This window comes from Urocitellus parryii, chromosome 14 (genome assembly GCF_045843805.1).
Source record: "Urocitellus parryii isolate mUroPar1 chromosome 14, mUroPar1.hap1, whole genome shotgun sequence".
NCBI classification, from domain to species: domain Eukaryota; kingdom Metazoa; phylum Chordata; class Mammalia; order Rodentia; family Sciuridae; genus Urocitellus; species Urocitellus parryii.
In genome coordinates, this window is record NC_135544.1 from 55,400,852 (window position 1) to 55,472,228 (window position 71,377).

The 71,377-nt window shown below is 43.9% G+C and overlaps 4 protein-coding genes and 1 pseudogene across 4 annotated transcripts; 4 read left to right on the top strand and 1 right to left on the bottom strand.

Annotated features, from left to right (window-relative positions):
• The first annotated feature begins 7,417 nt into the window (after positions 1-7,417).
• Positions 7,418-12,725, top strand: LOC113177216 (beta-defensin 43-like). Its single transcript, XM_026381763.2, has 2 exons — positions 7,418-7,475; positions 12,526-12,725. The coding sequence occupies exons 1-2, from the start codon at positions 7,418-7,420 to the stop codon at positions 12,723-12,725; spliced, it is 258 nt and encodes an 85-aa protein (XP_026237548.2).
• A 6,092-nt stretch (positions 12,726-18,817) lies between these two features.
• On the top strand, positions 18,818-19,333 carry Defb134 (defensin beta 134). Its single transcript, XM_077792474.1, has 2 exons — positions 18,818-18,848; positions 19,191-19,333. The coding sequence occupies exons 1-2, from the start codon at positions 18,818-18,820 to the stop codon at positions 19,331-19,333; spliced, it is 174 nt and encodes a 57-aa protein (XP_077648600.1).
• Positions 19,334-25,260: 5,927 nt separating this feature from the next.
• On the top strand, positions 25,261-25,713 carry LOC113177222 (RING finger protein 11 pseudogene; annotated as a pseudogene).
• Positions 25,714-27,198: 1,485 nt separating this feature from the next.
• Positions 27,199-29,048, bottom strand: Defb135 (defensin beta 135). The gene is made up of 2 exons (XM_077792475.1): positions 28,991-29,048; positions 27,199-27,368 (listed from the first exon to the last, which is right to left on the bottom strand). Exons 1-2 carry the CDS (start codon positions 29,046-29,048, stop codon positions 27,199-27,201), a joined length of 228 nt encoding a protein of 75 aa, XP_077648601.1.
• A 12,412-nt stretch (positions 29,049-41,460) lies between these two features.
• On the top strand, positions 41,461-41,917 carry Defb136 (defensin beta 136). The gene is made up of 2 exons (XM_026381767.2): positions 41,461-41,515; positions 41,730-41,917. The coding sequence occupies exons 1-2, from the start codon at positions 41,461-41,463 to the stop codon at positions 41,915-41,917; spliced, it is 243 nt and encodes an 80-aa protein (XP_026237552.1).
• The last annotated feature ends 29,460 nt before the right edge of the window (positions 41,918-71,377 follow it).

Below are 71,377 nucleotides of genomic sequence, written 5' to 3' on the forward strand. Positions count from 1 at the left end.
TAGTCTTTAAGTCAAAACTACAAAAAGAGACAAAGGACACCGTGTGAAGATCCAGTCAATAGAGGAAATAACAATGATAAACACACAGGCACTCCTGCCGAAGTACCACATCTATTTTGTATTACTATTTTGTATTATAGAGACCAAACACTATTAGATGAAAAGGAAGGGACTGACTCCAACAAAACAGTATCGAGGGACTGCAACATCCCACTCCATCAATGAACAGATCATTCAGACCAGAAACTCAGCAAAGAAACATTGAGAGTTAAACCATGCTATATGCCAAAAGTACCTAACAGCCTACAGAACATTTCACCCAACTGATGCAGAATTCATATTCTTTAAGATAAACCATAAAATAAAAATGAACCATAAAACAAATCCCAACAACAAATACAGAGGGAAATTAAATGTTTCTTGCTTTGTTTTGTGTTCTCTTTTATTTATGTATGATACTGTCTTTGTTTATTGTTTTCCTATTTTGTTTTGTTTACTGTTTTCTATTTTGTATCTTTTTATTTTCTGTTCTTTTGATTCTTTAGCTGAACACTATACTAATTTATTTTCATACTTTCATGACTTCTAGTAAATGCATTTAAAAACATAAATATCCCCTTGGTTCTATCCTTCAAGATTTGATTTATGTGGCTTATAATGTTTTCAGGTGTGAATAGTTCATTTTAACTTTCATGTTTCCTTATCCCAAGTGTTAGGTGGGGATGGGTTGTGTTTTAACTTCTGTATGTTTGTGTTGGGGGATACAGCTCATGGTATCATCTTGCCTCAGAAAGCTAGTCCCTGTGCTATCAATCTTATTTCAGAATCTATTCATGATCAGGTAAGGCTTCACCAAGATGGTGACGCAGACAGAGCGTGAATGAAACAGGGAGATGAGGTTCTGTGGAAACATCTTGGGGAAGAAGAGTTGGCAGAGGCCACAGCAGGAGCAAAGGCAAAGTAGGGGTAGAAATGACTTTGGTGTGCTTAAGGAAGAACAAGGAGACCAGAAGGAGTAGAACAGAATGAAAGAGAAGAAACAGCAGCAAAAGTTGCAGAAATACTCCTCAACCACATGAGGGAAGACATCACAGGGAGGCCATGTACAAAGACCGACTGTACCCTAGGCATGGTAAAACGAGCAAACCTTAGGTTTCCATGGGAAGTAGTGGGAATTAATTTACGTGTTTAAGACATTACTTGGGTGGCTGGGCATAGAATATGAAAACCCATAGTCAAAACAGAGACCAGCGGGGGGACTGTTTCCAGGAAGACAGGTGACTTGGAAAAGGTCGCAGTGTCAGAGGCCGTGAGGAAAGGTTTCCCAGTTATAGAGACCAAACACTGTTAGATGAAAAGGTTTGTCTCCAGATGCATTTTAAAGACAGAGTTAAACTGACCAAAGAATTATGAAATGAGAGGAAGATTCAAATATGTCACCTGAGTTTTTATTTTGTTTTGTCCCACCAAAGCTGGTAGTTGTATTCTTTACTGAGAGGGAGAGGAAAGGAGAGTGAGTTTTACTAGTGAAGGTGGTGGTAAACAAGTGTTCTATTTGAGTCGCTTAGTGCACACCCATGCATAAATGTCAGGTAAACAGTTGGGTTTTTTGTCCCCAGTCTCAGTAAAATGTCCAGGTTAGAGCTACTGGTTCAGTTGCACAGAGAGGAAGAGCTACCTTGTGCAGTATGTTTTCCGGAGGCTTGTAGAACATCATCCACTCTGATATAAAAAGCCTGAGAAAACTGCCTAACAACAAAACAACACCAAAAATATAAGAATTATTACATATATTATAGATATTCACAAAGTAGAATAGCATGTAGAAATTAAAATTACTGTTTTAGCATATTCTAAAAAGACATGGGAAAATATTCATAATAAACTAGTATTCGTAAAATTAAAGTTACAAGTGAATTATGAGAGAGAGAAATTTGATGGAAAATAAATAAACCAAAATACCAATAATCTTTTAAGTGGTAGAATGTTATGCTTTGGATATGAGGTTTTCCCCCTCAAAATCCTGTGTTAATGTAGAATGTTCAGAGTTGAAATTATTAGATTATAAAAGCTATAACCTAATCAGTCCATCCTACTTTGTATTTTTTTCTTTGTTTTTTCTCCTTTATTTTATTTTTTCCACATTTTATGGCATTATAGTTATATATAATGATGGGATTTGTGTACCTCTACAGGCACACAATGTAACAATATAATTTGGCCAATATCACTCCCCAAACCCCCACCCCCATACCTAACCTCACCCTTTAGTCCCTTTCCTCTACTGGTCTCCCTACGATTTCCATGAGATCTGTCCCCAACTTTATTTTCCTTTTTCTTCTCTAGCTTCCACATATGAGAAAAAAACTAAGTCCCTTGACCTTCTGAGTTTGATTTATTTCACTTAACATCATGGTATCTAGTTCCATCCATTTCCCTGCAAATGACATATTACATTCTTCTTTATGGCTGAAAAGACTCCACTTTCTTTATCCCATTCATCATTTGATGGACATCTACGCTGGCACCATGGCTTGATTACTATGACTTGTGCTGCTACAGACATGGGTATGCATGTATCAGTGTAGTAGGATGACTCTAATTTTTCAGGATAAATATGAGGAGTGGTAGAGCTGGATCATATGATGGTTCCACTATTACTATAGTGTTTTAATAAAACTCCATACTGACTTATATAGTGGTCGTACTAGTTTACGGTTCCGCCAACAATATAATAATGTTCCTTTTTCTCCACATTCTCTCCATCACTTATTGTTATTTATTTTCTTGAACACTGCTATTCTGACTGGAGTGAGGTAAAACTCAGTGTAGTGTTGATTGCATCTTCCTGATTGCTAATGATTTTGAACATTTTTTCATATATTTGTTGGCCTTTGCATTTCTTCTTTTGAGAAATGTCTGTTTAATTTATTTGCCCAATTATTAATAGGGGGATTGGTGTTAGGTTTTTCAGTTCTATATACATTCTAAATATTAATCCTCTGTCAGAAGATCAGCTAGCAAAGTTTTTCTCCCATTCTGTAGGTTCTCTCTTCATATTCCTAATTATTTTCTTTGCTGTGTAGAAGCTTCTTAATTTGATGCCATCCCATTTACTAAATCTTGGCATTATATCCTGAGCTTTAGGCGTTTAGTGAGAAAGTGGTTGCCTGTGCCTATATACTGGAGTATTGACCCTACATTTTCTTCTAGGAGTTGTATCGTTTCTGGTCCAATTCCAAAGTCTTTGGTCCCTTTTGAGTTCACTTTTGTGCAGGGTGAGAGATAAGGGTCTAGTTTCACTCTTCTACATATGGAGAATCAATTTTCCCAGCACCATTTGTTTAAAATGTTCCTTTTCTTCCATTATGTTTTTGGCACCATTGTCAAGTATCAGATGACTCTATCTGGGTGGGTTTGTCTCTGTGTCTTCTATTCTGTACCATTGTTCTATGTGTCTGTGGTCATGCCAACACGATGCAGTTTTTGTTTGTTTGATTGTTTTGTTTTGTTTGGCTTAGAATTGCTTTGTCTATTCTGGGTCTTTTATTCTTCCAAATTAATTTTAGGACCTTTTTCTAATTCTATGAAGATTGTCCTTGGTATTTTGATAGGACTGCTTTGAATGTCTATATTGCTTTGGTTAGTATGCCCATTTTAACAATATTAATTCTGCCTACCCATGAATTTGAGAGGTTTTTCCATCTTCTGAGGTCTTCAATTTCTTTCTTCAATTTTCTATAGTTCATAATATAAGTCTTTCACCTCCTTGGGTAGATTTATTCCTAAGTATTTTATTTTTCTGAAGCTATCGTGAATGGAATTTTTCCTGATTCCTTTCTCGGCAGATTGATTGTGGTATATTGGAAAGCTATTGATGTTTGTGTATGATTTTGTAACCTGCTACTTTGCCAAGTCTGTTTATTAGTTCTAGCAGTCTTTTGGTAGAGTTTTTGAACTTTCTAAGTAAAGGATTGTATCATATGCAAAAAGTAATAATTTGACTTCTTCCTTTCCCATTTTTTCCCTTTAATTTCCTTCTCTAATTGCTCTGGCTAGCACTATATTAAATAGGAATTGTGAGAGCAGACATCCTTGTCTTTTCCAAGATTTTAAAAGAAATTCTTTTAGTTTTTCCCCACTTACTATGAGGGTTGGCTTTGGATTTTTTTGTAAATAGCCTTTATGATGTTGGGATAGGTTCCTTCTATCTTAGTTTCTTCACTATTTTTATCATGAATAGGTGCTGAATTTTGTCAAGGGCTTTCTCTGAATCTATTGAGATAACTAAGTCATTTTTGTCCTTAATTTCATTTATGTGATGAAAGATATATATTGATTTGTGTAGATTAGGCCATCCTTGAATCTCTGGAATAGACATCCATCCTACTTGGAACGGACTGACTGGGTGGTAACTGTGGGCATGTGGGAGGTGGCTGAAGGAGGTCTGTCCCTGGGGACTGCCCTGGAAGGTCTCTCTTCCCCGTGGCTCCTTTCTCTGCTTCCTGGCAGCCATGAATGGAGCAGCACTCCTTCACCAAACCCTTCCACATGGTGCTCTGCTTCACGCTGGGCCCAGAGCAAGGGAATCCACCAACCATGGACTAGACCTCGGAAACCATGGCCCAAAATAAATTTGTCCTTCTCTAAATAGTGTTTGTCAGGTATTTGGGGCACAATGACAAAAAAAAAAAACTGACCAACAGAGTAATATGTTACACCCATTACTATATTGATAACCTTATTGGTTTTCTAAATTTTAAATAAAAATACACAAATAAGAACAATAATGAAAAACAAAATATGCACACAGTATATACGCATATATTTACATGTATGTATGAATTTATTTTATACAAGATAAGTTTATTAGTGATTTAGCAGAAGTTTTTTTCAATAGAAAAAAGGGGGAGAAAGAAAAGAAAAATGAGGGAAGATGTTAAAAACCTGTGGGGTGAAAAATGAATGAGAAGCTTACTGTCTCTGTCCTAGAGAAAGTCAGAATTTTACTTAAGTGGAAACTAAATGATGCTTAAACTATGGGGGGAAAAATTTAAGACAGAATAAGTACACTTTTCAAAAATCTACATATATGGAGAATATTTAGCTGCCTTCCTCTTTCTGAATAATATTCATAAAAATAATCTATCTATAACTTTCAAAAAAGCAGTGAATGAAGGATAAAGAGGTGGAAATAGAGCATCCAGAACTTTATTTTCCCAAGAAGAAACAGGAAAGCTGGGGTGTTGAGCAAAAAGCACACTTGACACAAGGAAGGAATTTCGTATTTGTTTTTAAAATATGAGGATGTATTCACAGACTGTAAAGAGGAAAATATGTTTTTAAATTGCAACAAGGAGGAAAAGATAATTAATTCAGCATAGCCTCCAAGATTCTGATACTGCAGAGCAGAGGGAAGAAAAGTAAACAAGGAGTACTTGATTGGCGTTATTTGTTGACTATCTAGGACCCTTCTAGAAAGCTATTCTCAGTAAAACCCAAGGATTCCTAGGCCCAACCGACTGTGTCAGGGCAAGTTCGCTTCTGTCTCCTTCTGTAATGACGTGTGCTTGATACCTTGATAACTACCTGATTGTCTACTCTGTGTTCTTTTGAGAAACCACGTTGGTCGAAGCACCGTGTCTCCTTCAGGCTGCTGCTCACTGTGCAGTACTTTTCCACACTTAACCGGGCGTCCACTGGCTCACCCCCGGAATGCAATCACCCTTCCTTTGATGTCCCCGATTGTCCGCCCAGGGATCACACAATGTTCATGGGCTTCCTGGGCAGCATTCCAGGCCTGCTGCCCAGCTCCAGATCTATCAAGCAGGGAAACAAATGTTTTTAGAAAATGTCAAAAAGTCACTGAACATTCTGCCCTTTGTGCTCCCTAAAGGACTTCAATTATTTGTCCTCATAAATTTTTATTGCTCTGGGCTGGGGATGTGGCTCAGTGACGGAGCGCTTGTCTCACATATGTGAGGCACTGGGTTCGATCCTCAGCACCTCATAAAAATAAATAAACAAAATAAAGATATTGTGCCCATGTATAACTTTAAAAGTACTTAAAGTTTAAAAAAAAAATTGTATTGCTCTGCCATGTAAACTATGCTTCCAAACTTTTCCTTGTCACCAAGAAACCAAGAACTCACAGATGCATGAGAAAAATCATGAAATTTAGGATTCATAATCAGGTATAATAACGATCCTAGACCAGTCTGATTTTGGTGAATAGAACCGTGTTCAATAACTAGCACACACCCTGGTGCAGTGCAGTGACCTCCGTGTCCACTCAGTTTCTAGGCAGCTGGGGGTGGCTCCAGCCTTTTGAGAAGAGGAAGAACGTGAACCCAGACTTGGAGAATCGTCCCCAGCACTTTTATTCCCTGACTCGGGCCCCTTCCAGGAGCTCCAGCAATGGCACCACGGTCCCCGCCATCCCTCAGCCCCCGCTCAGCTCACCAGGTCACTTTCAAAGTCTCAACAGCCCCAGAGGACTGCTTAGACAACACGACTTCATGTTCCATTCTCTGAAACCCGAAAGTCCAAGGAGCACCCTGGGAGGAGACCGCTGGCTTCCTTCTTGGTGCTGGAAAGTACAGACCCAGATGAGGCCAGGCAGAATGTCATGAGGGCCCTAGGAGACCAGGGATGCAGATGCGTCCACAGGCCCTCCTGAAGCCCTCCTGGCCGCCCACACTGCTCTCGGTTCCCTTATGTTCATTTCTGTGGACAAAGAAGTCGCGGGTGCCGTTGAGTCAGAGGTCCGCTCCTGTGGCAGCACCACTGGTTTTGCACATCGTTTGCCTTCCTAAGTGTGCTGCAGGTCCCCAAGGCTCTCTCTTCTTTCTTTGGCTTTCCGTGTCACATACAGCTGATGGGTGAAGACTCTGTGTTCACTAATACTTAAACACAAGTTGGTGGATCTCATTCAGCAGCTTGGACAGAAAGTCAAACAAACCAAAGCTCTTTATACCTCACCAGCCTGTGTGTACCTTCACGTCATTGCTCAAGTGGGCTAATGTTTACCCCCCAAAATATTAATAAGTTGGCATGCTGTTACATCTAGTTCTTCTCTATTTTAGAGCAATAAAGTGCATAATTTTACTCCATAAATGTGACTTTATCTTCTGTAGTTCCTCCAGAAACAGTAGATAATGTCAGTTGTTAACAGACTCTCTCTCCTGCTTCACCGAGCCCCTCGGGCTGCCCTCTGACCACCCTGGCCCACACCCTGTGGGCAGTCAGCCCGTGTTCTCTGAGTGACTGATAGCCGTGCCCTTTCCATGCTATCTCCAAGAGTCTCACTGGAACATAGCGATGTTCTTGTTCCTGAAGGTTCAATAATCAGACAGCAGCACACCTCTTGAGAACTTCTCTTCATCTCAGCCACTGGTTCTAGCTTACCTCTTGCTCCATGAGGGTCTTGCTTTCCGTCCTGGGAGTCCTCATCTTGTTGTCTGTCGTCCCCCCAGGTAAGACAGAAGGTTTTCATTCCTGTGACTGAAACAAGAGAAAGGGAATGGAAGGTGTTCCAAGAGTTTGAAAATAAACAAGGTCAGACATCACTACAGCATGAAGGTGTCAAGGTGTCAAGGTCAATATCGAAGGGGGGGCTTCTTTTTAGTAACTTAACCCACAAACTTTAACTTCAAGGCTCTGCTTGACCTGAAGATGGTAGGAGGCTGTGCACAGAACAAAGGAAATCTGGAGAACTGAGAAAATGAGAAAGGAGTGACTAGAAGGCAGCAGGTGGCGGGGTGAGGGGGTGTGTGCTCCATCTTAACGGCGGGTCCTCAGAACATTCCCGCCACTGGTCAGGACGAGGGCCGAGGCTTCAAGTCCGTTAAAATTTTCATGGTTTTATCTACCTTATGTGGAAATTACTTTATGTCTGGGGGAAGTTAAGAGTATACCTTAATTTGTAATGAAATAACTAATCAAATCTACAGGTATGTTTATTGAATAATCAATCTCCAATTAATTTTAAAATTCGCCAGTGTTATATAACAAATTCATACACCTGGATTTGTATTATCATCTATTTATTTATTTATTTGTTTGTTTTCTGATGCACAAATTCCCTTAGAGCAGTTTGATACCTCACAATTTAAGATTTTTCTCATTGTTATTGTTTTCTACGTTTTTTATTGAGACAAGATTCACTGTTATAAAGTGTACCATTCAGTGGCTTTCAGAGTGTTTGTAAAAGTCTGCAGCCACCACCTTTGTCTAATTCCAGGAAGTTTTCATAACCCCAAAGAAGCACCTCTATCCATTCTCCGTGTCTCTCAGGCCTTGGCAACCACTCACCTACTTTTTTTTTTTTTTTTGTATATGCCCATTCTGGACATCTAATACAAATAGGATCCTACAACCCACCACCCTTGCTGCCTCCTTTCACTTAGCATTTTTCAAGGATCATCCACGTATCAGTACTTCATTGCTTTCTACTGATGAAAAATATTTCACTATATGAATATACTGTATTTTGTTCATCCATTGATGGACACATGGATAGTCCCACTTTGGGGGTTTTTGTCAAAGACGTTACTCGGGTCATTTGTGCTCAAGTTTTTGTGTAAACATGAATCTAAGATTACAATTGCTGTGTTAGACAGTGATTCTATGTTCAGCTTTCTGGGGGATCGCTAAGATGCTTTCCACAGCTGGGTGCTTTATTTTGCATTCCCTTAGCAATGTAAAGTTTCAGTGTCTCCACAGCCTCACCAGCATTTGCTGTTCTCTGTCATTCTAGTTGGTCATGGCTGTCATTCTAGTTGGTGTGAGACAATATCCCATTGTAGTTTTAATTTGTGAAGAATGAGTATATTTTCATAAGTTGATTGTCCATTGGTACACCCTCTTCAGAGAAATGTCTATCGAAATCACTTGCCCATTTTTATTGGGTTGCCTTTTGTTACTGGATTATGAGTTCTTTGTGTATTTTGTATACTAAGTCCTTATCAGATACAAATTTCAAGTAGTTTTTCTTATCCTGAACATTGTTTTTAAAAAAATAATTTACTGGACATACTTACTGTGTCAAGTGAGTAAGTTTTTAGATTCAAGTCACAGACAACCCAGACTTGGAAGGCTTCAGTAAAATTTATGATTTCACATAACAAGGAATCCCACAATCAGACAGTTCTAAAACTCATTAGCTCAGCAGATTAGCAACACCAAGTGTTAGAAGGGTGTCCAATTTGTCTTTAGTCCTGCTCCTGGTCTAAAGATAGCTATTATTCTAGACATCACATCCAAACCTGCTGAATTACACAAGAACTAAAAGGTAGTACTTCTTTCAATGTCAGCCAGGAGTATGCTGCCAGAAGTTCTCCCCAAGAGTCCCATCCCCATCCCCACGCTAATCACAAAGAAGGGTAGACAAACAAATGAGGAGGCTGAGAACAAGGATGGCCGTGTGGTCACCTGGGCAGTCTACACACTACTGTGTGGTCTTGCCACTTGCTTTGAACTTTACATAAACAGAACATAGAATTCACCTTCTGCATCTGGTTTATTTTACTGCACATTACCTTTACAAAACTCACTGATGTAGCTGTGTACAACTATAATGCATTATTTTTAATACTACATAGTGTTTCATCAAAGCAATATGCCACAATTTATTTATGAATATTTCTGTTGAAGAAGACTTAGATTGTTTCCAGGTTTGGATGGTTATAAACACTATTACTACTATAAACATTTTTAAATTATTCTGATTGTACATATGCATACTTTTTTCTTTTTATATTTTGCAGGTTTTTAATTTATGTTTTTATGAGTACATGATAGTTTACATAATTTTGGGATTCATTGTAAAATATTCATAAATGCACATGACATAATTTCCTCTGTTTTGGTCCCCAGTACTGCCCCCTGTCCCTCCCCTCCTCCCTCTCCCTGATCTCCTTCCTCTACTCAGTCTCCATCTATTCATTTATTTTTTAATTGGGTGCACACATTTTTATTAGGTATATACTAAAGAATGAAAGTGTTTTTCTTAGGGGATGTGTATCTTCAGTTTGGGGAATAATGCCAAAGAATTTGCTGATTAGTTGAGCAAATTTATATTCCCTTTAACAGCATAGAAGAGCTCTTACTGGTTTATATCGCAATAGTAGTTTATATCATCAGGCTGCTATTTATTTATAACAGATGTACAGGAGTAACTCAGTGTACTTAAAATTTGAATTTGGTTACTGATAAAATTTAGGATATTTTCATTTGTTTAGTGGCAATTTTAACATTATCATTCTTGAAGTACTTGTTTAAATATTTTGCCCATTATCCACTGATTTATTTGTTATTTTCTCATATACTGTTTTTAATTATATATTCTGGATGCAAGTGATTTTATATACCTTGCAAATACCTTTTGTTCTATGACTTGTCTTTTCATTCCTTCTGTGAGGTCTCTTTATGAAATTAATGTTGATATCAATGTAAATTTATCAAAATTCACTTTAATTAATGCTTTTAATTTTGTTTCTCCTTAAGAAAAACTTTCTCTACATTAAGTTCATAAAGATATTATGTGATATGATCTTCTGAAAGCCTTACCAATTTACCTGTTATTTGGATTTCACATCTTCACACTATGTTGGTTTTTGCAAACAAGGGCTCATCATTTACTTAATTTTTAAATATTTTTTAGGCAGAGATGGACACAATACCTTTATTTTTATATATATTTTTAGTTGTAAATAAGCACAATACCTTTATTTTATTTGTTTATTTTTATGTGGTGCTGAGACTTGAACCCAGTGCCTCACACGTGCTAGGTAAGCACCCTGCCACTGAGCTACAGACAGCCCCAGCCCCTTATTTTTTGCTTTTACCACATGGGTAGCCAACTGGCCCAGCACCCTTTGTTTTAAAAACAGCATCTTTTTTCCAAGGATTTTCTATGCCATATTCGTCATAGATCTAGCATCTGTGTGTGAGTACAAGTTCCGCGATGTTTCATGGACCTATGTGTCTCTCCTTGCACAGTATTACACTATCATAATTATTGACAGTTCATAATGTCTTTATATCTAATAGAGCAGGATGTCTCCATTTTCCTTTTGTAAGAACATCTCAAATATTTATGTACATTTATATTCATTTTTATTTCACATAAATTTCAGGATCACCTGAACACACACACACACACACACACACACACACACACACAAAGAGAACTTTCATTGAGACTGCAGTGATAGATCACTTGACTATATAAAGCAAATGTTAATCAATAAGAGGAGAAAGCTAGGCCGCAACATGATTATGGTAGTGGATAGCAGTGGACAAATAGATCATCCAGACAGAAAAATCAACACCAAACATTGGACTTGTTCTACATTTTAGACCAAAGGGACCAAACATACAGAACATTCCTCCCAACAGCAGCAAATACACGTTCTCCTTAGGTGCACAAGGACATTGTCCAGAAGAGATCATAGTTTACTGCAAAATGAATCTTAACACATTTAAGAAGACTAAAATCATGTCATATAACTTCTCCAACTGCAGTGGTATGAAACTATACACTATTAATAGGAATAATCTCAGAAATTTTACAAGTGTGTGAAAATTAAATAGCAGGCTCCTAAACCACCAGCAGGACAAGAAAAAATTGAAAAGGAAATTTAAGAATATCTGGAGGCAAACAAAAACAGAATTTCAACATAGTGACTCTTAGGGGATGCTGCAAAGGTAGTTCCGGGGACACTGATCATAATAAACTCACATATAAAGTTCATAATAACAAACCTACATTGAAAGCAAAGAAAGGTCTCAGATAACTGAATGCACAGAAGAGTTGGAACCAAGACACCTTGTCACTCCCAGTTAATGACTTCTTTCACCCAGAAAATAGAAACACAGAGGAAACTTCTGTTTCTCCACCACCAGACCTCTTCCCCTAATTTTATCTTCAGCTATACTCTGCCTTCTCTTCATTCTCTAATTTAAGACTAACCCTCCTGTACACTGGATTCCATTCCCACTCTGCTTCTGGAATTCAACCACCTTTCTTGAGTCATGGATTTGCACCCTCCAGCTGGATCATTCATTCTTACAGAAACATGCAGTAACTGTCCTCACTAAAACTCCATCACACTGGGTGTGGTGGCACACACCTGTAATCCTAGCGTCCAGGAGATTGAGGCTAAAAGGAGGATCATGAGTTCAAAGCCAGCCTCAGCAATGGTGAGGCACTAAGCAACTTGGTGAGACCCTGTCTCTCAATAAAATACAAAATAGGGCTGGGGATGTGGCTCAGTGACCGAGTGACCCTGAGTTCAATCCCTGGTACACTCCTAGCTACTACCTCATTTATCTGCTCTCTTTAGAGAAGAAATTGTCAATTGTCTTTATGCAATATCTCCACTTTCTCTCTTGCATTATTTTTTATTGTTTAACCCTCTGGGAAAGTTTTTTATTGTTGCTGTTTCTAGCTCATAAAATATTTTGAATATTAAAAATAACAAGTAAGTAACACAATATATCATTTGTCTTCTCTTTTCAAAGCCAGAAACTTTTTTTCTAGGACTGGCTGTTCTACAGGATACTATAATTGCAGGATGGCTTGCAAAAAAAATGAATATGCAGTTCGATATTGTAAGAACTGGACAATCTGCTGCAAGATAAAGAAGTCTCAATTCCTTATGGAAAAAAAGGTGGTGACAAATCTCATGCTATCTTCTTCAGACCCCAAGAAAAGAAACTGAAAATCTTCAAAACCCACTATCTACATAAGAATATTAATATGGTAGATAAAAGGAAATTCATGATAATTACCTGTCAAGATGATCAGGTTAAAATAGACCAAGTTTTATAAACTCTTCTACTCTGTTTTCATGTGCATATTTACAAATATCCTCAATTTATGTCCTCAACCACGTTATTGTTTCACCTATAATACTATATCACAGCCCCACCTAGTAATAAATATTTTACCTTGAGTGAGTTATTTTTTTCTATTTTTGTTTCCTTTTCTATAAAATGAGATAACAATAGTACCCACATTGTGGTATGTGACGATTATAAGAGTTAGTATATGTGAAGTTTTTAAACAGCTCTTTATATTATATATATATATATATATATATATATATATATATATATATATACAGCTTAGCTATAATTTCATAGGACCAGAGAATTTGGTTCATCCTATCAATTTGGGGGGCTGTTGAATTTTTTTTTTGGTTTTTTGTTTTTTATTTAGGATACAGTTTATATGTATAAAAATTCCAAATTGTTTTGAAAAACAAAAGTTTTATTTCTTGTTTATGAAATACACAACTTTATATAAACACAATCTATTAAGACCAAGCAACATTACTCTATTTCAGTAACTAGACTGAGACATTTGAATTGAGAATTACAGAAAATGAAGAGATGCAAGATGAATTTCAGCATTAGGATTACAGGATTTATTCGATAGCATGAAAAAGCATGAAAGATGATGCTGAGATTTCAAAGCTGACCAAGAGATAGATGGCAATAAACCCAGAAAAGAAAGAAGGTTGGGAGTGGGGGAGGGTTGATAGAAATGTTTTGTCATGACAGAGTTTGAGTCATGTAAGGAAAATGAACATCAGTTCACCAGGTACATTTACAAAGTATAATTTCATTTTGTATAAATGAATTTCTACTTTGAGCCTCATTCCACCTGTTCACAGAAACTTAAGCTTGTTAGTTCAGAGTTATTCATCTTTTCTCCAGGTTACCTTTAAGTTCCAGGGAAGATGAGCAATGGCAACCTACCTGCGTGAGCACTGATGTGGCTAACTTTACAAAGCATCCTCATTTTACCTGGTTTCCAGTCATTGTTACTCCAGGTGTAACTGCTAAGCTTGGTTGCCTCTTATTTTCAACTTTAGTAAAATCCTTTAAGCTGGGTGAGTTTCATTCTTTGGTGTATTGGATAATTCTGCTACTTATGCATCTTTCTAGGTCACCCTGTGAGAAAACCCATGGTACTATATAGTTTGGAAGTGGTTTAATTGTTTTGTTTTTATCTCTCAGGGGTCCCTATCATAAATGCCTGGTCCCAAGGGTGATGACATGGGAAGTGCTGAAGTCCTTTAAGCAGTTGGAGGTACTTAGGTTACTGGGGTCTTGCCTTACAGAAAACTCTGTGTGTGTGTGTGTGTGTGTGTGTGTGAGAGTGTGTGTGTGTGTGTGTGTGTGTGTGTCCTCTCCTCAAATTTGAGATGTGACCATTTGCTCCTACACACACAGCCCCCATAATGAAGCTCAGGCAAGTGGATCACCTGAAACTTCAAAAGTAAATGAATTTTTCTCATATAAGCAACCCATATGTTTTATATCCATATATATATACACATATAAATATACCACAATTTCTTCATCCATTTATACATTGATGGACACTGTGGTGGTTCCCATAATTTAGATTTTCTGAATAATACTATAATGAACATGTGAGTGCAGATACCTCTTCAAGATCCTGACACATCTGGTGTCATACAATCAACTCACACAATTCAATATCGAAAAAAAAAACAATAACAATAATAAACTGATTAAAATTAGGCAAAGGACGTGAATAGACACTTCTCACACAATACAAACAAATGGCCAACACATATATGAAAAGATATTGAATAGCAGCAATCATCAGGGAAATTCAAATTAAAACTATGACAAGATACTACTTCACTCCTGTTAGGATGACTATTATTCCAAAAATCTAAAGATAACGAGTGTTGACAGAAAAAAGGAGAAATTGAAACCACTCTACACTGATATTGATATTACAAAATGATGTTAATGCTATGAAAACAGTATGGAGGGTCCTCAAAAAATTAAAAAGAGAACTACTGTATGATCCAGCAATCCCATATCTGGGTATATAATAGAAATATCTTTCTTTTTATTGATGTGATATGTAACACATATGGAAGTCAGACCCAGAAGACAGAGAGTACTAGATCCAAAACAATCTATAGATTCAATGTAATCCCCATCAAAATACCAATGACATTCTTCTCAGAACTAGGAAAATACAGTCCTAAATTCATTTGGAAGAATAAAAGACCCAAAAGAGCTTAAGCAATAAAAATCAATGCTGGAGGCATCACAAAACCTGACTTCAAATTATACTATAGAGCAATAGTACTGTGCACAGAGCAGGGTCCTGGCACAAAAACAGAAACAAAGGCCAGTGGAGCAGAATAGAAGACACAGAGACAAACCACACAATACAGTCATGTGATCCTTGACAAAAGCAGGCCAAAAGCAAATGTTGGAGAAAAGGTAGGTTTTCTATGGTGCTGAGAAAACTGGTTATCCAGTATGTAGAAGAATGAAGCTAGATCCCGAGATCTCACCCTGCACAAAAGTCAACTCAGTGTGGATCAAAGATCTGGAAATTAGACCAAAAACTATGCAACTCCTAGAAGCAAACGCAGGGTCAATGCTTTAACATATAGACATGGGCAAAAATTTCAATAGGACTACTAAAGCTCGGGAAATAATGCTAAGAGTTAATAAATGGGGTGGCATCAAATTTAAAGGCTTCTACACAAAGGAAACAATTAGCAACTGAAGAAAGGACCTACACAATGGGAGAAGATCTTTGCCAACTCCTCTTTTGACTCTGAAACAAGAAACACAAGTCCTGGGGACATACAATGGGAGCAGCGGTATACCTTAATTTAATTGTGACCATCGTTACACAATGCATACACAGATCAGATCACCATTATATTCCTTGGATGGACATAATCTTCATGTCAATTGAATAACTTTAAAAAAATAAAACAAATCCATGAAAATAAAAAATGAAACCATGAACCAGCCCTTATACTCCTGAATATTTCACCCAAGAGATATGAAATCATTTATCCTACCAAGACTTAGACGTGAATATCCTCAGCAGTTTTATTTTTAATAGCAAAACTAGAAACTATCAAATGTCTATCAATAGTTGAATAACAAATACACAGAAGTATATTCAAACCTTATCACTCAGCAATAAGAAAGAAATGAAAGACAGCTGAGAGATGTCATAGCGTGGATGAATCTCAAACAACTAGGCTGAGCGAAAGAAATTCAACAGAAAAAATACACTACATGAGTCCATTCACATAAAATTCCAAGAAAATGCAAACTAATCTATAGCAACAGCAGGACAGTGTTGACCTAGAGACTGGGAAGTGAAGGAGAAAATATTATAAAAGACATAAAGAATTCTTAGGTGGAATAAATATGTTCACTATCCTGTGATGATGGTTTCACAAAAGTATATGTGTATGTCAAGACTTACTAAGTTTTATGTTTTCAGTTTATTATATGCCATTTATAATTCAATAATGAGTTTTAAATAGTGGCAATTGCTAAAAATACCCTTGATGGATTATTGTTCAACATTTTTAGATATTACTTATGAAGAAATTATAATGATGTATATGAGTCAAGTTACAAAAAATAGGATCTCTAATAAGAATATTAACTTTATATGCTTAAACATACCCTGAATTGATCATTACACTGTACACACAGATAGAATTATCTCACTGTACCCCATAAATTTGTACCAAAAAAAACACTAATTAATGAAAGATAAGAAAAAGCTCCTACACAAGAAAAACTATTAAACAACAAACTAGGCAAAGACAAACCTTTTTTAAGAGACACACAGGTTACTAACAGTAGGGCTCGGGTATAAGTTTTCCTTTCTTGTCATTTTTTTATATTTTACAAATTTTTATACTTTGTGTTTTTATTTTTGCTATAAAATAAAAGCGGAACAAAAATCAATTTTGTTCCTGTGAAAATGAAAGGGTAAGTCGTTCTCCGTCCTCCATGAACACTTTTGTGGAACCTGGAAGTGGGAGCACAGTATCTTCAAGGAGGGGAAAAGCTGTCGAACAGGAAAGGGCTGTCAGTTTTGTCCCCAGAAGAGCAGTGCCAACACAGCCACCTGGGAGTGTCCACCACACCAGGTGCACCCGGAGCAGAGCACACCCCAGACCTGAAGATCTGCACAAGGGGGTGCACTCAACCTCCCCTCCTCTCTTTTCTCTGACAGTGCTGGGGGCTGCCACCATCCTCCACCGCAGAAGGCCCCTGCCATGAAGTCTCTCCTCCTTGTGTTTGCCTTTCTCTGCTCTTGGGATACAGCAAGCCCTGGCAAGTAAGATGGAATCTCCCTAGGGCTGGGGGTGGCTTCATCTAATTCCACTAAGCAACCTGATGAATGTCCTGGCACCAAGGATCCTTGAATTATCAGAGTAGGAAAAGCACCAGGCAGCTTTGATGTCAGCAAGCTGTGTGCTTGAATTTTAGCTCTCCAATGTGTTCGCTGGACAAAGGGACGCTTCTCTCCACCTGTCCCTTCACTTACAAAACGGAAATCATGGTACTAACTGTGGGGCCTTGCTAGGATTAAATAGGAGAATGTGCCTGTAAAGTACCTGACTCGTGAGAGCTCTCATTATATTTTCATGATTAATGCCGCATCCTGCTTTATTACCATCGTCCTGTCTCTAATTTAAGAACATATTTAAGTATGCCGCTCAAAACAAGCAAGTAGCAGTAAGATAATTTGTTAAGCTTTCTAAGGTACCTAAATTGCTTATCGTTAATTCACTATTTGTGAATCCCTTACGTACATGAGGGAGCAGATTTGAAACTGCTTATTTCAAAAGAATCACTTTGTTCTCTGTGGTGGTGGAAATGTCTGGTCAGATGAGGTGGTAGCTAAGGAGACGTGAGGGTCAGCATGGTCAGCCTTGTCCATATTCTTCCCTTCACTGGATGTTAATGAATCAGCCCAGATCCTTATACCCATCTAGTTTTCTAGCATCCTGAAGTATTCTGTCGGCAGATGAACCAGATTTTCAAATCAGGTGACTCAACAGGCTGAGTTTAAGCATCAGTGGGATCCAGGCTTCTGCTGCTGCTACTGGAAACTGTTCCACTTAGGTTTACGACAGTGTTTCACAGCCTCCGTGTCAGCAGCTCCGTGTGGTCTTCAAGGTTCCCTTGGGGGCCTTAAACATTCTCAATAGCTGGCCATCGCCATGGGAATTTCTTGCCCCACTATACACACCATTACTCCTTACCTTCCCAAAAGTGGTACAGATGATCCCCCTAGGGCTTCTAGCTTGCCAACTAGGTAACCCTGGTCCCTTCTTTTATCCTGTGGGACAATTATCCTCTAGGACATGATGACTTAGATATATGTTGGCTCAAAAGTTCTACAAATGGGCCAAGAATGACATCATTTTCTTCTTAGCTCCTTCTTTCATTTGAAAATATGAAATATTTGATCATTTTAAGGAGTAGCATATCTACAAAATTGTAAACCTAGCCCAAGTGCGCGGAGCTTCAATAAGACTTCCTAGATCTTCAGAATTGACTTTATCCCCTTTAGACTCACAAGATCATTCTGTGTTGCAAATACCTCAAGGTACTTCTCATGTTTTCTCCCCTCAGAGATATTTTGTGCTTCTTCTCCTTTTGTCCAGACTGAAAAATTCATTGAGATGAAGATCTATATCATACTCAAATCCGTACCTCAACAGCCCCTGATTCACAAGATTTATAAAATCTGGTTTGAGAAAGGATAAATAATAATGAGTGAATAATTAAATAAGTGATGAGTGGAGACTGGCGTGCGCTGCTAACTGGATGACTTGGATTACATCACCTCAATGACTCAGGCAAACTCCCAAGTTACGGTTTTCTTAAACCGCTTGGTCTGATAATAAAACACTGCAGACTCCATGGCTTAAACAAAATTGACCTTCTCACCGTTCTGAAAAGTGGGAAATCTGCAATCGAGATGCTAGCTGATTTAGTTTTGGAGAATGAGGGTGCCTTCCTGGTTGGAAACACCATCTTCTTGCTGTGTCCTCTACCAATAAGGTCTTTGGACAAGGCCACCAGTCCCACTGGAGTAGGTCTACCCTTCTGATCTCATTCAGATTAAACTACTTACAAAAAACACTATCTCCAAATCCACCTTGAGGGTTAAGATTTCAACATACAATAATTGAAGCAACCCAATTCAGTTCACAGCACTAGTTCATTTTTTTTTCAAATATGAAATCAATTATTATGACCAAGACCCCTTGGAATTCAGTTGGACAAAAATGAAAGGACTAGACCTTTAATAGTTCTTCACTGAATCATCTTTCCATTCATTCTCCTTCCAGGTTTCAATCCATTATCTTCAGAAGTACACAAGGAATGCTATAAAAATGGTACCTGCAGGTATGAGTGCTACGGAAGTGAGATGTTAGTTGCCTACTGTATGTACAAACTGGAGTGCTGTGTCACAGGAGACCCTGGGCCCTGACATGAAAACACCATGAGTGACAATTAACTTGAAGACCCTGATCCTCTCCTCTTTTACAAAGCCAGGAATTGAAGTTAAACTCTGACCCTGTGACATGCTCCTGGCTGTTAGTCTTGAATCTTTTTTCTAAGCCATCAGAATCTTAAGATCTTGGCCAGGCACCGTGGTGCACACCTGTAATCCCAGCGGCTTGGGAGGCTGAGGCAGGAGGATCGTGAGTTCAAAGCCAGCCTCAGCAACAGAGAGACTCTAAAGAACTCAGTGAGAGCCTGTCTCTAAATAAAACACAAAATAGGGCTGGGGATTTGGCTCAGTGGTTGAGTGCCCCTGAGTTCAATCCCCTGGAAAGGAAAGAAAGAAAGAATCTTAGGATCTTGGATTAAAGACATAAGCTGAAGGCTCCTTAGAAAGAGTTAAGTTTCTCATGAAAATAATTTGAATATATTTTCTCAGTTCTAATTGATATCCAGTATTCTCATAGTACTTATTTCTCTCTGCAATCATAGAGACAATGTCTCAATTCTTTCAAGAGGCTTCAACAGAAACACCTCTTTACACCTAGTTCCCACCCCACATCTTAGAGCAGTGGAACTTCCCTGGCCCTCTGACAACCTGTGCCGTCTCACTTAGACCACAGGCAAGGCTCAGCTGCAGGGTGCCCAGAGTCATGAATGCATCTGACCCTGAAGTTCTTCCTGAAACAGAGAGAGAGGACATCTTAGGGATAGGCTGTCCCGAGGTTCTTTCTCATCCATCTCCTAGTTTCAGTTAAGCATGGGACTTTCCACCTCAGCTCTTCAGCATTCAGCTATGAGCTGTAAGACGACTTGGCTATCGTTTAGGGTTGGTGCTTTGGCAGCTAAGTGACCCACTATCTCTTCTGCCCATCATCTGGCTCCCTGGCTGTGTTATTCTGTAGGAGCAAGAGCTGACACCATGCTGCTCTTGCTTTGCTATGTGTGTAACTAATAAATGTCTAAATCTATTTGGACTCACTGTTTTTAATTTCTTATGCAGGTTTTAAAACAAGAAAAACTAGCAACTTCTGCCATGGCCCTAGGGCTTGCTCAGGGCTACTGAATTCCTGCCTGACTATTCAATGCCATCAAGCCACAGACAGATGCACGGTGTGTTAGTTCTACAAGTGCTCATCAGGATGACAAGTGGGGTGGCAGAGGAGGGTAGAGTTCGGTTATGGAGCAATTTCTTTAGCCTCAGTGCTGGATGCAACTTGGGCTCTCTGGTGATACTGAGAAGATGGAGCTCCAGATGCAAACAGTCAATTGCAAATCTGGTGCAAGGCTGAGGTAACGATTGCTCAGTTGCCAGGCTGAAAACAACAGTGCCGCCTTCCAACCACTAGTGAGGGATTGCATCTGGGAAGAGCAAAAGGGAGAACAGTGGGTGAGAAAGAATAAGGAGCGCTGTCTTCCCCAGTGCCCAACCTTCTAGCAACTCTTTTGCCAGTGTCACTGGGGAGGAAGATACCAAAAGTCCAGTACAGTGTGTCCTCCCCTCAGAGGCCTCTCTACCCCGTGGAGTCTGTAGGAGATGGGTTAATTGAATGGGATCAGAGATCACCATAGTTACTGAGTAAGCAGACAAGACATCCACACAGGGCCCAGGAAAATGGTCATACTCTGAGGGTCATGCTTCTACAAGAAACAAAAATAAGACAGGCCGATCCTGCAATGCCTCTGTTCACGTTTTCACAAACCCGAACCTTTGCATTCATACATCTTGTTCGGAAGTGAATTCTGATATAACAGTAGTAGCCAAAAACTCCTTTTCTCTTTTGGAAGAAGGTTTGTATGTTACATACATGTCCCGTGGATCCACTAGACCTCTTTAAATATGGAACCCAAGTAGAAACTGGCTATCTGTCTTTGGTTGGTCTCGGCACACTGACACATTCGGAAGGAAATAAATCCCAAGATCCAAAGGCTTAAAAATAATGTAAGTATTTACCAAATTTCTCAGTCAGACAACAAAATGGAAGAGTTTTGTCACAATGTACAGCAAACTTTCTTCAAAATTCTTTCTGGGTATCAGTACCTGACATCTGACTCATCTAAGGACAAAGAAAAAGATACCCAGAATTTGTCTTAGATATCAAGATTCTGAAAAGCCTTAAACGCAGGAAAACGCTCTGTCTTTAGGGAAATTCACTTCGTAAAAACAAGAAAATTGGTAAACTACTGATTTTTTATGTCTATTTTTTCTAGTTTTATTAAGGTATAGTTGACAAATAAAATGCATATTCAAGGATACAAAATTATGACTCAGTACACATATACATGAGTTAATAATGACCACAAATAAATCCGTGAACCTCTCACTACTCATGATGATCATTGGAGAGGGGGTGGGGACACTTCAAATTGGTCCTTTTATCAAATTTTAAATAAACTATATGGTATAACTAACCACAGTCACCACGCTGTACGTTAGACCCCAGAACTCAGTCATCTTACAACTGGAAGTTCATACCCTTGATCAATATCTCCCCTTTAACCCAGCTCCCAACCCCTGGTGCCAACATTCTGCTTTTTGGCTCCTATGGATGGGTGTCCTCACAAAAGTAGGCCTCAGGGAGACACTTCACTCCCTCAGACATTCAACACAGCCAGGTGTCACTGTCTAGGAACCTGAAGGTGGGCCTTCACAGGACACCAGGTCTGCCGGGGCCTAGATCTGGGTGGGCTTCTCAGTCCCTAGAACTGTAAGAAGCAGATGGGAATACCCATCCAAGGTATATTTTTCTGGCCGCCCCACAGATAAAGACAGTAATGTCTTCTGTTTTCTGTATTCTGATGGCTTCACCTGACAGGCTTGTTGACCTGGAGAACCACGTCCCCAGGTGTAGCACTTCCTAGAGGCAGTCAGTAAGCAGAGAACTTGTGCTCCAGGGTGCTTTCCAATACAAACAACCAGTCCAGAGCATGTCCTCCTACGCCTCATCAGGCACCGCGCCCTGGGTCCCTATCACATTTCAGTCACCTCAGAACCAGGCAATGAGGGATCACCCCTGTGTCCAGGAACCCACTGGAATTATTCACACTCCAACCCAAACCTGCTTATCCTGCCCCGTGCTCCTTCCAGTGAGAAACCCAATAAAGAATCATACCCATGTTTTTCACTTTCTCCCTCTGCTTCCTGACGGACTCCATGTGACCCCCTAGTGTAGAATGTCGCCGTTTCTTGGAAACCATGAGTAATAAGCTCTTTTCAACAGTCATCACCTCCTGTGTTGACCTCACCATACCTCTAATTTCATTGCCACATTCTCAAACTCCAGTACCCCAGGACTGAATCCCGGAGGAATCACGAAGGGATCTGAAGGACACAACCAGCCTACCCACAGCCGCAGCCTCAGCCATTGAGCGATGCTCCTTCTCCAACAGGCTGGACGTTCATTATTCCCGGAGTCTCCTCCGTTCTTCAGCAAAGCTTCCTCCTGCCTTGTCCTTGGCATCATCCAGCTCTGCTGACCAAGCCACGAGTACCAAGAAGCACCAACGGGCGACTTTGGACACGTTACCAAATCAAAGGCTCTCACAACTTGCCCTGGAGCAACCAGCGCCTTTTAGCCTAACATGACCAAACGAGGTCACTCTGGCTAAATAGATACCAACAATGAGACACGGCATCACCAAACTGTCCAAAGTCAAGGTCATAGACCGTTCTGAAAGCAACCAGAGAAAAGCACATTCTTGTCTCTCTCCATAAGACTATCAGTGGGGTTTTCAGCAGAAGCCTTGCAGCAGAAAGAAGTGCATACAAAGTGTTGAAGAAAATAAAACCGCCAAGATTGCTTTACCCAGAAAGCCCATCCTTCAGACTGAGGCAGACACTGAGACTTTCTCAGACAAGCAAAAGCTAAGAATCGGTCACTACTAGCTCTGCCTTACAAGAAATGCTAAGTTGAAATGAAAGGACATTAGGTGGCAAAATAAGAGCATAATAGACAAAACCAGAAGATCATACTACCATGACAACGGTGGGTTAATTATCAACTCTACTACAAAAGCCAGAAAGACAAAGTACTAAAAATAACTCTGAGCTGGGCACAGTGGCGCACGCCTGTAATCCCAGCAGCTCAGGCGGCAACTTCAGCAATTTAGCAATTTAGTGAGGTTCTAAGCAACTCAGCAAGAACCTGTGTCTAAATAAAATATAAAAAACGGTTGGGGATATGACTCAGTGACTAAGCACCCCTGGGTTCAATCCCCAATACCAAAAAACTTAAAAATCAGAAAATTAAAAATAGATAAAAAGAACCGATTTTTTTTAAAAAGGCAAAGAAAGATAAATGGATAACAAAATGGCAATCTTAAATTCTCCTATTACTTTAAATGTAAATGTATTAAACCCCCCCAGTAAAAAGATACAGAGGCCAAAAATGGTGGTACATGCCTGTAATTCCAGCAACTCAGGAGGCCAAGGCAGGAGAATTGAAAACTTGAGGCCAGCCTCAGCAACTTAGCAAGAACCTCAGTAATTTAATGAAGCCCTTTCCTAAAAAATAAAAAGGACTGGGGATATAGCTCAGTGGTAAAGTACCTCTGGGTTCAAATCCCAGTAGGAAAAACAAAAGAGAGAGAGAGAGAGAGAGAGAGAGAGAGAGAGTAGTTGAATGGATAAAAAAAATAGTAATGATAACTAAATGCAACCTATGCTTCTATAAGAAACTCACTTTAGTTTCAAAGATACATGTTCGCTGAAAGTGAAGAAATGGAAAGGAGTAATAACTATGTTTACATCACAGAAAACACTCAAAAACTAGAGTGGGGGCTGGGGCTGGGGCTCAGTGGTATCTCACTTGCCTGGCCTGTGTGAGGCACTGGGTTCAATTCTCAGCACCGCATATAAATAAATAAAATAAAGGTCTATCAACAACTAAAAAAGATATATTAAAAACTGTGCTGGGGTTGTAGTTCAGTGGTAGAAAACTTGCCTAGAATGTGTGAGGTACTGGGTTCAATCCTCAACACCACATAAAAATAAATAAGTAAATAAAATGTGTTGTGTCCATCTACAAAAAAAAAATTTAAAAAGTCAAAAACTGTCTCTAGAAAAAAATAGTGATCGTTCAACAGGAAGATAAAACAATTGTAAATACGCTCCTAACCTTCAAGAACCCAAGTATATAAAGCAAATATCAACAGATCTGAAAGGAGAAATTGGTAGCAATACGATTCTTGTAAAAGACTTCAATGCCCCCTTTTTAATGATGGATATAACATGCAGACAGGAAATCAATACAGAATGTGAGCAACACAATAAGCCCAGTGGGCCTAACAGACATAAACAGAACATCTTGCCCAACAGCAGAAGATGTGTTCTGCCCCAGTGCACCAGTGACATTTCCCAGGACGCACCACCAATGAGGTCACAAGACAAGCCTTAAAAAAGCTAAGATCAAAATCACACCAAGAGTCTTTTCAGAGCACACAGAATAAAACTAAAAATAAATAATTGCAAGATAATTACAAAATTCACAAACGTGGAAACTACATGACACACTCTTGAATAACCACTGCCTCAAAAAGGAATTCAAAAGGGATTTTTAAAATGCCTACAGACAACAGAAACACAACTTATCAAAATTCATGGAATGTGGCAAAAACAATTTTAAAAGGGAAATTGATAACAGTGAGTGCTTACTTTAAAGCCAAAAAAAAGACCTCGAATAAACAATACTTTACACCTCAAGGAATTAGCAAAAAAATAAGCCTAAGGTTAGCATAAGGAAGAAAATAATAAATATCTGAGCAGAAATAAATCAAGTGGAGAATAGAAAAATAGAACTAAGGGTGGTTTTTGAAAAATTACCAGGAAGCAGCTGTAAACTCTTTTCAAAAGGGACCCCATGGGTAATAAGACTGTCAGAACAGTACAAAGATAACACGCTCCAGCCCCAGAAGATGGGGAACTGCCTAAAATCCGCCCCCCTTAGATGATATTTCCCTGCTTCAGGAGCCTCAACCCGACACAGCTAGCTTTGGCGAGGGGACTGAGCCAGATCAGGAGTTACCACATCAGGAACAAGTTCCAGTTGCAGTTTATTATCCAACACCCAGCCAGACTAGCAACTCGATTGACTGAAGATGAATGAATTAGGATAGTTCAAAGAATAGGCCTTAGACAGCATCTGCCTAAAGGAGGCCATGACCCTCAAAAGATGGAGCAGCAAAAAAGATCCAGGAGTGTGTGATCTATGTGATGGACTTTGTTCATGGGGACCCAATTCGATTTCTACCGTGTGCGCACAGCTATCACCTGGACTGCACAGGTGACTGGCTGATGAGGCCTTCCACATGACCCTCCTGCCTGAGCCAGTCGATGCAACACTGCTTTCATCCTCTGAGACTAATTGAGCAATAAATTGAGTCTTCCCTCTGACTTTAAGTGAACCATCATTTTTGGTCATTTTGATAGTTCATCTCTAAGTCCAAAGATCCATAGATTAGGAATTAAGATCATGCACACAATTTTCCTAAAAATTCCTGGATGGCTGTAGATGTTGAGAAAAGTATGTCATATTTTAGAAACTTAGGGGAGGAAGTAGGATGATATTTTTATGGAAAGCCTTGACCCAGTGTTTAAAAATATGATTGTATTTGATGTTGCTACTGCTCCAGGACACAGGAATTCTGTAAAGTGTTAAAGCAGCTCTCTATGTTGACATTGGGTATGTTGAAGATTAGGAAAAAGATAGTGATTATTTTTCCTAAATGAAATAACTTTCTTCTCTCCACCAAATTCTTTTCTGAAATTACTGGCATTTGGGTCAAGGTTATATTAAAAACTACATTTTATAACACTGGCACAAAAAAAAAGCCATTTTAAGCTTGTTTGCACAGTTCTTTTTTTCCACTGGAAATGGAATTCAGTGCCTTAGTTCTTTTTAAATATTGAACCTGCTGGGTTCCTTACTCACCAAAGCCTGGCTCCACAGCCCAACATCAGGGTACATACAGGCTTGAGGCTGCCCACCACCATGAAACTGGGATATCACTGCTTCTATCAAGGGACAACAATAAGGACCCGGTAAGACGTCACCAAGGTCCCTGTGGGCCTGGCTGCCCCAGAGGTGTCTCTACTAGGGGTGCTAACAGTTACCTGTTGCTGAGGTGACAGGGAGTTTTGCATGGGGTGGCCTCTCTCTTGTTTCTCCTACGAACAGCCAGCGTCTTATGATCACCCTCTCACTAGTCATATAATCCCACACCTCCATATTCTCACATCCTACCTCATAAACATCTCAGCCAAGCCCCCAGGTCCCCCTTCCCCATCAGAAACTCTAGACCATTATGCAGACCTATCGACTATATGGTGGAAGATGACCGAACTCATCACTTCTGATGATAGTGACAAAACTGTAGACGTAGAATACAGGCGTGTGCCACCGTGCCTGGTTCTCCCAGATTTTATTGTTAGGAGGAATTATATGTATCTCCCTGGGTTCCTCCCATCAACATTACCTTGGGCCTACATTTCTCCACAGATAACAGGTAGTTGAGGAACGTGACATATTCTGTCCACATAGGCCAAGCAGAGCTGAAGATAAATGGCTTCTTGGAAGAGAAAGCATGCAGGGCCACCACCGTGGGCTCATTTTATAGAATCCTTCTCTTGACATTGTGTTCCCGTCATCCTCATCTATCTGCTATTTCTGATACATAACAAATTGATAAAAAGAAAAATACTGACGACAAGGAATTCAATTAGGAAACTATTTCCATAGAAAAGACACAAAGGGAAACGGCAGATAGGCTGAAACCATCATTTTAATGGGCTGAGGCCCCTGGGAGAATCAAAGTTCCCAGGGAAACTCAGAAGGAACCTTTGAAAACTCACAGCTACCCCGGACCCATCATAGGTAAATGAGCGCTTGAGACACAGCATAAAGACATATTGTCACACAGAATATGAAACACTTCGTCTTTTGAACATTTTTTCTTGCAATTTCCTTTTAGTCGCCAGCATGTAGAAAACATTTGTCGTATGAAAGCATTTGGCCCACTTCTAACTGGAAACAAAAACAAGTGTTAATGCACAGTTAGTGTCCTATAATGTCACATTGCCAAGGACAAGACTTGGGGATATATACTTCCTAAATCTTTCTGATAAATCTGGTCTAATCAAAGATATCCAAGACATCTTGTGGCTTAATACCTCCTTTCTAGTTGCCTAGACCTTATTTTCCAGGAATCCCTACTCTGAGCCATGGTCCATAATTACTAAAATCACTAGCCACTTAGATGCGGGTAACAGAGTCCAGCGGATTCAGCTTGGGACCATTTGCTATGGAAAGATCATTCGGAGGCCGGGGAAGTCGCATGCAGAAGTCCCACCTGGGGAGGCAGGCCGGGTCTGGATGGGCTACTCAAAACAATTTACAATTATCAGAGTGTTATTGTGAAGAAGAAAGGTCACTGATCAAATACTTCAGAAGCTTGTGGCTCCAGCCCTGTGTTCCCCTGTAGGGCATTCTGCCAAGGGCCCCGCTAGCTACCTGCTCTGACTTAAACACAGAGTACTTAAGAGTGTCCTGCAGGGTAACGAGTGTGAAATGGTTCAAAATATCTGAAACATACAAATTCTACATTCTTGCCCCCAATCTTCCTAGATGTTAAGACCTAGCTGCCTCTGGAAGTCAAGAGGTAAAGTAGGGGCAGCTGGAAGGCAGTTTATGGCAATGAGGGTGGCTCTGAGTGGCCCCATTCATATGCTAAGCCTTATCACTTTATCACCAGTTGCCCCCATGGGACCATGGATTGAGACTTCATTTTATATATATATAAACAATGTATGAAAATCATCAATGTGGTGTGATCAAAGGCCACTGACAAACTTGCTTGCTGTGTGCTCACTAGCCCTGGAGCACTTCTTGGGGACAAAGGAGAACAGTGGAGATACAATGCAAAGTATCCAGAGGGCCTCCCATAGTGAACAGCAGCAGGTCAAACATGATCCTCATCTGTTTGTCTTTCAAATACCTCATTCTTGGCCCTCAGAGTGGTATCTTTTGAATGTGAAAGTTTGAGGAATTTTCTCCAAATCTGAGAAAACCACAAGCAAAACAATTTTGAGAGCTTCCACCATTGGTGCCTTAAGTGGACTCCTCCCGATATCGTCAAGTTAGTTGCTTCTGTCCAGAACAAGAAAATGCTAACTCCTCAAAATAATGCTTCACAGGATCCTATTGTGCTATAAGCTCGTTTAACATGTTGTAACCATCAGCTCTGTTTGCAGGTTCTGCTCAGCATCATATTTGGCTTGTAAATGAGTGAAAAGCTGCCCTGATAGCTGACTTGGGAGGGCTAGTTCTACGAATCCTCAAGAAACAGCCTCCCTCCCACTTCTAGGTGCTACCAGTCCTCCCGAGGTCTCCTGGTTTGGCTCTGCCCTGTTTCCTCCCCACAAGCTTTACAGATGCCCCAGACCAAGCTTCAGAACCAGCTTCTTCTCTGGAGAGAACCAGGGCCTGTTATCTTCCTCTACTCCCTGGAATAACCCAGAACTACCATCTCTGCTCCTGTCCCTCCTGGTCTCCGCCTCCTTCGTCCTGCTTGGGCCTCGCTCTTCTAGAACCTCACACCCCCTTTACCTTCACTGTTCCTAATTCCAGAGGAAGGGAATCCATGTTACCTGGTGGAACATAGGAGAGCAAGACTAGGACCACAAGGACCAAAAGTAGGTTCCTCATGGCCAAACAGAGAGGCAGCTGAGGCAAGGGGGGAGTCGCCCTTTAAGTAGCTTTGAGAGATGCGGAGCTGCATGACTAGCAGACCCTTCAGGACAAGAACACCTGCTTGCTCCACTGAGCCATACAAGGAGTGAAAGTCCTGAGATTGCGAAGATGTCCCATCACTGTGTGCCCCTTGTGTGCTAGCAACTGAATTCACACTGTGATCAGCCGGCAGCAGGCCCTGCTGAGGTGCCGTAGAGAGCAGTCACAAAAAACTCAGGCAGATGTCATTGCCCCATTTTAAAAACAAGGACCTTAAGTTTCAGGTGGACTAAATGACTTTCCCAAGTTCACACAAATTAGAGATGGCAGCAACACAACTCACAGGTTTTCCTGATTACTACGTACCTAAGAATTCAAGTACTGCCTGGCTCAATTCTGGTGTGGCTGCAATCTCTTGGAAAATAAAACCTCCCCAAAGAGCATGAACAAATCCCCATAATGCCACCAACATGAGTCTGGAAAGCGTAGCATGCTCACTACCCAGTCCTGGGCACGCCCATGTGGCGAACACACACACTGAGTGACGTGGAGTTATGCACAGAGTATGTGATAAAATCCTTAACCATGTCAACAGTTTCCCAAGGGCTTTAAGTTTTATAACAACTCTTTCCATATACTGTATAAAGAATCCAGAATGTGAGACTCCTGCTCTGGACTGGGCATCAACGGGCTTAGGAAGCTGTGACTAGGGCACTCACGTCCCCTGCAGAACACCAGCATTCTCACCAGTTAAGCAGGGTACACCTTCAGTCCTACATGTCACAGAGGTTGGTCATGAGGTCGAGTGAAGTGGTTCTTGTGAAAAGCCCTCATGAATTGTACATTTAAGGGATTCTTAGGCCTATACATGAGATGCTATTTCAAACTAGACATGGTGGGGCCCCTCCAGCTAGTCTTCTGAATGAAGCCCTTCCATGACTTCCTCTAGGGGTGCAGTAGAAACTGCTCAGCCTGACTCTGTGCCTGACGCCTGATCTCTTCTCCCATCCCGAAGCCCCTCATTCTTCCCCCTCTCTGTCTCTGTCCCTCGCCCTCGCCCTCACCCTCGCCCTCTTCCCCTCATTGCATTGCCAACGACTGGCTTTGACTGTTCTCAAATAGGTACCCCCCCAAAGCATTTGGGCATGGCACTCACATGGTCTGGACTCCTGTATCGTGCCCCTGCATCTTCACCCTAAGATTTATTTATTTGAAGCAATGACCTCAGCCTCTTCTAAACCTTCCCACTAAAATTAGGTTCCTTTTTTGTAAATTTTTCTCTTAGGATCCCTTTCCATCATTAGTATATTAGCATATAAAATATTAAAATTCTACATTCATGCATTTGTGTTTCCCCTTAATATGTGCTTTCGTCACTTGATTAAAAGCTCAATGAAATAAGGTATATCATACCTGAATGACCTCACATCAACAAAATCCAAGTGTTTTCCTAGAACGCTGTATTCATTTTCTAGGGTTACCATAAGTGAAGTACCACAAACTGGGTGAATTAAACAATAAAAACGTATTGCCTCACCGTTTTTGAGGCTAGAATTTCTAAATCAAGTTGCCAAAGGGGTTGGTTCCTTCTGAGAGCCATCCGAGAAGGATCTGTTCCCGGCCTCTCTCCCAGCCTCTGGTAGCCTCGGGCATTCCCTGGCTTGTAGATGGTGTTGTCCCTGTGTCTTCACACTGTCTTTCCTCTGTACATGTCTGTGTTCATGTCTAGTTTTGCCTTCTTATAAGGACATAGTCAAACTGGATTAGGGCACACTCTAGTGATCTCACTTTCACTTGATCATCTATAAATACCCTATTAAAACAAACATTAACCTTCAGTCTTCCTGGGTAATATCTATGACCCCAAATGATATCATATGGATGAATTATTTTTCTAGAACATTTGTTATTATCTTTTCTTCCATCATATCTGCCAAGAAGAAAAGCCATCTGTGGAATTGCTTCTACTCTTGGGCTTTTGAAAAACCTGGAAAACTCTGCACAACTCTGCAGGGAGAGTGAGTTTAGAAAAGAAGATCATTCCTCTTATACATTCCAGTCACCTTAGATGCCATTTACCCTCATCTCCCACTAAGACCCATCCTACTCACCCAAAAAAGCAATTATGTACCTACAAATGCATATGCACCTTTCGTTTTTATTCTTACTTCTTCAGAAAAATAAATATCAATTCTCATCTTCAAATCTTATTCCTACATCACTACTCAAAACACATTCCCACCCATCTCTTCAGTTCCATTGCTTAATCAATAATCCCTTCTTTGAAAAAAGGGAATTTTATTGTAAGATATAAGACATTTATGCAAAAAAAATACACAAAAAACAAATGTAGAGCTTCCCAAATTATTATAATGTTACCCCATTGCAATTACCACCCAGGTCAGAAAATACAACTTGGCAGTTTTCCGGGAAGCCCTTCCACATCCTCCATCCCAACATAACCTCTTTCTCCCCACCGCTTACCAATACCTGACCTTTACTGTAAATGCATCCTTGACTTTCTTTTTTGCTTATCACTTAAACGTGCATCACCCACGTTGCTATTACCCTGATTTTCACTATCATCATGTTCTTGAATTTCTTTAGAGTTTTATCACTCACTTGGACATACCTACAAATGAGATTTTCAATCTGCTCATTTGTTCCTTTTTGAGATGTCTTCTAAGCCTCTTTTTACCTTTATGAATCCCCCTCCTCACTCTGACAATTTATCTATTAAAGAACCTAGAATATTTGACCTGCACAGTTTTTCACAAACTGGATTTTACTGACTATATGTTTGCTCATCATGCAGTTGACTTGTACTTCCACCCTCATATTTCCTGAGAACTGGTCCGATGCAGGTTCAACCCTGCAGAAGGATTGTAGTTTTTCTTGTGTCTTTTCATCAAGAGGCTCATAATGGAATGAAATTTGAAGTTTATAGACTTATGGAAAGTCTACAAACACATAGTGATTGAAAAGAACACATTTGAATAATGAATGTATCATAAAAGAAATGGGGGGATAAACTTAAAAATTTGACAATAGAGATATAGCATACCAAAACCTCTGGGACACTATGACATTATAATAATTTGGGAAGCTCTACATTTGTTTTGTGGATTTTTTTGCATAAATGTCTCATATCTTACAGTAAAATTCTTTTTTATCAAAGACAGGATTATTGATAAATACTCAAGCTTCTAGCTATGAGTATCTACATTAAAAAAAAATAAGGAACCAAATAAACAGTCTATTACTATATCTCAATGCCCTAGAGAAACAAGAATAAACTAATTTTAAAACCAGAAGAAGGAAGTAAATAATCAAGATCAGATACAAAATTAACAAAATAGAGAATTTTTAAAATACAAAGGATCAGTTTAACAAAGAGTTGGTTCTTTGAAAAGATAAACAAGACTAATAAGACTTTAGACAAACTAGCCAAAAAAAAATAGAGAAGACATAAATTAATGAGATTAAAGATGAAAAAGGAGACATCTCCACAGACATCACCAAAACCCAGAGGGTCGTTTGAGATTATTTGAAATATTATCTGAAATATAATTATCAATTTTGTATTCAAAAACACAGTAAAAAGATTATACACATCATGATCAAATTAGTTTCACTCCAGGAATGCAAGGATGATTCAACATATGCAAATCAATAAATGTGATTCATCACATAAATAAAATTAAGGACAAAAATCACACAATCATCTCAACAAATGTCTTTGATGAAATTCAGTTCTCATTCATGTTAAAAAAACCTGAAGAAACCGGGGATAGAAGGAACTTATAAGGGGCTGCATACAACAAACCTAAAGCCAACATCATACTAAATGGGGAAAACTGAGAACATTTCCTCTACAATTAGGAACAAGACAAAAAAGTCCACTCTCAACACTCCTATTCAATGCAGTACTTGAAACTATAATCAGAGAAATGATGCAAGAGAAGGAAACAAGATGAGTATAAACAGGAAAGGAAGAAGTCAAATCATCACTGATTGCAGATGATATAATTCTATGCTTAGAAGACCCACAGAAACTGCACCAGAAGACTTCGAGAGGTGATAAACAAGTTCATAAAAGTAGAAGAATACTAAATCAACATGCAAAAATTAATAGCTTTTCCATACACCTATAAGGATTCTGCTGAGAAAGAAATCATAAAAACAATTCCATTCACGATAGCAAAAAAAAAATAAAATAAAATACTTAGGAGATGCATCAAGTTAAAAAGCTTCTGCACAGCAAAGGAAACAAGAGTGTGAGGAGGGAGACTACAGAATGAGAGAAAACCTTGGCTAGCTGCTCTTCTGATAGAGGATTAATATTCAGAATAAAGGACCCAAAAAAAAACTTAGCCACAAAAAAATCCAACAATCAATAAATGGGAAGATGAACTAAAGAAATGTGTCTCAAAAAAGAAATACAAATGGCCAACATATATGTGAAAAAAAAAAATGTTCAACATCCTCAGTAATCAGGGAAATGCAAATCAAACGTCACTGGGACTTCACCTCACACCAGGTGGAATGGCAACCATTAAGAGTGCAGATAATAAATGCTGGCAAGGATGCAAAGAGAAAGGAAAACTTATACCCTGTTGGTGGGATTGTAAATTAGTCCAACCACTATAGAAATCAGCATGGTGCTTCCTCAAAAGCCTAGGCATGGAACCACCACATGACCCAGCAATACACTCCTCGGTATTTATTCGAATGAATTTAAGTCAGCACACTACAGTGATACATACCTATGTGAACAGCAATGCAATTAGCTAGAACCAAGTCATGGGACCATCCTAGGTGTCCACTAACAGATGGATGGAAATGTGATGTATCTATTCACAATGGAGTTTTACTCAGTCGTAAGGAGGAATTAAATCATGACATAGGCGGGAAAATGGATAGAACCAGAAAACATCATGCTCAGTGAAATGACCCAGACTCAAAATGTTAAGGAGCATGTTTTCTCTCCTACGTGCAAGCCATAGAGACAAAAGGAATAAAAAAAGGGATCTCACAAAAATAGAAGGGAGACCAACGGAGTAAAGAAATGGGACTAGGGAGAAGGAGCGGGGGAGGAAAAGGGAGGTGTTGGGAATGAAATCAACCAGATGATGTGATGTGCATGTACAAGTATATGACAATGACTCCCACTATTCTGTGTAACTCAACTATATCATCAAAATTGATTTAAGTAATCCTAGCTTATTTTAAAAGAGAAAGACTATTTCTGGCAATCTTAACAGAAATTTATTTGCATTTACTTAAATAATAAACAAAAGGTCATGTTTTAGGGGTGTAACTTGATCAAAGGATTTTTGTGACCTGAATTCTGCTGTGGCTTTAGATTATCTGTGTATCACACTAAGCTATCATCACGAGTTGTTCTTTTAAAAGAAAAAAATAACTTGAAATCCCAGAATCAACCCCACTTGATCACAGCATCCTGGTTGTTTTGCACATTTCTGAATGATGGCCTCACAGCTGGTTGATGGTTTTGCTTTTCTCCCTTCTTGCACTGTCATTTCAGGTTCAAATCCAGATGACTCTAGTCTTTAAATATTATTCAGGAAATGTTACCTCTTATATTTTTTGGACTAGCTGCTGCGATATTGGAGGATTACTGCAAATTTTACTTGGCATGAAGCTATATCTTCTTGTTTCAATTTTGCTCATTTGGTACTGGGGTTGTGGCTCAGTGGTAGAGCGCTCACCTAGCATGAGTGAGGCACTGGGTTTGATCCTTAGCACCATATAAAGATAAATAAATAAAGGTACTGTGTCCATCTACAACTAAAACATATTTTTAAAAATGTTTGCTCATTTATGTCTTTTGAAGAATTTCTCTAAATTGCTAAAGTTATGGGCATAACACTTCCTATTATTCTTTTGATTTCTGTAGGTTCTCTACTAATGTCTCTTTTACATTGCTAATATTGGTATTTTGTGTTTTCTTCCTTTTCTTACTGAACAATCTTACTTGGGTTTTATTGACTTTACTAAACTTCTCAAAAAATTAACTTCTAACTTGATTGATTTTTCTCTGTTGTTTCTCTTTCATTGACTTCTTACATTCGTAATTTCCTTCTTTCGCAATTTGCTATTCTTTTTTCAGTTTCCTAAGGTATATGCTTAAGTCATTAATTGTATACCTTTTCTCTGAGCAACTAAAATTACAAATTTCCTACTAAGCTTTAACTGCCTCCAAGAAATTTCAATATAGTGTGTTATATGATTTCGTTTGAGATATTTTGTTTCTCTAATATTCCTTTTTCTGGCCTACGTATATTTCTTAATTTCCAAATATTTCCAGAATTTTAATATATCTTCCATTACTGATTTTTAACTTAATGTTATTGCAGTCGGTGAACATACTCCATGTTATTTAATATATGGATTGTATTTAAGTCTACCATTTTGCTATTTGTTTTCTAATTTACTGTTCCTAAGTTTTTTTTTTCCTCCTCTTCTGTTCTTTTTTATTAATCAAATATTTTTATTATTTGATGTTATCTTCTCTATTGCCTTTTAGATTTACCTCTTTCTAGGGTTTAACTTTGTTTTATTTTGTATTTTGGCCTTGGTGATTTGGGTTCTGAGTGTGTGTGGGTGTGTGGGTGTGTGTGTATACAAGTGTGTGTGTGATTACTTTATAATATATGCCATTACACTATCAGTCCTTCTTGGATTAATGCCATACCATTCCATGTAAAGTATAAAAACTTTAAAAAAGCACCCCATATGTCTGCCTTCATTGTTTGTGGTATGGTGGTCCCATCTTTTATTTCTACATGTTATAAACACCAATCTATTGCTATTTTTGCTTTATATAACTTACCTTAATAAAATTAAGAAAAAATGCTTTCAATTTATCTATATTCTTATCATTTCCAGAGTTCCATGTTCTGTCTTAGGAGTCAGGTTTTCATTTGGTCTCTTTACTTTTAGGTGAGAAAACTTCCTTTAAGTTTACTTGTACAGATTCTCTGTGATTTTATTTATCTTAAAATGTCTTTATTTTGCCTGCTTCTTTGAAGCATAGTGTTCTTGCATATAGAATCTTACACTGACAGAGGGGTTTCTTCCTTTAACACTGTAAAGATGTTTTTGAATATCTCTTATCATTTTTCTTGTAATAAAATTGTTTTAATTTTTATTTTTGTTCCTCTATCTGTAATGTATCTATTCACCTAATGATTTTTAGATTTTCTTTTTGTATTTGGTTTTCAACAACTTATCTGATATGCCTGAGACTATTCCTGCAATAAGTTTGAGCAGTTTAAGTTCTTGGATAGATCTATTGGCTGATTTTTTCAAATCAAATTTGAAAAAGTCTTGGCCATTATTTGTTTATTCCAGTATTCTCTTTTCTCTCTTCCTGCAACTCCAGTTGCAATTGTCTAGATTACTCGATATTATTTCATAAGTCATTGTTAATGTTTATTTTTTAACATTTTTTTTCTGTGCACTTCATTTTGGATCATTTACATTCACCTGTATTCAAGTTCACTGCTCTGTTCTCCATTACCCAATCTGTGGTTATACATCAACAATAAACTTTAGGTTTTAGATACAGAGTTTTTCAAGACTAGAATTTCTTTTTTTGTATAATTTTCTTCTGAAACACTCCATCATATGAAGCCAGAATTAGACAGGCAGTCAGAATAGACAGGTAAATCAGTCAGGTCAGATCAAGGAGGCCAATTTTGAGTGAGTCCCACAAATTGGAGACTCCTGAGGGATTGAAATGTTGATTCCTCAGAGCCTTCCTCCATCCTTATCAAGAACCTGCCCTGCTCCTACCTGTTGCTAAGGTCACCTGTCCCAGGAGTTGCCCCTCCCTACAGGGAACTATAAGTTTGTTAACTAATGTGTCCTGGGTTACTCTGCCCTTCTCCCTTCAGCCCACTGTTTCCCACTTTTGGCCCTCCCACTGAGCATCCCTGGGCCTAGTCAGGTAGCAGGATTCCTGGACAGAGATAAGGGGGAGAGGGCAGGAGAACAAAGGAAGCCTAGGACTTATAAAAGGGGCAGAACACCTCGCTTCTTGGGATCAGGATACCAGCTCTGGCCCCTTCTCCCTCCCAGGAGAAGTCTGTTACCCCTTTTTGAATAAATCCTGCTTCCTATGCCTGCCTCGGCGTGCTTCTCCAATGTTATACTTCAACCTGTGGGAGAGCAGGACTCGTCATTGATAACTGGTGGTATCAGTATCACCCATGATGGCCATTTCTGATTTGTTCTTCAAAATACTTAAAAAGGTATTTAAAAGCCATCTGTAAACTCGACCCAACTCCACTTTCTCTGTTTCCACATTTTGAAATTCAGGCTGGGAGAATGCTTGCTACCCTTTTGTGGTGGTGGTGGTGGTGGTTTGGTTTGGTTTGGTTTGGGCTTCAATTCCAGCAGTAACTTAAGATTCGCTGCCCTTGAGGGAAGTGGAATAATAAGTGTTTCCTCTATTTACTAGTCCTCTTCTGTGGGCACTTTCCCAACAAAACTTAGGAACTGGGAGTCTTGGGAGAAGACTGGAGGACTGAGTGACTGGTGCTTTCATCCACCCTCCTGCCATCCCACATGGATGTCTAGGCTCTGTCTGATTTCCCCTTTAATGTAGAGTTTTTTCTCTCTGGAATTCAATTCACCAACTTCTCTTGGATCCCCTGCTCTTTTCTAGCCCATTTAAAATCTTTATTTTGTTTAGGATTTTCTTGTTTCTAAAATGAGAGAAAGATCTTTTCCTGTTTTTCACATCCTAACCCACAAGACTTGCAGGTGTTGCCATAGTTTTCTTCCCTACTCTAGATGACCCCTGACTTACGATGCCTCAACTTAAAATTTTTTGACTTCACGATGGTGTGAAAGCCATGTGCATTCAGTAGAAATCCTACTTCGATTTCTGGATTACCTTTCACAGGGCCAGCCATATATGATACAAGATTCTCTCGAGATCCTGACCAACACAGCAAGCTGCACTTCCCAGTGAGCCATGCAATCACAATGCTAAAGGACCAACATGCCAATTATGTTCTGTTGCTAATCTGTGCTATTTAAAAGATTAGACATGTTAAACGCATTTTCAACTCGTATTTTCAACTTATGATGATGTCATCAGTATGTCACTTTATCATAAATCCAGGGTCATCTGTAGATTAGAGCCACTTAAGAGTAGTAACATTCAACTTCATCTTTTCCACACAGCAAATTCTCGAGAAATGTTGGCTAGCTGAATGGTCAGTTGAATAGAAAGAAGCAGAAAGCTAGAATCATGAGCTTCAGATTCAGACAACTGTGTTCAAACTCCAGGTCTGTCACTCGACTGAAAAGTTATTTAGCTTTCCTGAGCCTAGGGGTCACATGATCTGGGCTTTTCCAGTGGGTGGGTAGCTGGGGTGTAGAGAGCAGTTTAGTAGGCAGTGACTGGATGTTGGTAGCAGAAAGTTAGTCACCAGAATATTTAGCCTAACTAGCAGTCAAACTAGCTCTCCTTCAGTGTGTGTGAGCACCTGGAAGCAACTCATGTTGATCAGCACAACGATCCCTTGCCTGATGTGATCCACGTGAAGAACTTCTGCCCACATAAGGCCTTGAGACACAAAGAGACAGTCTCCGGAACAGCCCCTGCCTTGATAGGACTGTGTCACATGGAGTTAGAGGGGAGCTCTGTTGAAATAAACAGGACCATGGAGGAATACCAGAGAGCTGTGCACACTGCCATGCTCTTCATCAGTTTCACGGTCCTTATTCTGATCTAAGATGGGAAATGTGTATGGCCCCATCCTGTGCATCTGAAGAGTGATCTGCAATCCTAGTGACTCAGGAGGCTGAGACAGGAGGATCACAAGTTCAAGGCCAACATAGAGACTCTGTCTCAGAATTGAAGGGGAAAACAAAAAGCCTTAGAATATAGTTCTGTAGTAGAATGCACCTGGATTCATTCAGAAAACAAAAGAAAAGAAAGTAAGTCTCATCCAGGGTTTCTCTGCCAAACGGACCAGGAAGCGAAGGAGTGGAAGAAATAAAGACTCGGCATTCATGGAACTGAACCTTACCTTATTCACTTGTTCACTTGTAGGAAACTGTCGTATTCACTGAAAACCCACTATGTCAACAATACCAATGCTAGTGTGTGATGAGTGTTAGTAAAAACAAGAGCAGGAGTGAGGTTGGTGACATGTGGTTGTGACGAGTACTAATGAGATAATGCAGGTGAACATGGGAGGCTTATCAGGCCACCCAGGATACAAAAAATGAGGGAAATGTTCCTATTATTCACTGATGACTGTCCATAGGCAACTTTCAGGTTACTTAGAGACAGAATAGTAGCCACTAGCAGATGATGGGGTCAAGGAAGTGAGAAAGCACCTCGATATAACCTATCTTTGAGAACTATCTCTACCTTCATAAGGAAGTCTCCACCTTTATTCTCCTGCTCTGAGGGGCTCAGCACAAACGAGGAGGGCCCATGAGCTTCCTCCACTTGGTCCACTCACATACCCACAACACGCACCTTTCCACCAACAGTGTCGACCAAGCCACAGATTAGAAAGTGCAAGTAATCCTGAGGGAAACTTGAGAGTAAGTATTTTTGAGTCAGATTTAAAATAAAAGGAAGGTCCTAGATTATGTGCTTGTCGGGGTGGAATGAAAGGTCTGATGGAGAAGGAAAGGTCTACCATCGATATACAAACACAAGACATACAAAGACATCAATATGCACATGTATACATAAATACACACGTGCACAGACTATACACTTACTCTCTTAGAGCTAAGAATTGCCTAAGAGAACACAATAAAACCAACATCATCATTTTGCAGATTAAGATTCTGAGGCCAAGAGAAACTGTAAAACCAGCCTAGATGTCCATCAATGGATGACTGGATAAAGAAAATATGGTTGGGGCTGGGGTTGTGGCTCGGTGGTAGAGCACTTGCCTAGCATGTGTGAGGCACTGGGTTCAATCCTCAGTACCACATATAAATAAATACAATAAAGGTCTATCAACAAATAATGAAAATATTTTTTAAAAAGATAATATGGTATGTATACACAATGGAGTTTTATTCAGCCATAAACAAAAATGAAAATCATGTCATTTGCAGGAAAATGGATGGAACTAAAGACCATCATATTAAGTGAAATAAGTCAAACTCAGAAGGTTTTCTCTCTTGCGTGGAAAGTAGAGAGAAAAAAGGGAAAAGATCTGGGGGCAGATCTCATGGAAATCAAAAGGAGATCAGAAAGGAACCAAGCGGGAGGGAGAAGTACAGGGACAGACTTTAATAACCAGGACCAAAGGAATGCCTACAAAGTATACTGTGAGTTCTACCTCATTTCATGCTAAAAAAAAAAAAAAAAAAAAATCCTTCTAAGAACAGTGCACTCTATGAGAAAAGGAATCTGAGATAAATAGTGAACAATGACCCAGAGGACAGACGCCTGCTATGTTGAATAAAACCAAGCTGTACTGCCACACTGCAGATTCAGAGTCCTATTGTGAGGGCTGGGGAGGTACAAGGCTGCCTCAAGGGGAAGAATAAAGTCAAATCTAGCTTCTTCTCCAATATCAGTCACCCACCCATGCCCCTAGGGGGTAGAGCCTAATGATCCTTTCCCAGAACTGTGTCTCTAGCTCCAGGGAAACATTGTCAAGCTCTAGGGCAGCCATCCTTGTGCTCAGCAGGTCACTGGCTCTCCTGGCAAGAGACCAGTTCATCCTCTCCAAAGTGGGAACTTCTCCCAGACCCCTCACAGTCCCCACGTCCTAGCCAACATTTCGTACGGCTATTTGGAAAATGAAGCCCATCAAGGTCGTCTGCTGGGGAATTTCCTACAGTATCTGCCCTTGAGCCAGGTGGATCAATAGGCCACCAGAAGAGGAAGAAGCCTCCCTTGTGCACTTTCTGATCACCTGGGTCAGGCACAGTAGACACCTTGAGATGCTTTGCCTCTGTGAGCCCCTGCATGGAGTTCTTGCCTACACCCTTCCCCATCTTGAGTTAAGCCTGTGTTTTATGACAAGCACTTCCCTGATTTCTCAGAGGGACGAAGGAGGGAAGGAAGACCAGTGTAGACCCTAACCCTACATTTTTAAGGTGTGAGAGGAATTGTATTGGGGCCAGGCATGAAGAGCCTGGTTTCCAGTCCAGCTTTGCTCAGGGGAAACATTTTTGCTCCCAGCTGAGTTTGTAGAAAAGGAGGCAGTGCTGAATGACAAAGGGCTGTTCTTCCTCCAACCCTGCAGAAGCTGTATGCTCCAGGGAAGAAGAAGGCCACTGTCCAGCCCCACCCATCTCAGCCAGGCTCTATAAAGCCACCTCCCCACCAGCCAGCCAGGGGAGGAGCAGCTCTGTGCCCTGGGCAGCCATGAACCTGTATCTTCCGACTGTCTTCTTCTTCCTGGTGATCCCGTTTCCTTCAGGTGAGATGGTGGGAGGGCAGTCTCCCTCCCCCGGGAGTTCCCAATCAGCACCATAGTGTCAACCCAGCAGGGGCTTCTTCAATTTGCAATGGTCAGCAGCAGGTTGGGGATGGGATGGGGGTGGGAGGTCTTCGGCTCCTGCCCTGCTCATGCAGGCTCAAGTTCCCAGCCTGATTTGTTTCCATGTTTTATTTTGTTTGTTTGTTTCCTTCAGGGGACTGTGCGTTTGGGAACTCTGGTGTGGAATTTCGTTCTTGTCTTGCACTTGAAGGCAAATGTTTCTTTGGCTGTAAAATAGGGTGGACATGGGTTGCATTCTGTCACAATATCTTGTCTTGTTGTGTAAAAGCAAAAAATTTTTTGCCTCCTCAATCCATAGACTTAAACAAAGAGGAAGAGTAAAAGGCTATATGTAAAGTAACTCATTCGACATCATGTACAACCAGAAGAGGGAGAAATTAGACTCCACTATACACGATGTATCAGAGTGCATTCTACTGTCTATTACTGATTAAAACAAATTAAAAAAAATTAAAAGGATATATGTAAATGACTAAAAGGACTAAACTCCCATCTGTGGGTAAGGATCCAAGGGTTCACTAATGAGCTGTGGCAGCTGATGGAGGCCAGTCTCTGCTGATGGGTAAAACTCCAGAAGTCGTATTACGGAGGCATGATACTGAAATACACTTTCTTTTTTTTTTTTTTTCTCTGTCTTCTCATCTTCAATCACTAAGTCCTGTTTCAAATTCATATTCAACTGATTAATACAAGTCAACAGGCCCAAGGGTATGACATATTCTGAGCATAAAAGCAAGAGTTTGCTGTGTGCCAGCCACCTTTTGAAGTGGTTGACATGGATCAAATCACTTCATCCTCATAACCTAATCTATGATCTCTGACTTTCCCAAGTGAAGAGCCTTCTCCAAGGTCACACATTAGTGAGAGTCAGCTAGTGCTGGGCTGGAACCTGGCCAGCCTTGACCCAGAGTCCTTGCTCTTGGACTGCAGCCCCTCTCTGAAAGCAGAGGAACCTAGATGGGTTGTGGGTTCAGTGAGGAACACAGAATGCAGCCGGATCCTGGAGCAGCAGCCCCTGTGGGTTCAAGCTCCAAGGCTCTGGTGGCCAAGCTGCTTTGGGGGCTCTTGGCTCAGGGACTCTGATGACTTGGGACCAGTGTCACCCTAAGATCCCACACACCCAACACTGCTGCTCCCACAGATGCAGAAACCATGACCCATGCCCACCACACCCAACAGCCAGCTGTCCACGGGGCAGCACGGGGCCAGCAGCACCTTGTCACTGTCACAGAGCCACAGACCTTCATCAAGACCCTGTCATTCTTCCAGAAGAAAAGAGAAGAGCAGGGAGGCCCAGTACCTGTGTGTCACATCACAACTTCCCTCCGCCCGTCTCTGTCAGCCCTCTTTAGAATACACCCTGGCTGGCATGCAGGCCTCGCCTACTGGTTACCTACACTCCCTAACAAGGCCACACTCCTGGGCTCCTGGTGGGTGTGGATATTGGAGCACACTACTCACCAACGCAGTTCTGAATAGGAGAGGATCTTTTTCCTTGGGGAGGTAGGGGATCTTGTCTACCTACATCCTCTTAAAAACAGGAAAGCCAGCCCAGGAAAGGATTTACAATAAGTCGAGCTTTGCTAGGAAAAGCAAGGTTTCCAGCCACTGGACACTCCCTGCATGGCCCCCAGAGGGTATGCAAAGAAGGAGAAAGTGGTTGTTCCCTCCAGTTCAGAGAGGGAGATTCACCCATGATCACACACGATCAGATGGAACGCGAGGTCCTCTGCAGACTTCCTTGGAACACGGGAAGCTTGGGCCAGGGCAGAGGTGAGCAGTGGAACACAATGCTCGGTGTGGAACCTGAGAGAGAGAGAGAGAGAGAGAGAGAGAGAGAGAGAGAGGATGTTCCTGGGGAGACAGTGAGCCAGGATGGGAGGAAAGCAGAAAGCTCCCCTCTCCCCAGTCCTCTGCTCACTTTACCCAGGGTCTGCACAAGGCAATCAGCTGCCAGTGAACCATTTAGCAACTCCAGTCCTGTACCTCTCAAGCTGCCTTAAAAGGTCAGGGTGGGCGGCCCCAGAAACCCTTCTCAAAGCCATTTCTCCACCTTTCAAAGTCTTCAGAGGCTGGAGCGGCTCAACCTTCACGCAACAAACTGCAGGCTCCTCTTTCCATCAGTAAGGCTCTCTAGAAGAACTGAATCGATGGGGATGTGCATGTGTGTTTGTGTGTTTGCACAAGATGGGCTTAAGGATCAGAAGCTGGGTCGTCCCACCGTGGCTGTCTCCAGGCTGGAGGGCTGCAGGAATCAGTAGTGCTCAGTCTCAGAGGCTGAAGGCTCAGAGCCAAAGGGACCAAGGATGCAGCCCCAGTCAGAGACTGGAGGCCTGGGGCGATTCCATGTTGGAAGAGCGAAGAACCTGGAGTCCAGTGTCCTCCTCAGGTGGGCAGCAGCAGTTCAGGCAGCAGCTCCAGAAGAAAGGAGCTGGTGTCTGCACAGCGTCCTCCTTCCTGCCTCTGTCCCACCAGCCCTGCCTGCTGCACAGAGCTGCCACACTTATGGCGCGTCTCCCCTCAGTTCCTGTTCCACATGACAATCATCTCCGGAAACATCCTCACAGGCACACGGGGATCCTCTCGGTCCTGGGCATCTCTCTTGGGCATCAGGTTGACTATCCAGATGAACCATTACACTGTAGTCAATCTTTTCTGACACACAGTAATTGAGGCACAATGTGATGATTCAATACCTGTATACAATGTGCAATCAAATCAGGGTACTTCATATTTCCATCTTCTTAAAGATTCAGCATTTGTATTGGGGTGTAATTAATCTTTATCTTCCCAAAACGGACACTGATATCATGGATTTTGTTTTTCCAACCTTAGGGCGCAACCTTGCTCTTCCTCTGTGACTTCATTTTGTCATATTTGGTCTGAGGCCAACCTGTTGAAATCATCCCTGATCCAGACTTACCTTCCTGTCTGTTTTAGCCAGCTTTTTCACTGCTGTAACTAAAAGACCTGTCCAGAACAATTTTAGAGGAGGAAAAGTTTATTTGGAGGCTCACGGTTTCAGAGGTCTCAGCTCATGGACAGCAGGCTCCATTACTCAGGGCTCATGGACAGCAGGCTCCATTACTCAGGGCTCATGGACAGCAGGCTCCATTACTCAGGGCTCATGGACAGCAGGCTCCATTACTCAGGGCTCAAGTTGAGGCTGAACATCATGATGGAGTGTGTGGAAGAGGGAAGCAGCTCACATGGTAATCAGAAAGCTGAGAGAGAGAGAGAGAGAGAGAGAGAGAGAGAGAGAGAGAGAGAAGGGAGGGAGGGAGAGGGAGAGGGAGAGAGAGAGGGAGAGAGAGAGAGAATGAAAGAGAGAGAGAGAGAGAGAGAGAGAGAGAGAGACTGACTCCAGATGCCAGATACAAACATATACCCCATAGCCACACTCCCCGTAAACCACTTCCTCCAGCCACACCCCACCTGCCTCCAGTCACCACTCCATTAACCCCATCAGGGATTAATTAACGTTAATTCACTAGTTGGGTTAAGGGTATAGCTCGATCATTTCTCCTCCAAACCTTCTCGCATAACCTTTGGGGGGACGCTACACGTTTTAAACATTGCGATAAACACTGCTGGTGTCCATCCCAGGCAATTCTGAGCATGCTATTACATCTAGAGCAAGCGACTCAAAATGCCCAAATTCATCCATTTCCTTCCTTATTCGTAGATTCACTTATTTGCCTAAAACATGATTCCATGCTCACTACATGAATAAGCAACACCCCCCAGATGATCTCTGTCCTCTGAGCCTACAGCATAGTAGAAGTGATAAACCAAAATAAGTAAATGAATAAAAATAAACAAATCTGTCATTGTTTTGAAGGAAAGGTGCAGGGGAACACTAACAGAGAGTCACAGACCATACCACATGTGACATTCCCTTCAACATGGGCCACATCGGCCACAGGGGTCCCATTGGGTTGTGATGGAGCTGGAAAATTCCTGGCACCTAATTTTTGCTGTGATTTTTCTGTATTTAGAAATGTTTTGAAGCACGCGTGCTCACCCTTGGGTACTATTGCTCACAACATCAGCACGTAAACTGCTGCACAGGTCTGCAGCCCAGGTGTGACAGGCCACACCAGAGGGACTACACCAATGTGGTGGTGATGCGTGATCCTGTCTGCCTGCCTTCTTCACGGTCCACCACCTTCTTCACGGCTAGGCCACCAGGCCGCGACTAGGTTCTTGGTGAGGCCCATGAGAACTAGGGCCTCCTGCCCTCCCACTCGGTCTTGTCTACTCCCCCACGTGTGCTGGTGTCTGCACATGCACAGCCGAGAGAAGATGAGAGCGGAGTTGGGGACATCTTAGTGCCACAAAATGCTTTTAAACCGACCTTCTTTTCTTGCAAAGCAGCAGACAGCTGAGTTGCTGCCACGAGCCCATTTTTCTTGATTAGCAAGTAGATACGTGAATACGTGGCTTGTCAGGAAGACCCCGTCTAAATAGATCGCCAGGCCGCTGGGAACCATCCCACAGCCAGGCACACAACTTCCATCTGCCCGTCCCGACAGGCCTTCCCTGTCCCCGCGCCTGGGAGCCTGGGTGCTGCGGTTATGTCTCATTGCCACCACCAGGTGGCAGACATTGCCCGTTTTGCTCCCTTAGCACAACGTTTAGAGACTACCAGGGACAGGAACGGTGAAACCGCGTCTTTCTGGAGTCTTGCTTGACCACTGGTCACTTCCTTTGAGAGATTCTGTTTTGTAAGGTAAGGTTCTAGAGATCGTTTTACAATAAAGCAATGTGCTAACACTGCAGTGATGTACACTTGCGTTTTGCACCACAATTAAAAGGAAAAAAAAGTGTCCAGTCTTGCTTCACCTCCGGGGTAATGCCACTATGCCCATATGCCTCCTCTAAAATGATTTATGAAAATAGTAATAATACAAAGTCAAAAGGAAAAGTGAATTAATAATAGCCATGTTGCTCTGAGCCACAATTTTCCCAAAAGACTGTCCACTCCCACTCGGCAGAAAGCTGTGTAACCTGTGTTTAAAGAACAGGACAGCTAAACAGGCACAGTGGCACACGGCTGTAATTCCAGTGATTCAAGAGGCTGAGGCAGGAGGATTGCAAGTTCAAAGCCAGTTCTAGCAACTTAGCAAGACCCTTTCTTAAAATTAAAAACAAAGAGCTGATGGTGTGGCTCAGTGTTCAAGCACCCCTGGGTTCAATCCCCTGTCTTAGAAAAAAATAAAAAGAGCCTGATGGTTTACAGAAATAAAGGCACAGAAAGATTAAAGCTGTGGTCTGAGTCACACAGCAAGTAGGAATCCAGGACGAGATAGAAATGCAAACCAAGGGTCACCACCATTGATCTCCTAATCATGAGGTGAGCAGGCAGACAAGCACTGAGCAGGCTGTACCACAGGGACACCCCTGCCACAGCTGGGTCTGACCCAGGAAAGCAGCCCCAAGTATGCAGATGCAGGAAAGACCTGCTGCCCAAAGTAGCTCCCCACCTGGAGCCACACAGCGGCCTGGATGTGGACGCGGGAAGGCCCCTGAACTCACCTCTGCAGGTGAGAAAGCCCACATCCCAGAGGAAGATCCAGGTCTTCCGAAAGGCATCCGGGGGCTCTGAGCTCCGTGCTCCACACCAGTGTATTTAGGAAGGAAATCGGCAAAAAGGAGGGGCCACAATTAAAAGTTCTTGGACCTTTTCCAACCTTTCCTACTGGGGAAAATGAGCACATGCCAGATAGTGTAAGACTAGAACAGATCAACATCAAGTTCACTCCGATGGTGGCGCCAAAAGGAATCAAGCCTCTAGGAGCCTTGAAGCGCTGAGCTGTGTTCTTGCCCACTTGGCCGCGGTTTCAGGTTTCACCAACGTCAAAGGACCCAAGGTCTGCAGGTGAGGACCCAGGGCTGCAAGGCCGAAGCCCGGGTTCCGACTCCCACCACCAGGGGGCGGAGCCGGCTTGTTTTCCAGGCTGGACGGGCAGCAAAACCGACCCTCATCCCAGGAGCCTCTCTGCTTCTAGGAGACAACTTTTAACAAAGTTTGCAACAGTGAGACAGCTGGGAAAGTGGGAAGCTGGATATAAACCTCACTTCAGGCAGAAGGAGATGGCGCTTCACGTCGTGGGTGGGGACCTGGGGGGAGAGGGGGAAGGTGCATATTAATGCCATTTTAGTAAAGGAAAATGATTTTTATTTTGAATAATGGAAAAGAAATCCTTACTGTTAGGGTTTAGATATGAAGGGTTCCCCAAAAATTCATGTGTGGCCACATCCAGACCCTGGTGAGAGATGCAACTTCTTCCTAGGACTCTCCTTCACCGCCATCAGCTCCACCCCAGGAGAAGCCTGCTTCAGTCCCTGAGCTGATCGCTGCGGTCTGAGTGAGTGTGCATCTGCTGGACTTAGAGCCTAAGACTTGAGACTTTCCATCTGACACTTGAACTTAGCTCGAAGAGGGAATGTCTGTCACGAGCCTGTCATGATTAAGTGTTTGCCGGGCTTAGAATTAATCTAGAATTGTTTGCTATGAACTGATTATGTCTATTGCAGTGCCCTGCATTAAGGATTGTCATTTTCTTGATTGAGAACCTATAGAGTGAAATTGTATTGAGTGATTTGAGTGAATAAAGCATTGACAAAGGCAGAAGTGTGTGGACATTCTTTATTTCTCCCCCTGGACTGCATAAGTCGTACCTTTTGCCATCAAGTCACTGTCCCCACATCCTCTCCCCTTCCTTTCCATCACTTCCTTCTACCTAATCTAAGGTAATGCTATTCTTCTCTTGTGCCCCCCCCCCCCCGCCCCGCCTTATTGTGAATTAGCATCTGCATGTTAGAGGAGACATTCGGCCTTTGGTTTTGTGGGATGGGCTTATTTCGCTTAGCATGATATTCTCCAACTCCAACCATTTTTTTTAATTGCACATAAACATGGGCTTCGACACCCTCTACCTGGGTTCAACCCTGATGTGTCACTCATGCTGAGTGGCATTAAGAAAGCTACTTTGCTGATCAGTGAGTGGGGAAAGGGGCTTGATGAGGAGGGAGGAGGAGGAACAGGATAAGGAAGGACAGCAGGGTGAAACTGACCTCAGTTTGCTACATCCATCTGTGACTACACCACAGTGAGCCTCACCAGTGTACCTCCACGAGACACTGACCATAACAAAAAGAGAGAGAGATCAGTAGAGGAGAGGAAATGGAACAGGGGAGGGAGTCGAGGGAAAGGGGAAATACTGGGGCTGAATCAGCAAATTACATTCCATACTTTTATGATTGTACAAAAATTAATCCTAATTATGGTATATAACTAACAAGAATCAATTTAAATTTTTTATTCTTTTAAAAAGAAAGGTACTTTTCAAACATAAGGTATTCATCTGTATTTGGAAAAATAGTAACCACGTGATAGACCACAAGTAAGTGGTGGTTGGCATGATGCCCAGTACATCATACAAATTCAATACGTGTTGAATGCACCGTAACTTATCCATTGATAAATGAGAACTGATGAACATTTCAGACCTATTCCCAGATTCTATTAAACAAGAGATCAGAAGAAATGTGTTCCAGGACACAAGATAAGCGTTTTCTTATAAAATGTTTCTAATCTTCAAGACAATCTAGCTAGATCAATGCTTGTCCTTTGCCTACAGTTGGTCAATACAAACAATAAACAGTAGAAGACTTAATGAAAGGAAAGGCCTGTTTACAGGGGGAAAAACAGACTACATAGAAGAAGAAGAAAGCATTAAGTCAATGCCCATATTTAAAAAGAGATGCTGAGCTATGTACAGTGGCATGTACCTGTGATCCCAGCTACTTGGGAGGCTAGGGCAGGAAGATGGCAAGTTTGAAGCCAACCAGAGCAACTTTGGAAGACACAGTCTCAAAATAAAACTTAAAAAAGGTTGAGTGCAGTTCAATGATAAAGTATTATCCCAGCATGTTCCAGGCCCTGAGTTCAATATCCAGTACTGAAAAAAAAAAAAGTTAACATTGGGAAGTGAGAAGGTCAACTGGCCAACAAACACACAGAAAGATGGTCAACTTAATTAATTATCAGGGAAACATAAATTAAAGCCACGGTGAGCTACCGATACAAACCCACCATAATGGCTAAATTTTAAAGACTGATGATACCTAGCACTGGCACAAAGGCAAAGCAATTGGAATTCTCAGATGTTGTAGAGGAAATGCAAATTGGTAAAACATGTGCATTTTTGAAAATCGGCAGGATCTAAAGGTACATGGTGACCCTCGGACTCATGCTCGTAGGCCTGAATCCAAGAGATATCAGCGTGAGCGTCCCTCAGCACACACAGGAGTGGACAGGAATGGGGTAGGGCATTATCTTAATAGCCAGAGCATGGGCGTGCCCATCGCCAGCCAAGTAGATGAGCATCTGTGGACCATTGGGAAGTTCCTGCAATGGAATGGACCCAACTGGGGAGTGACTGCTGCCACTCACAGCAGTGCAACACAGGAGACCTCCACACAGGTGACAGGATCGAGAAACGGAATGCCAGAGTGGTGCCGCTGGGTGCCATTTGTGTAAATCTCAAGAACACACAAACCACACCACAGGAGGAGGAGTGGCTGCCTCTGTGGGGAGGGGGCAGCGAGCCGAGCCGGCTCTGGGCCTGCTCTGGGGCAGTGGGCACGGGCACCTGCACTTGTAATCGTCCATGGATCCACACACACAAGGTCTGTGTACTCGAGTGGCACTTCAGCTGGCAGTTAAGGGGGGCTGGGGCCGTCGCTCCGCAGAGCTGTGCTGGCCTGGCAGGCACGTCACCCTGAGTTGGACCCCACTACTGAAATCAGACAACAGTCGCTGGCACAGGAAGCGTGCCCTCTCTCTCTTTAGAAAAATGGATCTGAAACTCAAGCTTGCTGAGGTCCTGGCAGAAACCGAGCAGACTGTGTGGGGCTGCGTCAATGACAGTGACAAAGACCAGAAGTGCTGGTAGAGCAGGCTAGGAGCTCAGCTCCCAGTGCCACGTGGGCTCCTTTCACCTTCGGTGCCACAGTCCCCTTCCAAGATGAGGGTCTGCTTCTGACCCCGGATGCAATCTCCCGGGGCACCCGCAGCAGCACCAGGAGGAGGCCTTCCCATTCCCAGCCGCCACGGCACCGCCCTCAGCTCCTCTTCCTGACTTCCTACGGGTCACCTCCCACCCTCCAGGGCTCCCAACCCCAACTACCGCCCCCAGCACCCTGGCACCCTCAGACAAGACCCAGGCTGTCCATCCTGTGGCGCCAGCCTGGGGGACACAGACAGAGTGCGGCCCTGGTCACCCCCAAGCCTGCCTGCTCCCACCAGTCCTTCCCTTCCCTGGCACCAAAACAGATGACTTCATCTGTGGGGCCAGCTCCTATCAGCTGGCCAGACCTCTGCAAGCACAGGGAGCCGCAGGAGGAGCCGCAGGGGCCGCGCTGGGCTCTGGTTACTTTGGCACAGGACAGGGTTCTGCGGAGTGTCAGCTGCAGGCTGCAGGTCAGGACAGCGTGGCCTGCTCTGGGCCAGCTCGGCTCTGCACACTCCTCCCCGCCGCCCTCCACTCCCCCTGGCCCTGCCCTGGGGAACACTGCAGGGGGCAGCCAGGAGGACAAGAGGCTCTTCAAATAGAGCCCCTCCTTTCTGCCCACACTGAGCGCCTCAGTCCTGTTCAGCCGTTCCGAGAGCTCAGAGGGCTCCTGGGTCTTCTCTAGACAGGAGGCGGCCCAAGGGGAGGGCCCACAGCCTGAGTCACTGTATCCTCTCAGGTGTCCACTCTCTGGTTTTTCCACCCACGACCTTCACAGTGTCAAATGGGACTCAGGGGCCCAGTACGCGGCTTGGGAGAGATCTGTTCGTGCTGGCAGGGGCCCCAGGGAAGTGGTCACAACCTGCTGGGTCCTGTCACTTCTCTGGTGGCTCCATGGCCAGCACCTTTTTCCAATCAGGTCCAACGCTTTGAGGATGGAGGTCATGCTCAAGGAGGTCACCCATGAGGACAGACTCTGGGGCTGTGCTGCTGGCTTCCCACAGCCATGTGACCTCAAGTCAAGTCAGTCACCCAACCTGTCTAGATCTCAGTTCTGTGATCTATAAAATGAGGGTATGGTTGTTCCTTTCTCAGAGCAACTATCAGGAATATTAATAAATCACTGTTTTGTGCCCCGCAGGTAATCAGCACTCGACACATGTGAGTGTGGGCTGAGGTGTAGCTCAGTGGTAGGACACTCGCCTAGTATGCTTGAGGCCTGGGTTCAATTCCCAGCACCACAAGAAATAGTAATAACTACATTTGTAATGAATCATTTGTCACCAGGTTCTGTCTGGTGGAGGTCTCCATGACGGGTGTTAGTGGGGTGGTCTACTCTGCCTGGCCTCCTCAGCCCCACCAGCTGGACTGGACCAGTTTTGAGGGAATGGGTGATGGTTCTGTGACCGCCACGTCAGTCCTGAACTCCTGCCTGCTGGATCCTAGGACCCACGTGCGTCCACTCTGCCCTCCTGCACCCACCGTCACTCCTGTGCCCAGGCCTGCGACCTCTTCCTCTCTTCAGAAGTCACTAGAGAGAAGCGGGCATGGTCCAGCATCAGGCCAGGACAGCTGGTGCCTCCTGTGCTCCCTGAGGGCCTGGTGCCAGTGGGTGGGGATCCTGCTGGCCCAGACGCTCCCCAAGGAAGGGTCCCCCAGCCCCACCCACCCTGGCTTCTTGTGCCTCTCTGGAGCCTGCAGACCAGGTTACCCTGCCCAGTGACAGTCCATGGTCCCCAGTGTAGACCCTCACCTCACTTAGAGGTTGGATGTGAGGCAGGGGATCAGAGTAGCCCTGGCAGCAGGAGGGGCTGGGGGCTGGTGCCTGCCAGACGTCAGTCCTGCCCACCTTCTGGGCCCCGCAGGCTTCTCTCCTCCTCTTCCGCACTCGACCGTTCACTGCCTCCCCATCCCAGGTGTCGAAAGGCGCTCTCTAGGTCTCACCTTTGCCGGAGGACATGAGAAGGGACTTCAGGGGACCTGGCACATCTGTCTTCTCACCGTTTCTTTGTTTTCAGAAAACACTTTCTCTTTCTCTTTCTCTTTCTCTTTCTCTTTCTTTCTTTCTTTCTTTCTTTCTTTCTTTCTTTCTTTCTTTCTTCCTTTCTTTCTTTCTTTTTCTGTTCTTTTGTTTGGGGACTAGGCAAGCACTGTACCACTGAACCACACCTCGATCCTTTTTTGTTTTTATTTGGAGAGTCTCACGAAGGCTCCCAGACTGGCCCTGAACTTGCTATCCTCCTGCCCCCCATCCCGAGCAGCTGGCCTTACAGGGGTGCACTATGGCGCCCAGCTGAGACGCCACTTCCTAATGAGGAGAACGAGGACTGGAGAGGTGCTGGCCCACAGTGACTGTCACTCTGGGCTGACAACAGTGAAAACTGAATCAACCTTTTTGGAAGGAAGTTGGACTCTGTAGCTCAAAGCCCTTGAAAACCACGTGGCCATCGTCCTCTCAGCCCTTCCCCTTGACCTCCCCCTGGAGTCAGGCCTCCCTGCTGGCTCCACCTTCTGGACCCGCTCCAGATCCGAGCTCTGCGCTCTGCGGCTCCTACTCCTGGCTCCAGAGTCCCTCTGCGGGGTTCTCTCTCCGGTTAGCATTTTACCCTTAGTTCTTTTACAGAATTTTGGCTCAGACACACCTCTCCCACTTCCAGACAGACTTTGGTAGGACACCCTCATGCCTTTACATCTAAGCACATGGCTCCTGGGACCTGCCTGTCACTGTGACCAAGATTAATTATTCATTGAGAAGGGGAAGCAGTCTGAGGGGTTGAGTTCTCAGTCTAACTAAAGAGCAAAGCATGGGACAGTTTCCAGGGAAAGGCTCAGTCACGTCTCCAGCTAGTGCTCAGCCTGTGAGGCCAGGGACAGAGGACAGTCCAAACGTTCCCTCCAGACGGGCTGTGTTCAAGGTCCCCATGGTGTCTCTTCTCTCCTTCTTGGCTGCTGAGGGCCATTACCAAGTAGGTATGACGCATCGTAATCCTTGCCAGTGTACCCCATGTTAAATGGACTTGTCTTGGAAATTTGCTGCGACCTTGCTTGTGTGTTTGAGAAAGGTGACCCTGCTCAATCACCAGGGTGGATCCAGGATTAGGGTGTATTGCTGCAGGAAGTATCTCCGTCCTTGGGTTTAGGGCGTGACAATAGGAGTTTTAGGGAAGTTGAGGTTGAAGATTATTGCTGCTGGGATTAGGGTGTTCCTGCTGCTTGTTCCCGTTGAGTTCTCGTGAGATTAAAACGGGATTTGGAAAAAGCCTCGTGGAGTAGGATTTGGGATCGGACATATTGGAATTGCCCCTGAACGTGTGTGGAGGCTGGTGTGAGATCGGGAATAAAGAATTGCTGTTTGAACCTACAAAGCTGTGTGGTGGCTCGTGATTCTGTGCCAAGCCGAGACATTGGCACTTGGCTTTTGGCACTTGGCCACAGGCCATCTAAATGCAAGTGACTCTCTGTCCACCTCTCAGGGTGCAGGCTGAGTGGAGCGACCTGCCACGCTCCCATGAATGTGGCCCCTGGCCAGGACACCAGGTTTCAAGTCCAGAGACCTGGGCTCTTCCCCTCCTGGCTGTGCAAACTTGGGCGAGTCCTTCAGTCTTTGGAGGCTTCTGTTTCCCATCTGTAACAGACACAAGAAGCCCTGCTCACCCACCCACCCATTTAGATCACAACGTTCCAACAAGGTCATTGAGGTGGGCGACCTTCATACTCTGTTCAGCCCAACAAGGTCTCCAGATTTCCTAGTAGAGTCTTCTGGCCTCCAATGTCCTCTCCCAACCCTGGCTATGGGGATAAGAGCAGGCTGCTACTCCAGCCTCAGTTCAGTGTGGGACGGCCCGCCACCTGGAGAAGACAGGACCTACTGACCTGCAGGGCACCTTGCCCACACAGAAGGCGTGACTTGAAGTGGCCCTCAGGGGCAACCTGGATCTGTGAGACCAAGTCCATAAAAGTGGGATGCATCAGCAAGGAGCAGGTGGAGGGGCACAAAGCACAGAATTAGCATGGCAGCAGGTGCCCCGGAAGCTCCTGGAAGCAGGAAGGAGGCGCCAAGAGCAGCAGAGCTCCTGGCACTTGCTGAACTACTGAAAGGTGCACAGTGTGAAGCCTGAGGGTGTGGAGAAGAAGGGCAGGGGTGGAGGGACCGGGAAGCCTGTGCCGGGATCTGACCCCCACATGGGGAAGGAAGAAGACTTGCAAACCTGTCGCACGTCTGCCTCAAGCTTGGCTGCTCTGCCATGCCCACTTCCTGCCATGACAACTTGGGCGCTCTGCGGTGACTCTAACAATCCCCCAGCGATTCTGGACAACCCCTCTGTCCAAGGCATCTCTGTCCACCCTCTGGCCTGCTCGGAGCTGTGCTCCACTCCCAGGCCCCACCCCAGCACAGCCCCGGTCCCTGAGGTCCCGGGAGGGGAGCTGCAGAGAGGCTGTCAGGTCCAGTAGCATTGTCCAGGCCTCGGAGGCCACTTATCTAGGCCGCCCACACAGGGAAATGAGATAGTCCAGCACCACTTTTCCCACTAATATTCTTATCTTGACTGGAAAGAAGACCGTGTGTAAAGACGGGTGGGTGTGGTCTCCGAGTGTGTTTCCTTCCATGACTTCTGACCATATGGACACATGTTTGTGTCATTTTACGACTTGAACATGACGAACGAGTGTATGAAGTGTGTCCATGTGGGATTTGTAAGAGAAGTAGATGGCGAGAGGGGAGACATGAGGTGGGGACACTTGGGGAGGAGGGAGGAGCAATCAGAGGGGAAACATTAAGAAACTGGAAACCATCAGTTTGGGTGAAAGAACAAAGAAATGGATCTTTTCATCCACTGATCAGGAAAGCATTTATTGACCTTGTCCTTTTGGAAGCCCATTGCTCAGTATCACAATCTCAGAATGTTAAATGTGTCTTCTTTTCACTTGGTAATTCTAATTCCTATGTTTTCCCAAGAGCAATTCTTCGTGGGTATACCAAGAGATGTGCATGTGAAAATCACAGCAGAATTACTCATAGAAACAAAAGATGCAAACAACCTGTTATGGTTTCCATATGAGGTGTCCCCAAAAAGCTCAGGTGTGAGAACATGCAAGAAAGTTTAGAGGTGCAATGCTTGGGTTCTGAGACCTTAACCCATCCACGGACTGCTCTACTAGTGGGGATTAACTACAGGCAGGTAGGGTGTGGCTGGAGGAGGCGGGTCCTTGGGGCGCCTTTGGGGTGCATATTTTGTCCAGGGGAGGAGAATGCCGAGCTCTCTCTCTCTCTCTCTCTCTCTCTCTCTCTCTCTCTCTCTCTCTCTCTTCTCTGGAGGATCCACCCTCCTCTGCCACACACCTCAGCCATCAAGTTCTGCCTCATCTCAGATCCCGAAGAATAGAATCGACCATCCGTGGACAGAGACCTCTGAAACCACGAGGAACAAATAAATGTTTCCTCCTCTAAAATTTTGGTTGCAGCAACAAAACAGTTGACTAAAATTCAACCCAAGAGTCAATTGACAAAGGAGTGATTAGAGGTTTTAAAGTATAGTAAATTAGTGCTCTGGAACACCATAAGTCAGTGAGAAAGAACGAGAAAAACTCCATGGCGAAATGGAAAGATTCACCCAGATATTATGTTTTTTTTTAATGCACAACTTGTATGAATTATGCCATGTAGTAAGAAGGGAGGGAAATAGAGAAAGACCTGGAAGATGCGCCCAGCAATATGTCAGTGGTGGTCACCTCTCAAGAGAGGGCTGGAATTAAAGGTGGGGAAGACATCTTTGGCTTCACACACGGATCTGGATTGCTCTACAATGAAAGTGAGTTTCCACATGACTCGTGAAACTAGACACTTTTTGAAAGTCAGTCCCACGAAAACCCACTCACTACAGACCCTGAGATCTAGACACAAGACAGGAACGAAAGCAAAGACCCTGCCTGGGATGGAGCCTGATTCTCGCCCACATGGTGGGATGCAGCTGGGCCCCTCGCCCTGTCTATCTGGGAAAAACGGCAGGGGGGTATTTTTACTTCTGTGTGGCTCTAGAAAGTCGCCACCACTACAGAATCTGAGAGCTTTCCCCAGAGCTAAATCCAGAAAAAGACTTAATTTGGGCCGATCTATATTTTTCCTTTATTTTATCAATTGAGAAACAGAGACCTGGAGAAGTAGAGTACCACACACAAAACAGCAATGAGTGCAGTCTACCACGGTTTCTTCTCTCTCTGAATAGGAGGAGAAGAGGGGCGCCCAGGGGCTGACAGCAACGAGGATGCTCACTCCTCCACCCAGGAAGAATCCCTCGGGAGCTCGATCCAAACCCGACTGTACCAGGGCAGAGGGGTCCAGGGAGCCCAAGCCAGACTCTGAAGACAAAAGCTCTCAGGGTCCTCTGACCCTCCCTGCAAACCTCCTAGCCTGAGGCAGCACCTCTACACAGCAGGGGGGTGGCAAGGCCAAGCAGAGCTAGTGAAGAAGGTGCAAGCAGATCCCTTCAGGAAAGAGATCAGACTTGGCTCTGAGGCTACAAAAGGCAGAACCAGCACCGAGGACCAGCATGCAACAGCTCTTTCAGGTTCTGAAAATACCTGACTCTTCCTTTGCCTGGAGGGGCCTTTCTTTTGCCCTTACAATACAATTGTACCCACTTTACCTGGGTATGAAATTCCAGGCCGCCTGGTATTTTCCGTGAGCACCCCATTCCATTGTCTTCAAACTCTTCACAGCTCTCAATAGGCCATTATCAGGGGCCATGCCTTGACTTCATTCATTTTTTTCCTCTGGTTCCTGAAACAACTGTTCTCCTTGTCTTTGGTGTTCTACAATGTGTCTGGAAACAGGGTTTTTTAACCCTACTTAAAGCTTATGTTTCTTGAGTCTGAGGATACTGGTCTTTTGCTAATCCTGGAAAATCCTCAGGCATTGTCTTTTCAATCATTGCCTTTCCTCATTCCTTGCATTCTTCTTTTTTTCTGATAGTTGCTCTAAGAAGCAGACTGAGAGAAAGACAGGAGTTAAGCTGGGAGGTGATTCCAGTGAGCAGGCAGAAGTGGTGGAGAGGGAAGAGGAAGACAGAAGCCAGCAACCTCCCATTACTGAGCTGGCCTCCTCCTGCAGAGACGTCTTAGAGGAAGTTGGTAGAGAATGCCACAGATGGTCTCACCCAGGGACAACTGAGCTGATGCACTTATCCGCTGACTCTCACCTCTCATCAAATGAAGGCTGCTGCCAGAGGCACCCTCTGAATTTAGGAATTGTCTGCAGAAGCTGGGGGGCTCCTGCAGAGCCCAAAGTCAGAAGAACTGAGAGACCTGGGGACATGTGGCTGAGGAGGGACATTGGCCTCATGCATGACCATGGCTGCACTGGATCAAGTGAGTCCCAGGAATTAGCAGGGGTCCTACCTGCCTTGTCCGTCAAGTTGGCGGTGAAGCCTGGCACTCGACTTCAGCCTCCTCGTGTGTCCGACTCCCCTGTGCCCTTAGCCTCAGGGCGCCATCCTTGGGTCTGCCTGCTCTTTGGCTGATTTTCCCATTAGCTATATCTCAACAGCTCCTCTCAGAGTTTCTAGTTCTTTCACCTCTCACACATGATTCTCCTTGAGACTGTGCCGTTGCCCTCTCGCTCGGCGGCGGTCCTGCTATCCATCATGTCTGCTGACAGTCAGGTAGGCTATTTCCCCAGGTGTTCTGTCCCTGATGACATGAACGTATTTGCAGTGAGCGTGTATCCCACCACCGCCCGTGTTGCCCTAGTGTAGGAATCCCATGCACTTTGGGAAGAGGATTATTCCTCCACGCACTTGGATATTAGACTTTGCCAGACACTGCAGGAGTATCACAAGCTTGGGACCAATTTTTTTCTATTGTGTTAAAATAGACATAGTATAAAATTAACTCTTCGGTGACAGTCCAGAGTGAAAGCCCAACAAACGGCCCTCAGGGTTGATGTTAAGCATATTCACACTGTGGTAGGACCATCACCACCATCCATCTGCAGAACTTTGCCAACATCATCCCAACTGAACCTGCACCCACAGAACAGAACTCCGGCTCCACCCTGCCCCAGCCCCTGACCACCACTGATAACCGCTGTTCTACCCTCTGTCCTTATGAATTTGACAGATGGGTTTTCACAAAAGTGTTTGTCTTTTTGTGACTGGCTTTTCCCACATAGGAGCAATAAGGTCCTCAAGATTCATCCACAGAAAAGAAAAAAGAAAAGTTCGTCCATGTGGTAGCCCACGTTGGATTTGTGTGTGTGTGTGTGTGTGTGTGTGTGTGTGTGTGTGTGTGTGTTACTGAGACAGAACCCAGGGCCTCAAGTCCTCTTCCAACTGAGCTACCTCCCCAGACCTTTTTTGTTTTCATGTTGAGACTGAGTCTCAGAAGTTGCCCAGGCTGCCCCTGACCCTGTGATCCTCCTGCTTCAGCCTCTGGAGGAGCTGGGATTACAGGTGTGTGCCACCGCACCTGGCGGGGGTTCCTTTCTTTCTTGAGGCTGAATAACATTCTGTTGTACATATCTACCTCGTTTTGTCCATCCATTCACCCTTGGATGGACGTGGAGTTATGGGGCCAGTGTTGAAGTGAATTCCCACTTGGGTTTCAGTTCGTCACACTGGAGCTCTTCTTCCTACCTGGACCCCTAAACAGGCAAAATCTCCCAATTCACTGGGCGGCAGCCTGGGGAGGGGCTCTGAGTTAACCCAGGGCCCTCAGGTCCTGCTCCCCATTCTTACCAGCCAAAGTCTCATCACCTGTCCCTGTGAGAGCCAGATCCAAACCTCTGGACATGGGACCAACTTCCTGGTCTGAAATCTCTTCCTCAAAACCTGCCCCACCCAGACTCCCACCTGCCATACCCACTCTCACTTGCGCTCCTCTGGCTTTCAGTTCCCTCTTTGTCCCTAACACCTGGGTACCCCCCTTTCTTGGTTTGGAGAAGTGGTTTTCAACCTGATCTTATATTAGAATCAGCCAGAGACTTCTAATTCTAGGAACAACCCAGAACAATTATATTCAAAACTCTGGTATAAAAAGTGAGTTTATTTTTTAGAGAGAGATGTATTTTATACATAAAAGTATGCACATATAAGATGTGCCTGGAAATGTCATGATTGAACACCTGAATTGTCAGAATACAGGGGCCCTGCTCTAGCACTGCTGCCTTTGTCCAGTGGCTTCTGGGCAGGGGTCCTAATAATGGGAGACTGGTTCATGATCACGTCACAAACTTAACCCGGAAATGGTTTATGATCACAACCTTGACCCGGAAATAGTATTGTCATTTCAGCTACCCTCTTCGGCCTCTTTCATGGGCTCTTCCTTGCAAAGCCCAGATTCGATGCAGTCTGTTAACATTCTGATGTTCCCTGTCCCGCTCAGGAGAGGGAGAGGACCATTTTTCAACAATAGCAGATGAGTCTGCTCAGCACAGCCTCCCTGTGTCCCTCTGTTGAAGAACACCATTCTTCCTTGGCCCACACATGAGTTTTGATCGCTGTTTGTTTCCTCAAACAAACTCCAGGAGGTCTATTGATGATAAGAACATAGCAGGGAGTATCAGGAACCTGTGTGACTGGGTGTGGTGGCACATGCCAGTAATCCCAGCGGCCCGGGAGGGTGAGGCAGGAGGATCCCAAGTTCAAAGCTAGCCTCAGCAACTTAGCAAAGCCCTGTCTCTAAATAAAATATTTTTTAAAAAAGAACTTTGCTATTATATAACCCTGCTGCCATCAGGGCCAAGAACATGGACTTCAGATTTTTCTATTTTTGTTTTTTATTGTCCTTACATCAACATAAGTACACAACATCTGATGAATATTAAACCTACAGAGCATAATAAATGCACAGAATAACACACCCATATCCTACATAATGATTGTTACTATGATTATATACTATTTCAAACACAGAGATAAGTATAGAAAAGCAGAACCCTGTGTAAGATTTAATAGATGTTAACATTTTGCCAAAACTGGTTTCAGATCTCTTTACAGAAAAAGCAAACAGTTACAGATGCAACCAAAAACCCTTGCCATGTCCCCTGTCCCTACGCCACCTGGGGACAAGTGCCATCTGAAGGTTATGTTTATCACTTCTATTGCAAGCTATTTCACAGAATGCGCTTTTCCCCCTTTGGTGGTGGTGCTGGAGATGGAACCCAGGGCCTTGCACACGTCAGGCAAGTGCTGTGCCACTGAGCTACATCGGCAGCCCACCTTGTGAGCTGTGTCTACACGTGCACATATCCATAAAGAGCATGAGAGCTGCACACATTTACATCTGTACACAAACTGGCTTGTATTGGAGGGAAGGGAACCACAGAGGGGCTCTCTGTGCCCAGGCAGCCCCTGCGCACTCCAGTAGATGTCGCTAGAGTTCCAGTCAGCAAGGGATGCTGCTTTTCTGTTCTCCCAAACAAGAATAATTTGCTGTTAGATGTCCTTTGCAGCTTAAAGCTGTCGACCTACCAGATGCAGGTACTTTAGTCTTCAAAACTTAAAGCAACACTGGAGAAACGGATACCCCCACACCGAGGGATTCATTTCCATTCTTTCCCTAGAGGGAAGGATTATGTGGAGAATGGCACCTAAGAGAAAAGCCAGACAGTGCCTTTGAATTCCAGCTGCTCAACTAACCAGCAGTGGGAATTGGGAAGGCTGGTGTCCTCTCCAGCCCCAGGGCCCTCCTCTGGAACAAGGGAGGGGCCTGGTTCAGGGACAGCCATCATCACATCTCTCACCTGACTCTTGTCCATTGATAGTGGCTTCCTGGAGGCTGCTCTGGGCAGAAAGTGAATATTGCACAGTCCCCAAGGCCTTGCCTGGGTGCTCTCCATCCCAGGGAAGCCCATCCCCGAGCCTGCCAGCTCTGAACCACCTCCTCCCTCCCCACTGTGCACAGCAGCAACGCCAGAGACTCAGAGAGTCACAGGGCCTGGAGCATTGTCCCTTCTTGGGTACACACAGGTTTCCTTGTTTTTAAAGGGAGTGATTTATCTGAAGTCCCAGGGAGGCATATGAAGATGCGACCTCAAAGGGGCCAACTCGGGGTCAGAGTGTCCAGCGGCTCAGGAACCTCCTCAGCACTGTGATGCTTCAGCTTCTCCTGCTGGAACCCAGGCAGGTCACCCCTGTCCTGCAGTGCCTGACAGCCGCTGCCATTTGCCACCTCGATGCGTTTCCAGGACTTCCTGTTGCACTGTCTTCCAGCACACCTCCCCTTGTCCTGGCAACCGCCTGGCCTGGAGGCAGGGGCCAAGGAACATGTCAGAGGGCTCAGGCCCGGCCAGCCTTCTGAGCTGGAGACTCACGCAGCCTCCACGTAGCCTCGCTCAGCCTCCCTGCCCACCTCCTCCCACCCGGCCGCCCCTCTCTGACCTGCCCTCTCTCTGACCTCAGGGCCTGGGGGAGGCCTGAAGAGGCCGTGGGAGTTTGGCTACCATTATCCGGCCCTTATCGGCACTAACGTTCAGGCTGACACCGAGCCCTCTTAGTTCAATGACTAGGGGCCGGCCCGAGGTCACGCCTGTCTCCAGAGAGCCAGTGCTATCTAGGTGACCTGCGGAAACCCTGGCATGAGCTCATGTTTTCTGACGACAGAGAGGATCCCTGCCGTATCGCTGCCCCACATCCCCACCCCCAGTGTCTGGCATGAGCCCGGTGGAGGCTCCACCATTACTCACTGAAATAGCAACACTGATAACCACAGCAGACAGAAGTGCATTGATGAATTCCCATTCAGCAGAGAGCCTCTCCCCCAGCCCTCTCCTTTGTGCAGCCCCATGTGGATGGACACAGCCAGAGCCCATATGGACAGCCCCCAAACCATCACTACCCCAACCCAGCCCCCACGAAGAGATGATGCAGCTATAACCTTAGGGAAGTAGGTATCCAGAGAATTCATGTTGAAATGTCCTTCCCATCTAGAAAAAAAAAATGCCTTTAGACTGAAACCTTGTTTTATTACCTATATGTTCTGAAACCTAATGCCCCTAGACAAACAGTAGAGCACAGGACGTAATGGATGGGGCTGGACTGGATGGGGAGGTTGACAGAAATAGGAGTAGGAGGCAGGTCCCTAGATTGCTGTTCCTACTGTGACTCCTGTGGGACCTTGAGCAGGTCAGTCTCCTCTCTCTGATCCAGTAAGAGTTACTTTATATAGTCTGGAGGGGTTTCTTGGGGGGAGGGGTTTGGGAGATTGAACCTAGGGCCTCTCCCATGCTAAGAAAAACTCTACCATGGAGCTATACCCCCCCTTCAATTTGACACAGTCTTAAAATCTTTGCCTTTTAACAAGAGCATTTAGTGCACTTACATTTAATGTAACTGCTGTTTGGGTTTAGGTTTACACTTCTTTTGTAATTTTCTATTTCTCTTGGCCATTCTGCTTGTTTTTCTCTCCTTTCTTGCCATCACTTGATCCAATAGATTTTATCATTCCATTTTTCTGTCTAATCATTTGGAAATTATAAGCATCAATCATGGTTGCCCTGGAAATTAGAATTAACTTCTTACTAAAGTCTAAAGTTGAACAATATGTTTATCTCACTCCCAACCTACAATGTTATAACACTTTAATTCCATTTACATCCCAGCTTACATGTTATTGCTATATTCTTAAATTTTACCAGTTCTTTCAATCTCCACATAACATTATCATCATTGTTATTTTTTAAACAGTATATTTTTATTTAAATTTACCCATAGATTCATCTGCTTTTTTGATCTCTATTTATTCCTGCATTTCAGTTCTTTCACCTGGGATTATTTTACTGGCTACCTGAAGTACATCCTGCAGAATTCCCTCATAGAAGCCTAATATTGGGAAATTCATTTTAGTTTTATTTACCTGAAAATATCTTACTTTTGATCTCATTTTTAAAATTTCTATTATACAGAATCCTAGGTTAGCATTTAATTTCATTTAGCACATTGAGAGCATTTAATTAATTACCTTCTAGATTCTGTTATTACTTCTAGCCCCCCCCACACACACACACACACACACACACTTTGGGCTACTTGTAAATTTTTTTCTTTGTCTTTGGTTTTCCAGTTTCACTAAGATGTATGAATGTGTATTTTATTTATTCTACTAGAATTGAACCTATGGGTTTATAGCAATAATTTCAGACCCAGGATGAAACTACTTTTCTCCAAGGAGGACTTTGTTTCTTTGGTCAGGTGCCTGGGAGCTCCGTCCTTAAATCATTCCTTCAGATTCCTTGAGTGACACGGCCGATGCCATTTGCCGGATACCGCAGAACTGATGAAAGGGGCCACAGTCCAGAGGAGGAAGAGCTGCCACCTGGTTGCGTTTCCAGGACTTCCTGGTGCACTGCCTTCCAACAGACCCCCCCTTAGGATCGGGAGTGACTCACTGGGTTCTCAGCCAGGGTCTCCTGCCAGGCTGCAGTCAGACGGCTGCCCAGGGCAGAGCTCACTGAAGTCTCACCTGGGGGAGGAACCATCTCCAGGTTCCCTTAAATGGTTGAGGGCAGGGTTCTGTTCCTTTGGGGAGGTTGGGGTGTTGGGATGAAGGCCTCAGCTTCTGGATGGCCACTGGCCATTAGCTGCCCTCGTGTCCTGGCCACATGGTTCTCCCCAACTTGATTCATCAAAGCCAGCAGAGGAGCGTCCATCGGCAAGACAGAAGTCAGAATCTCTCTTGATCTCATCACAGAAGTGCCCTCCCCTCATGGTGATGGATTCAGTTAATTGGAAACGAGTGGTTCGGGGGAGGGGATTAGTGTTGTGTGGACACCAGATGGCAGCATCACCAGGGACCATCCCTGGGGCAGCCCCTCATGCCTGGCCACAGGAAGTGCTCAGTGTGACCCCTCCTCTCCAGCTAGGGGACTTTCTGCTTCAAAGCCCATGTGTCAAGGTCAGCCAGGACACAAAAGAGTCCTGTCTGGATCATAGTAGTTGAGAGCCTCAAGAAAATGACTTCACTTCCCTGGACTTGGATCTCTAATCTGTCAACCAGATTAATAAAGATCCTCAGAGACCTTGTGCTCCAACGCAGTTCCTGAAATACTGAAACACTTCCAACCCAACTGGTAAAGTCCTGACTTCCCTGGCCCCTTGGATGTCCCTGGGCCACCCTGGTATTCCTGATCCCCTCCTCAGGACCTTCTTGAACCCTGCCTTGTCCAGTAGCCACAGGAATAGCCTGGGGCTCAGCAGCCAGCTCCCAGACCCTGCTCCAGCACCCTGAAGGCCACCTCCTATTCTGACCCACCCTGAACCTAAAATATGTTTAAGGTGCCCTGGTTGTTGGTATTGAGTGTCAATGTGAAAGTTTCCAAGAAAGCCCTCAATCAACAGAAACCAATTTTCTGCCTACATCCTAAAAAAGTGTTCTGGTGTGTGGGGGGCAGCACCCAGAGCACACTGAGCAATGTTGAACACACAGTGTACCACTGGGCTACACTCTCAGCCTGAAATTTTTGAGAAAGAAAATAAACAAGATGGAAAGCCTGACTTTGAGTCCCCACCAAGTGGGCCTGTTAATGGAGCCCCAGAATCAGGTGTCTGGTCTGTCCAATCTCAGCCAGCAGTGGCCCAGGGCAGACCAAAATGACACTGAGGGAACACTAGGTTCCCTAAACTTAGTGAAAACTAGGCATGGGACAACAGGGTTCTTGCTTCCAGAGCCAACTTTATGGCACCCTGTAGAAAACAGAAGGGAGGAGAGGACCTGTATCCCAGCTCTCTGGCTCCTGAGCTGGCCAGCAGCTGGCCATGTGGCATGGGCAAGCCTTTTGACCCATCTCCTATGGTTCCTTGTCATTACCAAGCAAGAACCCTGGAGTCACTGCCTGCTCTGACCCTCACATCTGCCTCCTCCCTGCTCAGGCCTTAGACAACGTATGGGTCCTGTCTGGGCCCCCATTTCCTTCTATGCTGCCCTTTAGGGGCTTTGTGGACATCGAATGAATTCATATATGTAGATAACTTAGCTTCACATAAGCATTCAATAATGCAACCCATTATTATTAAACCAATAATCCAAAAGAAGTGCCTAGTGCATCACAAGTGTCCAATGGCAATTATTAATCATGCCTCAATTCACTCACTTGCAAAGTGGGAATGATTGTCTCTTCCTCCAAATGTAGGAGAAAGTGCTTCATGAAATGCCTGCTGCCCAAGGTCCAAGATTCCAGCTGCAGCTTCTCTGCTGCTCCGAGCACTTCCATCCTCAGCCCCAGGAGGTGGGAATGCTCCAGGACCCCCAGCCCCTGACCCCCCATGGCCTCCCCAGCACAGGCCGTTCCTCTGCATGCTCTCCCTGCCCTCTTGGCCTGGCCTTACCTGTGCATCTTTAGGACTGGCCCAGGTGTCCCCTCCCCTGGGAAGGCTGTCTTGGCCAACAAGGCTGGACAGGTCACCCTGCCCCTGCTCCTAGAGAACCCAAACGTCTTTGTTTGTTGCCCTGGTCACTCTGGCCTTGGTGGCAGAGGCCATGCCCTGCTGGACAGTGTGGAGTGGACACACACAGTGGGTGTTAGAGGGTTAGTTTAGCATATTAATGAAGAGGATGCTGAGAACATGCTCCCTGACAACTGAACGTGTCCCAGGTGGCATCCAGTGGTAAAGGGGACAGACTCCTGACGGGGAGGGGACATTTTCTGGGTGAAATGATTTGGATTTGAGCTGTTTTTCAGACAGCCTCTGGGGGCCCAGGAGGGTCTCCTGCTGCTGCTCTGATGGGCAGGGAGGAGCTGGGAGCTGGGGAGGGCTTCATCCATGCTGGGAAAATGCTTCAGAGACAGTGTCTCAAAGTTGTCCTCTCGTAGGAAATTTGGCCTACTGGGGAAGGATGCAGGGAAGGATGGCAGGTCCATTACAGATGGTTGAGAAACAGGCTCAGAGAAGCGACTTGGCTTGCTGGAGCTGCCCAAGTTCAGGGCTGTGCACACACCGTCTCTGGTGTCTGGGGCCTCTGCACAGCCTCGTCTGGTGTGGGGCAAGGACCTCTGTGCCAGCTGGTCCCCCAACAAGTCCTCCTCCCTGCCTGCCAGATACCGAGTTTGTCAAAGAAGGGGTTTGCACAGCTTCTCTGTGGCTAAAGCCTCTAGAGCTTAGAACCCTCCAGGTTTCAAGGGACCTGTAAAATGTACTTTAAAAACAACAACAACAAAACACCTTTCCTGCCAGGTGCAGTGGTGTACACCTGGAATCCCAGCAGCTCAGGGGGCTGAAGCAAGAGGATCATGAGTTCAAAGCCAGCCTCAGTAACTTAGTGAGCCTTAAGCAACTTAGAAAGATCCTGCATCAAAATAAAAAATAAAAAGGACTGGGGATTTGACTCAGTGGTTAAGCACCCCTAAGTTTGATCCCCAGTACCAAAAAACAAAACAAAACCCTCTAATTTTCCTTAAAAGGGCCCTGTTGAAGGGCTCTGTGTGGGGGAGCTGGCTGGGCTGTCAGGCAGCAGTAGTGTTAAAAGAACATGTGGTTGGCTCTTGTCCTCTGTCGTTGGGTCACTCTCCTGGCCCTAGCCCTCACGAGCTCTGCAGTTCTGAACTACCTTTAATATTCAGCCTTAGTGACTTGGGGGAGGGATAAAAGATGTTTGTCAGTTGGGTATGATGGTGCTCACCTGCAATCCCAGTGACATGGGAGGCTGAGGCCAACCTGGGAGACAAATAAAAAATAAAAAGGTCTGGGAGTGTAGCTCAGGGGTAGAGAGCCCCTGGGTTCAATCCCCAGTGCTGAAAACAAACCTTGTAAAATTAAATTGGTGCTCTCTAAAGATGCACAGGTAAGGCCAGGCCAAGAGGGCAGGGAGAGCAGGCAGAGGAACGGCCTGTGCTGGGGAGGCCATGGGGGGTCGGGGGCTGGGGGTCCTGGAGCACTCCCACCTCCTGGGGCTGAGGATGGAAGTGCTCGGAGCAGCAGAGAAGCTGCAGCTGGAACCCTGGACCCATGTCCGGGGGAACCTCATGACCTTTCCTTTTGTAGGGCTCACTTTTAGGGGGTCGGCCCCTTTGTGCATCAATGGGACAGTCATCAAGGGCCTGTTTCTCAGTTCTGCAAACACCCCAGTCAGGCAGCGGTGACTTGTCCCCACCTGCCAGGTGCACTGCTGCCCCAGGGCCTCTGCATGGCTCTCTCCTCTGCCTGGAGAATGCTCTCCACAGACGCCCACTGCCCACTTCCCTCATCTTCTTCCAGTCTTTAGTAAATATCACTTTGGGTGATGCCTTCCCTAACCATCCTACATAAAATTGCAGGCACCCACCCCACCCGAGTCCCTATTCCTATCTTCTTAGACCTGCCCCTTTGTAAAGCCTACAGCCAAACTGGTGGCCCCTGAAATAGGTCCTGCCCCATTCTCTTCCCACCTGCATGTGCATCCTGTGCCTTAGAGGCACAGGAACATCAGCTTTGTCTCAGAAAGTGGACATGGATATGTACACTGCCCACATGCCATTGCATCCTTCAAGACCACACCCGTGGGAACCCCGGGAAGCATAACAGGGGCTCAGGGCATTCGCACAGGAGCAGCCAGAATGGGGCCTAGAAACGGCTTTAGTTCCCAGGGGACACAGCCCCTGGGCCTGCAGATCCTCCCCTGAAAGGAGGCCCGGGCAGACGCTCTGTAAGTGTGGGGCGCATGGCCCGTCCCCTCCTTGGGCCTGCCCAGGTCTAAGGAGAAGGTCTTCCCTTTTCTGGTTTTCTCCCTAGAACTCCACAGCTTGTAACACGCTGCTCAGTGTGTTTGTGTGTTTACTGTCTGAATCCCTCCATCCAGGACCACGTAAGCCTCTGAAAGCACAAGGATTTGGGGTTTTGTTCAGTGCTATATTCTTATGTTCTCTGTACTCATAATGGGATCTAGTACACAGTAGGAGCTCGATAAATATTTATAGAACAAGTAATGGCCTTGATGTTCAGGATCCCAGGATAGAAAACAGAGTAGGGGAAGCCGTCTACACAAAGCTTCTAGAGGCCTCTGGCAAAGTGGGCAATAAGCTGAACAGGCAAATCTCCTCTTCAAACTGGCAAGGCCTAGGGAGGACACTCGGAGTTTTGCTGCTTTAGAAGATAGTTTAAAAGCCAGGCACAATGGGACACACCTGTAATGCCAGTGGCTCAGGAGGCTGAGGCAGGAGGATGGTGAGTTCAAAGCCAGCCTCTGCAACTTAGTGAGGTCCTGTCTCTAAACAAAATATAAAAAAAGCACTGGGGATATGGCTCAGTGATTAAGCCCCCCTGGGGTCAATCCCCAGTAAATAAAAAAAATAAAAAAGTAAAAAGAAGGGCTGAGGATATAGCTCAGTTGGTAGAGTGCTTGCCTTGCATGCACAAGGCCTGGGTTCAATCCCCAGCAAAGAATCCTGTCTCAGCAAAGAATCCTGCCCAGTCAGTTTAGCAAGCATACCCCTGTCCTTGATGTCCTCTTGGTAATCTTCTACCCGTTGACACCCTGTTCCTTTGGCTCTGAGTCCCCTATATCTTTGTTGTGTTCAGAGTTGAGCCCCAATCATCCTGACTCCTATTGCATAGTTTTGAATAAACTCTTCCCTGCCATTTTTACAAATGTCAAATTAATTTCTCTTCAACAGGAGTACAAAAATCAGCTGGACAGGGCCTCAGAGTTCCGTCAAGTGGAAAATTCAGAGGCATAAGCCAAGAGGCAAATACAAGACCATGCGCACTGAAGCAGAGCATGGTCAATGTGGCGGACACAGAGCCAGGAGAGCCACAGTCCTTCAGGGAGGGTGACATGGGCTGGTCTCTGAAGGATGGACAAGAGTTCCTGCTTTCTGAAAGCTCAGTAGCTAGCAGCAGAAGCAGAGCTTTTTATATTAAAAAAGTGGTTCAATGTGGTCTGGGTCGTGGCTCAGTGGCAGAGCACCTGCCTAGCTTATGTGAGCCACTGGGTTCAATCTTCAGCACCACATAAAAAGTAAATAAATTAAAGTTATAAAAGTTTTTTTTTTTTTTTTTTAAGTAGTCAACTTATATGAGCCTGTGCTGGGTGCAGTGGCAAACGTCTGAAATCCCAGTGGCTCAGGAGGCTGAGGCAGGAGGTTCACAAGTTCAAAGCCAGCCTCAGCAACATCAAGGTGCTAAGCAACTCAGTGAGACCCTGTCTCTAAATAAAATACAAAATAGTGCTGGGGATGTGGCTCAGTGATTGAATGCCCCTGAGTTCAATCCCTGGTACAAAAAAAAAAAAAAAAAAAAAGTGTGCAGTAGCCTTGTATGCTGTTTGTAAAATACACATATGTATTTGCACAGAAAAAAAAAACTTTATAGTCTAAATGGATATATTAATTTAAACTAATGAAAAATTATTAGGGCTGGGAATGTGGCTCAAAAGTAGAGTGCTCATGGGGTAGGAGGGAAAGGGAGGGGGAAGGGGAATAGCAAGGATGGTGGAAGGAGACGGTCGTCATTATACAAAATACATGTATGAAGATGTGAATTTGGGGTCAACATACCTTATACAAACAGAGATATGATAAATTGTGGTATAAAGATGTATTAAGAATTGTAATGCAAAAAAAAATTCAATAAGAGAGCTCATGTACAATGGCATAATTTGGCATGAACATACTTTATATAGAGTTATGAAAAAAATTGTACTATGAATGGATAATTATGAACATAATGCATTCCACTATTGTCATGAATGAAAGAAATTTTTTTAAAAAATTAAGTAGAGTGCTCACCTCCATGCTGGAGGCCCTAAGTTCAATCCCCAGGAACACACACACACACACACACACATACACAAACAGTAGTAATCATCAGGGTAGTGCAATAATGAGTTATTCTCACACTTTTTTTTTTTTTTTTGGTACTGAGGGCTGAACCCAGGGGTGCTTAACCACTGAGCAACATCTCCAGCCCCCCCCCTTTCTATTTTTTATTTTGAGTCAGGGTCTCATTAACTTGCTTATGACCTTGCTTAATTGCTGCCCTTAAACTTGCAATCGCCCTGCCTTGGCCTCTCCAGCGGCTGGGATTACAGGCCTGTGCCACTGCCCCTGGTTATTCTTACTTTTTCTATAAACTTTTTGCATGGAAGAGCACATGTACTGTTCCTATGGTTACAAATCATTGAGGTACACACCCACAGGACGGGCTGTGGATTCTAAGTAGGGTAAACTGGGGACATTCCAGGTCCAGGGAATACGCCACCCACCATGGGGAGACGGGAAGGCATAGGGCTGTTTGGGGGACAGCGAGCCCAACTGCAGGTGTAGAAAGAAGTTGGAGTTAAGGCTGAAAAGGGAGACTGAGGCCAAACCGTGGGGCCTTGGACTGCGGCTGGAAGCCCTGGCCTCTAACCTACTGGGGAGGAGGCTCTGCTTTTAATCTTTGTTTATTTTCATACAGGGCGTCTCTAAATTGCACAGACTGGCCTCTAAGTTCAGCTGGGCTCAGCCTCCAGAGTAACAGGGGTGACAATCGTGTGCCACCACATCCAGCTGTTTTTGACCTTGACGGCTCTGCAGCACTTTTACATATGACAAGATGCTCAGGCCGGGCACAGCTGAGCCTGGCCAGAGGACTGGCGTGTCCAGAAACAGGTGTGGCGAGGAGGAGGTGGAGGCTGAGGATGGAAACCGGCGCAAGCCCTGTGAAGCGCTCCAAGCAGAGACAGGAGGGTTTCCCCGCCCAAAGACCCCACTCCCATAGGGAAGGAAGAGGGAACGCCTAAGTCACCACAGCAGCTGCGGAGGTGAGCTGGAATGCGAGTGGGCTCTCACGTGTCCTCCCGAGAAGGCGCCTCCCGG

Bases quoted from the DNA above. Each gene is read 5' to 3' on its own strand.
- Defb136 (XM_026381767.2), top strand. From the start codon at position 41,461: ATGAACCTGTATCTTCCGACTGTCTTCTTCTTCCTGGTGATCCCGTTT. The intron at 41,516-41,729 runs GTGAGATGGTGG...TGTTTCCTTCAG, and splicing joins GGTGATCCCGTTTCCTTCAG to GGGACTGTGCGTTTGGGAAC.
- Defb134 (XM_077792474.1), top strand. From the start codon at position 18,818: ATGCTAGCTGATTTAGTTTTGGAGAATGAGG. The intron at 18,849-19,190 runs GTGCCTTCCTGG...TTCTCCTTCCAG, and splicing joins TTTAGTTTTGGAGAATGAGG to GTTTCAATCCATTATCTTCA.
- Defb135 (XM_077792475.1), bottom strand. From the start codon at position 29,048: ATGAGGAACCTACTTTTGGTCCTTGTGGTCCTAGTCTTGCTCTCCTAT. The intron at 27,369-28,990 runs GTAACATGGATT...TTTTGTTTCCAG, and splicing joins GCTCTCCTATGTTCCACCAG to TTAGAAGTGGGCCAAATGCT.
- LOC113177216 (XM_026381763.2), top strand. From the start codon at position 7,418: ATGAGGGTCTTGCTTTCCGTCCTGGGAGTCCTCATCTTGTTGTCTGTC. The intron at 7,476-12,525 runs GTAAGACAGAAG...CTCTTTTCAAAG, and splicing joins GTTGTCTGTCGTCCCCCCAG to CCAGAAACTTTTTTTCTAGG.